The following is a 67584-nucleotide window of genomic DNA, read 5'->3' as shown; positions in this document are numbered from 1 at the left end:
CAAGGAAGCCAAACAGTGTACGCCTGTTGCAACAAATCCTGTTGTAACAAGTCTACGCCAGGCGAATTGACACTGGAACCGGTTGAATCTCCAGCGTGTTAGGCCTCGAGAATCCAGGGCTTATTCGCAATATACTCGATAACAATTAAACAAAAAGGGAAAGCTGTGAGCTATTCACTGTAATTTGATGGGCAACATCGCGGATACACATGCAAGCAGCAGCTGCCATGGATCGCCTTGGTGTACAGGAGCAAGTTACTGCTTATTGAAAGCTGCACGACTAAGCTGTTCATGAAAACGGATAACACTTTAAAGCATGTGGCTCTGTTGAGGTAAGCAGAAGCTTTCCCTACACTGCGGCTGCTGTACCCTACCTTTCTTCCGCAAATTTGCGGAATAGGCAATTGCTGTCCAGGATGCGTGCGGCAGAACACTATTCTGTATTCGCAGTGAAGATATTCGAAATATGAGATGATAATAAATATCGGTCACCTGGAGCTGATATTTTTAGGCAGATGGTGACCGTCGATGTTCACCCTTCTTTCCAAAGCTCATGGAACTGCAGCCGTGACAGACAAATCTCCCTCTTCTGCTTGAACATATAAATATTTTCGACTTTCAAAGTATAGCAAAAAACGTAACCGGCTACCCATAAAGAAACTGCTAATCCAGCACGAGGAATGTGGGGCAGCGTGCATGTGGGGTGAGTGTTGTGAACGATTCCATTAGCAGATCATCGTCAGTAGATTTCTCTATGTTTATCTAGACTCCATGTATTTGATTGTGTCCTGTAATGGCAACTACATTTCGTCGTCCCCTGGCCATTTGTAGCACCTTCGCGCGGTTACGGAAGCTTAAATGTTTTAATGCTGCTTTAATTTTCTGGTGTGGAATCAGAGCCACTGTAGCAGGCGAACCTATATTTGGACACTTTCTACTACTACAGTTATATTAATTTGAGCATTAGTTGATGAATGATCACTGTAGATGACTGTTCGTGACTGCCGTTAGTTGCAGACTTGTATGAGTTCAGTACCGTCTTGAAGAACGTTGTGCTTCTGTGATTAAGCGCTACGGAGAACTGGTAACGCTCAAGGGCTACGGCTACGCGCAGCCTCTCTATTCCTCTTCCCCCATGCCGAGCACTGCGGAGCGAACGGGAAAACAATGTAAGCACTCTGGAAGTTCTATGCATCGCTTTCTACTGTGCTTTAGATTGAGCTAAGGGCTCATTGTCTCGTTATTCAGGCTATGAATGCAGCGTTGCACTTGGCAGCATCGCAGAGTTTGATAAAGTGGCTGGTGGGGTTACCAGCTGGTAGCATATGTACTGAACTAGCAATATGATCGCGGCTCCAGTTGCTTTCTTCGCAGTACAAGGCACCCTCTAAGCAGTGACACCTTGAACCTAGGATCCCTGCACACCCAAAGTCTACGAAGGCCCTCAGCCCCAAAGGATGGCTAGTGCTGATGTATAGTCGCCTATATTATAGGCAAAACAGAACTCTGAGTGAGTGCAGCAACTGTGGAAATGGCGGGTCTCCTGGCTAACTAATACGTGCATATTACGCCCTTGACGTAGAATAGGCAGGGGGCTGCGATTCCTTCTAAAAACTCTTTCTAGTAATTATTATGAACCACCGCCGTGGACCCCAAGTAGCATCAATAGGTCCTGCAATGCTCGTCTGCAGACCAACAAGCACTACAGCTCTGCCCCACTATTTACCTTAGTACCTCCGCGCAGAAACTCAGACCTTCAAAAGCAGCAAGTCATTGAATCGACGTCTGCTGATAAACCTCGATGCTCTCCTGAGCGTCCACCACACGGTGGGGCTACAAGGGATTCTGATGCAAGATGATTGCGCGGGTTGGAGAAAACCCCAAACTCGATGCCCACTCTGCTGTACATTCCTGAAATGACCTATAAATTCCATCTTTGAGAAAAACCATTATTTAGTGTTAAATGGATCTTTGTCCGCACCCTTGCACGTTCACTGGGCAGGCTGCTGCTCGCCTGCAAGTCACATCCCGCCAAAACAAAATAGTTCGCTACTATAGACAATTCCGTGCCTCAGGGTAACAACTCCCGTTTTGCGAAATCGACAGAGAATAAATCCGCAGTCATGAAGGTGATCTGGCCATGCATTGTTACGTGCAAGCGAAGATGGAGCTTCGATCAAATAGTTCTCCTTTGACCCAGTGATACTTAGTTTCATTTCATCCACAAGTGCCTGGCGAACACTGTATTTCTCTTGTATTTGCTTATTTTCACCTCTCCAATAATCAAGCTTAAACCCCTTGTTTAACTTGACTATAGGGGAATACCACACACGCATAACAAATTCTGGTATAACAGCCTTCCCCGTAACTATTCGAAGCGCACAAAGCCCTTTCTTGTTCATGCTATAGACGATCATGTATCCGAACCGATGTCCTCTAGGGGCGGAGACCCCCTAAGCACTATATATATATATATATATATATATATATATATATATATATATATATATATGGGCGTAGAGAGCCTCTAACTCTTTAGGTGCAACTGCTTTGGATGTGCCCTCAGCAATAAAGAAAGCAGGTTGAGGTGACTCTAGGATTGTGGAGCACTCTTCATTGTTACCACAGCACAGTGCTATACAACCTAGCTTGGCATCCCATCACCCAAGTCACTAGCTGCTTATCCCAGAATAATCGAGCGAAAAAGCGAACCAACTACTGCGTAATACCCCTCAAGCACTTCAAAATGCAAACCCAAACGGGCTTTGAAACGAACAGGTAGCCTGGGACTTTATAAACGTGTAATGCTTTAGGAGAAGCTTCCCCTGGAATGCCGCAGGCATGCAGGTTCTCGTGAATTGCTTTAATCAATAGCTCATTTCTTGGGACGCGATTGCTGAGGACCGTTCGTAGCCTGCTTTGAAACAAATATGGAAGGCTTCGGATCTTAATAATTGTGAGCACAACCCACACCACAATCGCCTGTAGTAAACAGAACATGATGTGTCATATTATCCTCGAATCCACTGACCAAACGCCCTACTAAAAATCCCTTCTGTACTAGTAAAGCACAACGAAAGGTGCTAAAAGCACGCTTAACTGCACAACTCTCTGTTTTCAGAGCTGTGATGGTAGTGAGCAATGGCTGCACCATGCACCTGCGCTATTCTTCTTGTGAGGCAGGGCTCCCGGCTAGAAAAGGGCATACAGAACCCCTGGAGGATGTCGTAGAGCGCAAGGTGTGCTCTCAATTGCACAGAAATCAGCCGAAGTCGTAGTGTTAGTTTAGTATACAAGTGATTATGGAAACGGCAATCAGGTGAATGGTGGCGCTAAATGCAATTTCTGAGAGTTTTCTAGATCCGTGAGGCTTTGAAACTCCGTTTATGCGCTCTTAACAATTGCCTATCGCACTAAGATCCGTAGTATTTATAGCAACACACACCGCACAAGGCTCTAACAAAACCGCATGACGCCAACTTCATGATTGTTTTAATGATCAGTCTATTTTTTTTCCTAAAAAAATGCTTATTATTCGAACTCGCTTTCTTAAAGTTCCCTACAGTGATCCCTTATGCAGTAGAAAGTAGAAGAGAGAGGGAGCTGAAGCACTGCCATGTGCGTACTTGTCGGTTAAATCCGTGATCATAGTGAATTTCCGTACCAAGTGAAGCTGGGCTACCTACCCACACCTGATGCTAAAGGGAGTCCTAGGGAGCTCTGTGATGCGCCAGGCCCTGAAGCCCTGCTAAGCGGTTACCGATGTAGGAACTTTGACCACAAAGGTTAGTTGAAGTTATGGTGTTATGCGCATGTGTGCACTAAATGAGCCTAACAGAGCATACACTAGAAATTTACTTTCGATCAAATCCTAATTGCCATCTTCATCTGGACTAATTTATTGCGTCAGTTTCTTGCAAGTAGGGCATTCTGCAAAAGCAATGATGCAACGTCTCGCAGGTTGCCTGCACGGCAGGTGTCCGTGACAGTTTGACGAACCTAGGATGGGAAACAACACTACATGCTTGAACCTTAAGCTGCAACGCTACCGATCAAATCATGCATCAGTGGCCATAGTGAGCGCCACTCCCGCAAGAATCCACTGGCGTTCAGAATCTTCAGCACTCATTCTGCACCCGCATAACCGCATATAGCACAAAGTGCCATCATAGTAGACATGGCGAAGCTGGACATCACAGCATGCTTCAAAGGGCTCTCAGGAAGTCTCTAACCAATACATTTGCCCGCAGCATGCAGACTGGTAACTGGATGATCAACTAAATGTCCTCACACACCTGAGATTCGCAGTGGTTACGTAAGTGGGGCCTCTTGCAGATGTTAGATACACGGGACAGCTATACATGCAAGTGTTGTCAACCTCAGCAGTTGGAATGGCCTCCACTATCAGGGCAGGCATCGGATACTGGAGTACTTTTGGCTGAGCATGTGTCAGGTTGCCCTCCACATCTCCTTTGCCATCTTCCCAAGCAGCTCCTTCTAAGAAAAGCCCATAGATTAGTACTCCTTTATCGGGAGGTGCCACAGGCGTCTGTTGTGACGTTCCGCCCTGAACTGTTGTTGCCTCAGTGCCATATCGCATATTTGTCACTGTCCACCTCAGGCACATGCGGTCAAGAGCCAGAGATTCCGCTCGCGCACGTACCTGTGCGCACAAGAGCCAAGAAGTTTTTAGATTTTCAAGTACACAATCAAAAAACTAAAAAAGGTCGAATGATAGGTGAACCCACGTGCTGCAAACACATCCACTTATAGCATGCTGATAGACAAGCTTTTCCATTGCTACTCAATAGTGAAGCGAACCTGCATCACTGCTGTCAGGAAAGACATGGGATTGAAAAGCCCAGAAATCCATAGTGGACAAGGAAGGGTGAATTCCGTGCTCCATGCCTCGAGTTGCTTCACGCGGTCCACCAAATCAAGCAACCTGAAGATGTATTCGCCACTGCAGCAGGGCGGCTTGCTTGTTTTTGCGAAACGCCAGCTTGAGGCTATATTCATCAGCGCTACTAGTTCACTGTCACCAACGTAAAAGCTGAGGTCAGGTGGCTCCCGAACTCGCATACTCACCAAGAACCCAGTTGCTTTCGCGACGCGTATGCGTAGGGTTTCCATGCCTCGGGTACTCTGCCCATGTACAGAGAGGCTCCAAGCTGCTCCATTGCCTCTGTTACGTTCAATGCCCCCTGCACTCAGGCACTGATCGGCAACAACTTCACAATCCATTTCGGTGTTCCTTGTGGCTCTTTAACTCCATTGTACATTCAAGATTTTCCCCCACAGATTCCATAAACATTAGTTAAAAGAAGACGCTTATTTTGCTTAGCTAGTACCTCCAGCCCTCTCTTGACTTGTTCCAGCGTTCTTCTCGCCTCGGTTAGTAGAATGTTCATCCTTGCCACTTCCTGAGTAAATGCAGCAACTTTTAGTAGTGTAATCACAATGTTAAAGCATGGCATCTTGTCGTGCCATCAACGACTACCGTGTGCTTTGCCAACATGCTTGCTACTGTACTTGGTAGGCCCAGGAGCTGGAATGACTAGTAGGCTTGTCTAGGGTACAAGTTTTGCATTGCCCTGAGCTCACTTGAAGGCAAATAACAGTTTCTGGATAAAAATCTTTGACTTTGGAGCGAATTGACGCGGCATCAAATGGAATTGGCACCTTTGCCAACAACGAATCCACCACTGTCAGCACCGAACCATCCTTCCTATTTCCAGTACTTGCAACTCTCCCAACACCAGAGACTTCCTAAGCGCCATTGCAGCAGAAGAACGTGTTCCCTGCCAGGCCTGTGCAAAGTGTGTAAAGCTTTGTCTGCAGCCGCTTGCCTAGACAAAGTAGAATTTCGGGGGAGTGTCAAAGATATCTAGCCATGTGGGGAACCAAAGTACTGCGATGGTCACATGCAGTCCCTACTTGGAGGCTACTAAACATCTCATCGCTCTTCGAGCTCAGATACCCCAGTTCAGCATTAGGATGAAGCCCAAATACCTGGACAACAGGCGTATCTCCTCGCAGGAATTGATGAAGTCACTTTATGCCTGCTATGTCAGCACTGACAGGTGGCTGTTTGTGCGCGCGTACAAACACCAAGGGTGCGCCAAAGTTAGCATACCTGAGGGCTTTCCGGTGGCGTTTTCTCCTCTACAAATTTTTGGTATGCAACAAAATCGGTCTTTGCTGGATCAGGTGTTCGGAAGGAAGGTCCAAGTTGGTAACTCTGGAGAACCTCTGGCAAAATCAGGTTTGCCAGATAGTTGTTATTAAGTCGACGATCAAAGCCATCTGTGATATGGCCTCCGTACATTATCTCTCCTAAAATATATCGAATGTCTTCGAACGGAATTGCGGAATATCTGCACAATTACAGGATGTACCTGGAGGAGCTACCTAGATGCAATTTCGGCTCTACTTCTGTTTCCCATTGGAAAAGGTGTCTGCTCATCGATGGTTAATGCGGCTTCAAAGTTCATGCTAGAGCACTTACTTATCCAGATAATTTTTAATGACATTGCCGCAAATCGTCAAATCCCCCTCATTAAACGAGTAGGACCGACTCCAGCCCAGGAAGCCAAATTTTTTGCGACCAATAATCAGTGCATGAAAGTAGCACAGGGAAAAGACTAAAGCTTTGAATTCCCGTGGACGTGAGCACGAGTAAATGAACTCCTGAGTGTTCGACACTCAACATTTCCAGCTGCAGAACCCTCAGGGGGTGCCTCTCTGCCAAGCCTGGTGTGTGCTGGCAAATACTTACATGTCGCTTGGCACAGAAGCGGCTTTCAACTAGAATATTCTAAATTGCACATTAAGGTACTGATCTTAACAGCATGTGCAGAGTTTTCACTAGCCTGGGAAAAGCAGGAGAGCGCCCTGCGGAGGTTGGCTTTGAGGTCCTGTGGAGCCTCGTCTGCAATTTTAATGCTTCGTTGAAGTAAAGGCTCTGGTATGATTTGCATGTCACGGAGAGGTGGCGGTTCAGAAGTCACGACACACCTGAACTGGTGGTTTGCTTTTACGCTGACCGCCTCTAATGTTCGTTGAAGGCGCTGCATGAAAGCCAATAACAGCGAAGAACCCACCACCACATACTGTACATGCCATAACCGCAGGTAAGGGTAATAGTGCAACAAGCGTGAAGGTGGTGATTGAGATTTGGTCACGTGGGGCATGAAAGGCATGACGACAGATAGCAACGAGTCTCACATCAAAGATGGAAATTTACGAGTACAACATTCAGGCTCTCTCTTATAAGGTAGCCGCTACATGTTCAGTAGTTGCTTGCCTTGAGCCAATCCTGCATCAGGTGCACGTTTTGTAGCACAACCCAGCCGCCTGTCTCGGCTGCCGTCTGCACAGCAGTAAGGGCTCGCTCTTCTTGGCCTTGACCCATTGATATATTTACAAATTTGTTATTGTCCTGAAATACCAATAATTTCAAAAAAAGCAACTCCATACCCGTCGCACTTTGTCTACGCCCGAGCAATGATGCGCTATGTAATTTACATCAGACATCTGCTGAGGTAAACCCACCCCATGGCACATGTAGGTATAAGCACAGCATCAATGGTGAACTTGTCAATGCAAATAAGCCAAGCTCAGTAGCTGACAAAGGATATTGAATGCCATTAGTGTAGGCACGGATTCTGACGTGTGCTGGTCGCACACCATAAAGACTTACAGCTGTACACCCTTTTGATCTTGCAATTGCTTCTAATGCGGGTGTTGGGTCAACACCGGGGAAAAGGACAATGAATAATGGAGTGAATCTGTCTGCCTCTTTCTCGATTTCACGTATATCGATTGCCGGAGGCTCTATGTAGAACTGTCCAAGCTGCGCTGCGACAAATTGTTGTAGTGCCGCCATCATCCTATCTGGTCTAAGGTATCTCACAACCAGCAATTTTTCAAATTGAGTAACTCCCCGAAATAGTCGTGGCAGATCAGCTTTTTCCGGTGCCTCTTCTGTTATCCACCTGCGATGTACATACTTGTGGATAAAGTCACTCCTTGATACGCTTTACACTCAAGGCATTAGAGACCTAGTTAAGCAGAACACGGCATCCAAGAGGTTATATGTATCACGGGCGTCCCCGTCACTAACAGGGCGCATGTGCGAAGGCAGTGATGTATGATGACTCCAGCAGTGTGCTTGATGATACAGAAGTCGACCTGAGTCCGAGGAGGTTCTATGAGTGAGAAAATATCGACATTTTCCCAGGAATGTGGATGTCTCTTTACCTAGACCATCCAAGAGAATCTTGATCAAAGTTTTGCAAGAGAGAGACCTGGTTGTTTTTGAATGCTTTTAGCTGTTCCAAGGATCGGCAACACGCCCACTGTGCTGTTCCAAGCCACGACCGGGCTGACTCTGGTATAGGAGGGGCACTTGGATCAGGGCGAACTTGGGACAGAAGACGAACCTCCTCCTCTGTGACAGACTTTTGCTCCACCTATAAAAATCAAAAGCTCTGACGGTTAGTCGGTGACTTAAGGCTTCGATGTAATTGGGACGGTGCAGCTGTGCTTAGCTGGCACAAACATGGCACTGAAGTACGGGTATGCATTCAGCATGTACGCTGAGCTGCATACATCAGGATTATGGGCTGAACATGGCGCCCGTGCGGGGTGTAAGCTTGCCATGATTCGCAGTGCTAAGAAAACAGCAACAGTCAATTTGTGCTTGTCAAATAGACCCCGGTTGCATGATACGAAGGTAAACTTGGTGATAACGTCCTTTAACAAAGCAACACGAGAGGCATCGGCTTCAATATCGCTGTCATCATTATTTATCTCCTTTTCATCAGGTATATGCTTTGTAGCGCTGCTTGCCATGGACACTGCCGGGCAGTGCTCCGCAGATTCTGGTTCTTCCTGGGAAACCGTGCCGCCTCCATAGCAGACGGTTGCATCGGCAGGTCTAACGGAATCGTCAGGAGACTGAGAAGCTTCTATTTCAGCTTCCTTATTTGCAATCCACACACACCAACCAACAGGGTAACGCCATCATTCGAAGCATGTGAACGACAAGTACTTCGGAAGCTCTTTCCAAAGCATGGGTATGATATCCTGGCTCATTGTTGGGTATAAAGCTATCAACAAGCTTGTTAGAGGTCAGTGATAGTGCTGTCTGTCAGTGTCATTTTAGGCTATCTTGTAAGCTTACGCTCCTGCTAGAGTTGTCCTTTGAAACGTCGTGACAAGATGATATATTAGTTCCTGTAGTCAGAGGACCCTCCCCACTTGGAAAATGGTGGTGTGAAGCACGCTGTGGATCTGTTCCTTCTCCGTCTGATTCATCTTGAGAGGCTGCCTCGTTTCCACTGTTGTGAGACCTCTGCGAAGAGAAGCAAGAATGCGTCTGACTGCGCCAGACGCTCTTTGACCCAGAAAACCATTCGGACAAAGAACTTTAAAGGGGAGACAGAAAATTTGGATGTGCAAAGCGCTTTACAAGTACCCCGTACCGTTGAAATTGAGTCAATAGCCCTGTTGACCACCGCCACGAAGGATTCCATAGAAAACAAATAAAAGCTATGGATTTTGAAAAGCTGAGCCAGCAGGAAGAATAAAGTCGCGCCTCTGCGGGCCACAGGCCTATACATCTCAGAAAGAGTGTTCAGTTTTTCCTCGGTCACTTTTGCAAGAGCGACTTTATCGGATACTTCTGTGGTGACCATCTTCGTCTTTTCTAGGTTTTGGATAAGTTCCGTATTTTCCAGCACATCGCCCTGAAGGTGCATAGCGCGCGCCACAACTGACTGCATCTGGAGATTGTCACAAAGTCTCTTGGCCAAGCTATCTAGCTATTCCTCAACGCTATACATGTCAAAGCCAACGGTTGTAGATCAGAAATAGAATCTAGCACACTTGATGCGGCCATTTTTAGATCGCTGGCACATTGCTCTGCTAGTTTGAAAGGCATGGTGGGCGGCTTTGCTTCTTCTACTGATTTGGGTGGGCAATATGTGTTGTTGGGAATGTGCTGTGTCCCCACTTCAGCAGAAGATATGTCCTTCAGGAGGGTACTTTCAAGGTCAGCGAGCAGAATGGTAAACTCGTTCTGCTGTTGTACAAGCTGAAGTCGCCTCTGGAACAGTTTCGGCTGTTCCTTCTGAATTGTTAAATCGAGAAGCTGATCTTCCAGACCCTTCGACGCGAAACACCACAGCCGCACACCAGTCTATGCAGCAGTCTTAGGACGTTTCGCAATTATAGCGTGTACGGACTCAAAGAAAGATGCTCTGCGCACAGAGCAAAAAGACTTTTTGTCTGTCATTTTCGCTGGTAGTAGCAATGGAGGTCAGGGATGCTTAGCGAGTCGCAGAAAGTAAAATTACCTTTTCGGTGACAGTGAAGTTGATGAGAGTGCACTCGGCCTGCAATTCTGGGGGATAGTGTGGGTTAGACATTCGTGTCTGCAGGAAAAGCCTGAAGCTGGGGTTATACGCAAGCTCCTTGTCTCCTAGCTTTAGGTATTGTGACCGTCCCCTCCGGATAGTCATTCGGCCGACCACAGGCGCCAGAACAGGATCGATAGACTGCTCTATATTCTCGATAAGCACACTGGTGCCCTGCTGAATAGCTTGCTCCACCAGTGCTACCAGCTGAGGTGTATTTAGACGCAATACCTGAGAGCGTTTTGCACATAATTGCTGGAATACTGCAGGCAATCTTTGCCAGATTCTGGCATTCCTACAGTTCAGGCTATCTTTCAAATATGGAAAACAATCACGATTTTACAAAAGATTAATCTGTCGTTGCTTTGGTGCAGCTTGCCGCTGCAGCACAAGTGCCTCTCCCCATTATATGCCTGCTTCTCATTCTGATAGTCTGGGCAGCATACGGTCACACCAAATATTCGGTGCAGTTTTCGCTTGCCTGAAGTCTGTGAACCTTCTCTTTTTCCAGGATCCAGTTCCTCCCCTGCAACTGGGGATCGATCATCAGTGGCCACCGTTCAGTGCAAGAGGCTATCGCACCGTTCTCCAAAGATGTTGCATCAGATGGAAGACCTTGGTTGCTCCAGCTGAGACATAATTGCAGTAATGGATCTCACACCGCTGGTTGAGAGAACCTATTTAGTGGGCATGCCTCTTCCGCCGAAGCAGATTTCACCCATCTTTAGCTGCTTTAGGGCAATGTAGAAGGGAGCGCTGTCCGCAAAAAGTTGTGTAAGTACGTCTCGAGTTCTGACTGTGTGTAGCTTAGGAAAGATTTTACTGAGCTTACAGAGCCATTTCGGCTTTGTCTGTGAGCTGTGCAAGCACATCTGTTGGCTGCTGGATAGCTACTCCTCGGTCAAGTAAAAAAGGAACTGCTTTTTCATGATGTAACCAATCTCGGTACTTCTTGCTAAAAACTCCGGCATAAGCCACGAATGCTGAGGAGAGGAGCGTATCTCCAACGCTTAATCGACGCTGAGCACATGCGTCCAGTAGTGCTTTACCACGAAGATTAGTTTTCCGTTTCACCAGACCAACAGCTGGGAGTAAGGAAAAGTAGAAGTAACGCCCCGCATGCAGGCAAGCTCCTCCCTTGCACAAATTTGGTTTTTCTACCCGTGCAAGGCCGCATGGCTAACCTGTTCCTTAAGGTCATCAATCATTTGGCCCCATCGAGCGCCCTCTGACCCCAAAGAGCGCATAAGACGTTGAGCAAGATCAAGCTTCCTGCGACACTTTTCGGCCTCGGCTTCTACATCGTTCTTCTCCGCTATCGCAGCATCGAATTCCGCAACAAGAGTTCCTAGCTGAAGCCAGAAAACCAAATAAGTGGTGCCAAACCCGACGACGTATTTGCTATAGGCATATTATTCCTCAGAATCGTCAATGAAGGGATTACCGTCTTTAAAAGGTTTCAATAAATAAATCTGCTGGATGTGTGGCCCTCTCAAGGGTACTGTGTCACACTACCTTTTCTTCAAGCTCTGCAACAAGTTCCTGCACTTCAACAAGCTTTCTATTGGCTTCCTCCAGTTGATGCGTAGCTTCTGCCAGTGCTCTTCGTTTCGGCTCCACGGCAACAACAACAGAGTAATACTGATATATGTTAACTACCCAGTCTGCCAGGCCTGCTGCTGCTGTACTTTTCTTTTGGATTGCCTCGCGGTTAAAATGTGGGAGGGCTAGCAGAGGTTCAACCGCCTTGAAGTTCTGCTCGGGAACGTGACCTTCATCAATAAGTGCCTTGAAATCCTTGAGGGTTTGCAAAAACTTTTCGGGGTTGTTCATCATTTTTTGTGCGCCCTTCCAGCTCTTATCTTTGAGTTTGCCTTGTTTATCTACCTGCAGATGCATTTGCAACGATGCGTATCTCTGTTAGTGAGTACTTAAAAAGAGCGTGGCGACTAGAGTTTCAGCGAAGGCAGTTACAGAGACCAAAGAACTGTTTTGATTTTTCTTGCAAGATATATGAAAGATTCGTTTTCGCTAAATCGGTGAATTTAATAGCCATTGTCACAAGGGTGAACGCCTAGTCAAGCGTTCGATCTGCAGAGCAAGGCATCGCCTCATCCGTGTGGTCTTTGCTCTCCCTACCTCAATAATAGGGTCAACAGACGCGAGCAAATGCATGACTGCCGCGGTGATATCTTCGACCCCTGGTGGCGGTTTATTGAGAGCCTTGGCTTCTTGAAAATCCTTTTTGTTTAGTGTATTTAAAGCAGCTTCTGCCTGTTCCACGAGGGGAATTGCTTTTTCCAAGTCAGCCTCGCACGATGCCTGAAAAGTGACGGCGAACGGTCTCCTAAAGCAATCGTGTTTTTGCAATTACCTTTCTTTATCCATTCTTTTCCGCTACGTCCCTGGTTCGGCATTTGTCAACAGCACCGTGGAAGTAAAGTATCAAGCTTGAAACTAAAAGGAAAGTTTAGATGGTGAAGCGGAGCGCATTTGAACACATGCCGGACTACAGGCAGTTGCTCTCGCATCAGATTATTGATGACATTAGACAAGACACCGGGTTGCACTAAGTGTAATCCTGCCTCACCCGCTGTTCCAAAACAGACTTCTGAATTTCGGCGCATTTGAGAGCCTCGATATTTGCGTTTTCGGATTGCGCTGTCACCTTGGTTTTTTCTTCTCCGACCTTGTGTGCAAATTCTTCTGCTGCTGCCCTTTTTTCCTCCACTGTAACTGTCTTCTCTCTCAGGTCGTCCTCTAGGGCAGACACTTTTTCTTGGGTATCCATTAGCTTTGACAAACCGCTACTTAGGCGGTCGCTGTGTTCTTCCACAGATGATATGCGCTTGAGCAACATGACTTTGTAGAGCTTCATGGCCTCTATAAACGTTTTTGGCGTAACGTACGCATATCTTGCACCAAACAGCAGCAGCAAAGCGTCAAAGAGTTGTCACTGCTTTATTCCTAGACTTATGAACAGCAATAGTTGCTACGAAATAGGTGCACGAGGTATTTAGCGGGAGCGACTATTTCTGTCGTTACCTTCTGTCTACTTCCAGATAAGTTTTTGCCGCTTCGTTAACGGCATAAAACATGTAAGGCAAGAAATCTACAACGGATGCACGATCTCCATCACCGATGGGCAACTCCGCACAAAATTTGCTTGCCACTGAATGTAAGGCCTCATATGGCCATGGCTGGAACCAGTCGATTACGGTACAGTTGACGAGGGCAGGAAACTTGCGGGCCCGAGTCCTATGTCAGAGCGCAGTGCTAGCCTTACAGAAGCATGGATATGTGATTTCCAGATTAGTCGCGCAGACGGATATGTTAGAATGTTCTGTGAGACTTCATGGCGAGCCTGTTGGAAGTTTTATTTGAGTGTGATTTAGAGCGCATATTTCCAATGCCTAGTACCTGCCCCTTACCTCAGGTTATCGTGTACTGGTGACATACACAATACCATGTGCAGATTACGCTTAATTTTGTCCATGAAAAAGCTCCAGCAACCTTCTCGAGTGTCAGATACTCCCGCAGCCTTTGCCAGTGGCCGAATGGAATTAATTAATTGGTCTTTATCATCTCCCTCATACAAGTCAGCAATTTCCCCTGAAGCAAGTATATCGTTGACGTAGACTAAAAATCGCTCATTTGCGATTTGTGCATCGCTCAGTAGGAACACCACTCCTTCATCCTTCAATGCTGCCCTGGAGTACATGCTCTGAGAAGAAAAGCCGCATTGCCTAGTTGAAAAGAAACTATGCTTCGCCCAATAGGTCTTCGTGACGCCTCACAACTGGAGGTTTACGTGCAAACACCGGGTAAAGGCGTGTATTTAAAATCCCACATATAGACAATGGAATGCACGAAACAAGCGGAACCTCAGTAACCGCTCGGTAGTTGGCACATATGGCTGAAAACTTCTTACAGTTATATGACTTAAGCTGCGAGCTTCTCTGGTGGTTCTATGGACCCGTGTATACCGTTGCTATTTCAACTTTAGAACCTACCCTTATATCGGTTTTGAGATCCCGAACATCGTATGTAGACGATATGCACAGCTGCTGAGTAGAAAAGCCGCTGATAAAGGACGCCAGCCTGGTTAACGACTGCTTCCCCGAGCCGCCGACACCAACAACAAGAGCATGACCTGATCTGTTGTTGATGACTCTAGATATCCTACAGACATGATGCATAGCATCATCGAACAACACTAGATCCATTGCCGGATTTATCTCGTTGTAATCGTTCAGTGCTCCTCGGAGGACCGTCGCAAGTTCGTCCATCGTTGCAATCCGGTCATATGCTGAAAAATCATATGCTTTAGGAGCAGAATTCTGATGATGCTCTAGGGAAGGTTGACTTATAGAAAACAAGATTAATCCGATGACTGGTACTTGCCCAGTCTCTACCGAACATGCATCTGAAGGAGAGTTTTTCGGCATTACGAGTGTATGATGATTGACCTCCTGTTCCCTCTTTTCCAAAATGAGCAAAAATAAGTGGTTCCGGATTTTTCGCTTGCACAAACTTTCCCAGGTTGAGCTTCCCAAATGTCCTCTTTGTGCACTCAGCCGCAATTGCTCTGTATCTCAAAGCGTCCTCTTGGCTTACTAGTCGGTCGGAAAAGGTCCGCTCACATTCATGAAGCCATAGCAGTACCAATTTTTCAGGGTCCTATCAGTCATCAGCGGTACATAATTGCTCCAGGGCTATTTTTCAGGCTCACAGAGATGTTTAAGGTGCCTAAGCGTGACGGTTTACCAACTCAATATAAAATTCTGGTGGTTCAGAGAACATGAAACCTAATTGTACCCATTTGTTTCTTAGAAGCATTTATGTGCTTAAGGTTGGGCGATTTTCCATGTTTTCTTGATAGGAGCTTTTATGTTAAGGCAGTAAAGTGAGTCAGGACCAGGAGGCGACTACTATTGAGCTCTACTGAGAGATAATTCTGTAAAGACAAGTGTGACGGTCACCTGCATATTCTGCGGTGAAGCAGACAAGATTCCCTGGAAGACATTTGTCAAGTGGCGTAGGTTGAATTCATAGTGAAAGTTGACCGCGGTTTTGCGGAAACTTTGTACTACCTGAGCGCCAGTGATAGATAAAGTCTATTCCGCTTAAAGTTAATAGAACAGATACCTATCGGAAAACAAGCGAGGTTTCTAAAACGCGCGTGCGATTTTATCCTATTAACGCCTATATGCACGAGAGGAATCTTGAGCTTACCTCGCTATGAATGCTCATGGTTGCCTTTATCAAAGACATTATTTGCTCCTTCACTGCCTTCCGGAAGTTCCGAGCACCAAACGACCCGTTGAGAATCGAGGCATAGACTGTGAATATAGATGTTAATTCAGGCATGGGTACGTTTAACACCCAGAAATGACGACTGAGGCGGGGATTCACGACAAAGGACCCTACGGTGGGATTCATCGCTGCCAAAACTTGTGTGTTTCCAATATCTTTTATCTGCATCTTGTTTCTATCAAGCCAATGCTGATAATCCAAATGTTGCCTCAAGAGGGCTATAGCACTCTGCGTGTTGTATGGGTCGAGTTGAGGCATGTTTAAGTCGTCAAGGAAGTACACCAGGTGCACCCTGCCAACAACACACGTATTTGGTTAGCATGCTATTCTTCATGGTACCGTTCCACAGTGAATCGTTGTTGTGCAAAGATGCACAGCAAACGCAGCACAAAAACCTTGGCGCTTACTTTCCGGGGGGTCCAAATTGCCTGCCGGCTTTCTTTTCCAGAGGTTGTTCGAGCAGTGTCTGCAAAAGTGCTGAGTCCGTGTAGAAGTTGAAATTGACCGTAAATGCTGAGTAGCTTTGAGGACTCAGAGAAGCTAAAGCTGCTTTGCACAACTGGGTCTTGCCGCAACCAGAGGAGCCAATGCACATGACTGGAGCGTGAAGCTTAAGTATGGTCTTGCAGAAGTGTAGCATTGATACAGTTTCTGCAGTTGGAACAGATATGTTGTCGATTCCCTGAGTTCCCTGGAAGTCAAAGCAGGGAACCTGTGACTCCCAGCTTTCAAACTTCGCCTGAGAGAGCGCCACGACCGTTCATTAGCCCGTCATATTTGTTTCTGGCAAATTACCCACCCAGTCGAAATGTTTAAGGCAGCTGCAAGTAGGGCAGTATTCAGTACACTGGCACTATTTAGAGCCTATCAAAATGGAACGGTTACGTGTATTTTAGTCAGTCACACTCCAACAAAAGGGTCACTTATGCCTCGTGCTGTAAGCAAAGCAACTGACAGCATCGACAAAATATTCGAAGATTGTTCCCTTGCTTGGGAACTTAATGACTTTCCACTCTGAGCGCCACCAGTTGCTAAACTGTCTACGATAGTCAATTCCGTCTTTTTCTTGGAGACTGCCTCCAGCCGCCCAAACAAGGCAAAATACAAAGGCGAATTCGGGAGCTTGCGGTTCCTCGGGGTAGAGACCCTCTAGCTGAAAGCAGTTACATAACACATGTACTCATGCGTGAGGAAGAATCGGACTATGTCAAGCTTTGACCTTTGCCGTGTTGCTGGCCGCAGAAATGAACAAATGGAAACTTTGAAAGCCCACCATGTTGCATAATGCAGCTACAATTTGCAAACTGTAAACTTGGACGCTGAGCTTGCACTGGCGTTCAATAAAGTCAAGCGTGTCTGGACAATATTTCTCAAAGAGCTTCCCTATAATCCCCTTGGTTGAATCCGACCAGGACTGACGTTGAAGCCAGCTGCGAGCGTAGCTTCTCCACTGTTCCCCTACAAAGATATTTGGAAAAAAGTAAGACTAAAGCGTTCTGTACTCACCAGTACGGTGACAGTGTCGTATCACGCACACTATTTTGGATCCCTACTACAGATATATAGGGCTCCACATATGCTGAACTCCTTGCATACCAGCCGTGTCGCTAACGAAAATGATCCCTGCTCTGGAAACAGTGGCCGGTGACGCATAGTTGAGGTCTCGAATCTCGAAAATCATGCGCATATGTGGTTTGAGTGGAATGCGTTCATTTGATGCGAGTGTTAGTATGCGATTATCGTCCATCACAGAGTTCATTGACTCAATCCAGTTCGCATCCAGATCACCGTCCAAGACGATCCACTTTGGCATTGTATCGCCAACTTGCCCTAGCGATCGCATAGTCTTTGACAGTATCCCATCTTGCCATTCACGGGTTGACATCTTTACATAGCTGTACAGAGAGCGAAACATGTTCTGAGTGGTGTTATGTGCTTGCTTAAAGCATTCCCTTACAGTTTAGTGCGCTGCACTGATCCTTCATACTGTAACCACAAGTGCAGTATCTTTTGAGGATCCCCACAGCATTGCACGCTGTATGAGTACTACAATGCTGCAGCCTAACTCCGGAATCGCGCTAGAGCTCTGGCAGTTGGAGGATGTAAATGCGCAGTCGATATGTATAGTCGACCCATGGATCTACAGGACTGTGTTCTGTCTGACCCATAAAGCTCGTCGGTAGTTACAGACTTCGGATTGATGTCAACTATAGTGGTCTTGCTTCCAAGAGCATCTTGAGCTTTTGCTAGGACTTTCCATACTGTGCTTTTCCCAGACGCCGGTCGCCCCATGACGAAGACGCACATGCGAATAGCCAGCAAGTCTCTCATCTGGAGAGTTTTTAAGGAGAGACTGTCGTTAACTGTTAGGCCCATCTCATTGCAGATTCGTACCACCGCTTCAGAAAAAGCTTCGTCAGTCTGGGGGGGTGGCTCAACTCCAGGAAACAAATCACTCAAAAGGCCTATGGGCGAAAGTCAAGTCCACGCGCGCACTCGAGACTTTCTTTTATATAGTTACACCTCATTGTGCAAAATCCATCATTCGCGGAATTCGACACAAGCCTGTTGATCTTAGTGGTGGACGAACAATACCTTGAAACACTTTGGCATCGTCTGCCACTATTTTGGCCAGGTTTGAATCCCGCAGTGCCTTCATGAGGATCGCCTGCTCGGAGAGGTCAGGCCATTGCCTTTTGAACGTTCCCGCTACCACCAATACAGACTTGGTAGCGCGCAGGCCCCAGTCATAGTGCGGTGCACTGGAGAGCAAATCTTTGCACAAAGCATACAGCCGAGTGAATTTACGAGCCAGTTCTTTTGCTTCGACGAAGCCTTCAGCCATCAGCATGTTCTCGCAAATTAATTCTAGGTCGGGAACGACGACTGTAATTGGCCTGAACAAAGTTTTGAGGCCCTCAGGAAGCTCAGATCGACCTAAGTATCCTGGGTTCATCTGTAGCAGGGCAAAAGCCACAAGTCGCAGGTTAGTTGTAAAGATACAGGAATATCAGTGGTTTTGGCTATCTGGAAAACGCTTCTGAGAGAGAGTAGCAGTGGTGAAAACAGGTCACAACTGGCCGCCTACAGTAATGAACACTCCACAAGTAGGGTCGAGTGCAATTTCGTCCCCTTGAATGAAGAACGTCTTAGCGTGTGCCTTTATGGCGTCAAGTACAGCTTTAAACTGCACTGAACAAACGCTTAGCACTGCGGGAACAAGTCGATTAAACTCGTCAAAGCAACCCCAAGAACCGGAGGCCGCAAGTCCCTGCGAAATAAACGACGGCCCGCGGAGCACCAAGGATTTTTTGCGGCAGCAGATTTCGGGAAGTAGTATTGGTTCAACTTGGCCGTGCGTAGATCCCACGGTTGGATACGACTTGAGCCCACCCTAAAGTCCTTGTTAGGAATTTACCTTGAAAATATTTGCCATGGACTGATAGTCCATTTGATCCGAGCAGTTGAAAACATAGCATGCCTTGCCAAGGGCAGACGCAAGATCTTTAGTAGTTTCAGTTTTGCCAGTACCCGCAGGGCCAGCTGGTGCACAGCCCATAGCAAGGTGCAACGCCTGAGTTGCTGTCACGTAAATCCGATCGGTCAAAGGAGTAACCACCAGGCGAGGCCCATTCCCAAGGTATTCATAACCGTAGCCAAATGACGCATCGGTGATTCGGACAACTACCTCTTGCTGCGGAAATGATTAGCGATCCGGAAAAAGGGAAAACAGCCACTTTCCGCCGAGTCTAAACAATGATGAATATTCAATCATATTCAATAACGGACCCTATTTTACCACATTATAACGAGAATAGCTATTGTTGGTTACAGGAGATTAAGCTGAACCCCGTCATAATACTTCAACGTTTGCGTCTTACGTTTTCTGCATCCCAGAAATACTTTAGCTGCGACTGCCACTGAAAGCAGTCAACCGAACTGGCTTTCTCAGCCAGGAGTCGTTGGATTACATCGCGGCCGTGGGTGTCGATTGTGATTACGCACATTAGCTTTTGCCGAATAGCAGGAGTTAACGTGCCTTGAACTAGTGTAATTGAGGAACGGAGCTCACTGACGTGCCGCTCCATGCACGCTTCCAGTGAACCAGGATTCTGAGTTTAAATGTCTCTCACAATGCCCCTTGCAAGGAGCCATGAGAGAGGGCTGATGGATACACTTAACGGCTGCAGAAAAAGGAGTCTGGAACGATCAACGCATAAATTCAGGATGATGGAGTTCTAATGGAGTGCCTCACCTCCTGCATGCTTGCAAAGGCATCTTCTATGTGGGCAACCCAAGTGGCTGTGTTCACCAAAAGCGTTGCTTGGGCTGCTGGATCTGATACTAGCCAATCAACTTTTGATGAGGCTGTCAAACGCGCAGCAAATGATTTCTTTAGATAGTGGCGGACTGTTGAGTGCATCATAGATATGCAGTCGTCCAGGTAGCACTCGACCTGTAGAGCACCACTCAAGCTCAATTCTATCGTACTGACTCCAGGCAGAGGCCTGTTGTGCATGGTATATCTTATCTACAACAGAATGCGGAAACCGTGTGACTGACTTTTCCTCTGAACGCCATTTCTTGAGGAAGTGCAAGCTGTTCACTGCCAACACATGAGGTAATTCCTATAGCAACAGGTCTACCTTGATCCTTGTCAGACGGTAGAGCGTTCCTCCAGTTGAACTGCTGAATCGCTTGGAAAATCTTCGGCATATGCACCATGACGGCTGGAGGGTCATTTCCGTGGGAAAGAATATCCAGCAGATCAACTGACGAGACGAAGAAGAAGCGCGGAAATGTTTTCCGTTTCGAGTCCATGAATTCGTTTAGGGCTTTCTCGCACATCGAAAGCTGTTTCTGGAGTTCATCAAGCTGATTCGCAATTTCGGGCGTGACGCAGAAATCTTTAACCTTTGAATTGTCTGCTCCTTCCCGTAACACCTGCTTCATGCTAAGGTCCAGCGCGACAAAACGTTTGGCTTCCTCCGGAAGTTCCCGTTTTACTTCTTCAGAGTGAAGAAACAGGTTTTCCAGAAAGGTCCAAGACCTTTGCACCTCACGCATTAGTTGAGTAACCTCCCCGACCGTGGCAAGAACCTTCTGCCAATGTATCACTTCAGTCTCAAAAGTTGCGAAGAATCTGGGCATCATACATACAAATGTGGCAAGGAACTCGCAGCGCCAACTAGCAATCGGAGTTGTTTGATTAAAGTCCGGCCCAACATTTGCATAGCGTCAGCGTGCACGTATAAGGGAAGCATATACTATGTGCTTATTATCAAGCTCCCTTAGGCTCAAAACTTAAACCCCAACAGGTATTGAGACAATAAATGACATAGCCTTTATTCTAGACTACGAGATGATATTTAATCAGCGGTATAGCTCCCGGATCGAGTAGGCCTATGCTGTAAAGCCAATGCGCACTTCGAGGCAATCATGTTTTGAACCAGCATCTGGTGCTCCTCGAGCATTTCGCTGCACTCCTCCGAAAGGGAGAGTAGGCTAACATTAGACTGCCTAGCCGGCGTGAGTACGAACAAGGCACTTTCCCAAGTATTTGCAAGGAGGGTCAAGTTCTTTTCGATTGCCTCCTCTTGCTTTGCCTGAGCAGCACGTGCTCTTTTTACAGCTGGACGAGTACTCCACGGATACCATTAGCAAATCACGTGGTTTTGGCTATCCGTGTTAATCACAGAATATCTACTCTAGGGAAATTGCGCTGTTGTGGGATCTGTGGAAGAGATCATCCCTCTGGTACTGAAGCTGACACCATTCGTCGCATTTTGTGTCGCACCTTGTCAGAGACCTCTTCAACACTCGCTTGCAAAGCAAGGAGATTCAAGCCTTCTATCTCGCCGAGCCGCGTGTCAGCAGATATTTGAAGAGATTTCCGTGCAAGCTCAAGAAGCTCATTCCAATGACGGTCACGCATGTAGGCTCCACGCAACTCGGTAATTAGGGGTGCAATCTGAGCCCAAGTTTTGAGGGCAGCCGCTAGCCCTACGTATGCGTCGCTCTTTTTATCTACCTACAGCATGCAAGCACAAATCTCCAAAGGTTTTTATTTTGCTACGCAGCGCTTCAACTTACTCATTACTCGTAAATGTATGCAGCACCATATCCCTTCAGCAGAAAATCTGCCTTGGTCGGGCGATAGTGCTTTACCGGGTGCAAATTTCACGGTCTGACCTTTACATTCTTGCGCAAGTTCGTTTGCATTGCTTTAATAGCTATCTCAATTTGAACCCCATCAACGTCTTGCCAACGAAGTTCTCGGAAGCCTTCAATCTGCTGAAGCATGGACTCTGCAACGTTCCAAAACTGCGTTACATTTTGTAGCTCTGTCTCCATGGAAACAAGTTTCTCTCTTGATTCATTGAGCAACTCAGGAAAGTCAAATGAAGATGCAGGGGCTTGCAATGCCTGCAGCCAGCTCGCAATGCATAGGATTTTTTGTGTAAGGTTTATGAAGATCTGCCAGAAAAATTTTATTGCGTGAGTAATTTTCTATGGATATATCATTGGCATCATTAGTATGCATGGAATTTGCGTGAAGGGTGTCGGCCCAGAGTGTCTGCTGTGCTCTGTAAGGTTACCTCCAGCGTTCGGACCATTTCACCAGTCCGCTCCATAATTTCTTTGATTCTACTTCTTGCTTCCGCTGGCGGCGTTTGGAAAGAGTAGAAGCGTTCCTCAGCCAGTGTCTCTTGTAAGGAGCACACGTATGTGTTTAGTTCCTGTATAGCTCTGCGTGTCTTAGCCGCTTCTTCTTCAAATAACCCTGCCAGTTCTTGCCTCCGGTTCTGGGCTAAAGCCCTGTGCACATCAACGGCAATGGATCTTTGTCACCATGAAAAATAGTAAAACGGTAAAATAGGTTAGGATGGCCCCTAGACTACCACAGCATGGTAAGTCAGCGAGGCTTAACAGGCTATATGCAGAAAGTGGAATCGAATTCGCACTGTACAGCTGACCTACTCCAAGGCAGTTCGTCTTTCGCGTATTTTCCTTAGGGCCCTATTGCTCGAATCGACGCTGGCACCGAACTCGTGTAACTTTTCCAAAGCAACGTGGAGCACTTCGAGATATAAGTCATGTTCACTCTGGAAAATTTCAACATTTTTAATATGCTGTCTGGACTCTAATAGACTGCGACGGTCACCAGGTTTCACGAGTACCTGAAAACTCTCAAATCAAAGCTGCGACACTGAGCACGTGTAGCGGCTAAGACCAGTTTGCAATAGTTCTCAAGGGGTTAAGCCTAGTAAAATAGGAAGGCTTTATGCAAGGTATTAAGTGCTCATGCCTCCCCTACGCAAGGATTTCCATGCTGCTTGCCTGGAGTCCTGCTTCCGTGCGCAGGCAGAATTTCTCAAGAAGGCTCATGGCATTCGCAACAAACGCAGCAACTGTAGGCCCAGAGAACTCGTTTGCTCTGGGCCGTGGCTTTTCTACGAATGTGGCCAAAAATGGTGATCCTCGAATGTCCTGGACTGGCGTTCCATCTTGTGAATCAAGAAGAATTTGTACAGAAACCCTCCCCGGGAAAGGCGCAGTATAAGTAGCCAGATACGTGCCATTTTCGTAGTCGTCTACGCATACGGGGAGCTGTAAGGGAATTTCTGAAGGGGCGTCAGTTATTGTTGGCTCATCACTAGCCTGTTGGAGACTCGACGGCTGCTGAGCACTCCCACAAGCAGCCATGTTAACAAGCATGATTGATTACATAGAATTTTGCGTTGAATCTGTTGTAACAGTTGTGATGCTTTGGTACCGGCTCCCAGAAGGTCTAAAGATGGTCTAGCTTGCCTCTGGAAGAACAAGCGCCTTTACTATAAATTTGTCGCCTCCTGTAGTTCTCTTCTCATTTTGTGCATTCCTGGCTTCGATGAAGAATGATGTCGGTACACCAGGAATTCCGTCATTTAGGAGCCCAGGCCCCACGGCAAGGCAACACGATGCACAAGAATTCGCAAAGAACTGAAACGAACATAAAGAAGAAGTCAAGTCTTTCCCGCCAATCTTCACGCGAATCTCGCATGTGCGCGGGCCTGAAAAACAGGAAAAGGTCATTAAAAATCTTTTGCATTATCCACGTAACCCTGAGAAAATCGCAAGTGCTCTAGGTTTCAACCAAGAGAGCATTAGGGCTTTTCATAAGTTGCTTTGGCGAGCGTGCGAGCTGCCCTAGCAGGAATATGGATGAATAACCCGGTGGACTGGAAGAGGCATACAGTCCTTTGAGAGGCTCTGCAGTCACCCTGATATATAGGTGAGGTGCAAAGGCAAGTTATACCGCTGTAAAACTGGTGAGCGTGGCCTAACCCACCAAAGGTAGTTTTAACATTCGGCGTTACGGCCTGAATTTCTGTTGAAGACACAAAGGTACCGGGAACATCCAAAAAGAAGTTGCTACAAGAAAAGCGAACACATATGGCCCCTGGAGAAAACCCTGCTCCTTTGAGACTAATCTTAGTTGCTCCTGTAACTGGGCCGTAAGGTGGAGATACGCTTAGGACTGCGTATGGAGGCCCAACGACGGAGGAGACGCAACATGCCCACAGATCGCCAAGCCACTTTCCACTCCTGATTGAAACAGTCAAAACTCACCGGCGGAAAACAGTGTATTGAAGCCAACATGTAGAAAACTTTCAATGCCCACGCATGCGTTCATTTCCTGCAGCAGCTCACCAGCCACCAAATATTAACAGCGTTGAGTCCTCAGCAAAGTATGCCATCGTTGCACCCTCTCGTGGCGAAGGAAGGTCGGCAGCCTGTGCTGCAACCTGAAGTGCAGCACTTTCAATGCTGCCATGCGTTCTGCGCTTGAGGGTTCCTGATTTTTCCAAGGTTTCACGGTGCTCTGCAGCCGCTGTTGCGGCAGAGATAGTAGACACAACGTCCCAATTGAGCTGCTCTCCGAGAGTCAAAACACCAATGTCCGAGCACAGTCCTGTCTGGAATCTCCTTGGCTGCTCTGAAGTCTCGCCAGATGCGCCTCCAAAAACAAAGAATTTTGTGCTGGGTCGTGCATGAACAAGCAACCCACACATGTTCCAGCGCGCACCCCCACCGGGCCAAGGAGCGTCGATTTCACACCTGCATTGGCAAATGCACAAGGAGGGTTTTCTCCAGTGTGTCCTCATAAACTTTGGCTCAAACGCAGAAATGTATCTACTGTTGTACTTATGCCAGTTAATTCTGCACTAAGTCTTTGCCCGAAAGCCCAAATAGGTAAACCAGCAGGCTTTATGGGTAGGATTGCAGTATCACGGATACATATTCCTTTTATTTCTATGGGCTGTAGAGAACAAATGTAGCGAAGCTCTCTGCGTAGACAGACCAGTCACGGCTTCGCAAATCATACGCAAAAAGATCGTTGTAATTGCCTTCACTACTCCAGCCTGTACACAAACGTGTATGGTGCTTGTGATACGTTCTAAATGAGCCGTTTTTCTTGAAAACACTGCAAATGCCATACTCTCTTATATTACAGCAGAGCTGAAGGCCTCACCACCAAAGACAAACATTTTGTTGCCTTTTACTACTGCAGAATGCCCTTGCCTGCGAAATAGCAAAATTGTGATATTAGGAAGGCCGTGGGAAGTATGTGCTCCACCGCTTGAGACCTCGCACTCTCGAGAAGAGCCATTATCTGGTACAAGCAACTAAGCACTTATGGAGTCCTACCGCGGAGCAGGCGCTGTTCCTGTGTATATGTGCTGCTGCCATGCCCAGGTCTCGCAGTCCAAGGACCACACATCAGCCAGCGCAGTTCTTTCATATTTTGTCCCACCACATCCCCCAAAGATAATCAATTGTGCCCCGTGAGTTGATGAATTTTCATCATTTGGGAAATCAGTGTCTTCTGGGGATGGGGAAGAGCTCCATAGGCATGCAGTGTGGCCGTATCGCCCAAGAGGTACTTCTTGTGGGCCTGCGTAAGCTGTCACAAACTCCAGAGCATCTCATGTGCCGTGTCTCACAGGGCTTATAATACACAAACTCTCAGTTGTTCTTGTTCTTCTTTTTACCTTTGGCATGTCTTATACCACACAAAATGACGTATCTACGCGAATGAGACCACGAGCTTCGCAGTCTATTTTACAGTTTCCGTTTCATTACCCTCAGGTCTCTTCTCAGCCTGTTCGAGACTGAGTAGCTGTTGTAGAGCAAAGTGAAAACTTGCGCGCTCCCCCTGACACAGTTATTGAAAACCACGAGCCAAGGCCACCTCTCGTATGTATCCAAAAAGGTCTTTGGTCAGAACTTCGTACTAATCAGTTGAGCCCTCAACGACTAACCACTGCCTATTTAGTTGCTCCGAGTCTAGATGGCTACGTGCAAAATATAAATAAAGCGACCGTAAATATGTGTTGTTTACCTTATCAAGCGCTCCAACGATTGCGGCAATTGCTGCATCCCTGTCATCACTCAGGCACAGTACGAAATAAAGTAAAATCAGAGGAGGCACTCGGTGTGGTACAGTAGTCTGGCATATCTCAGATAAAGGCTCACGTGGTTTGCTGGCTGTCCCAGGCCCTAAGACACACATCACAGACCCTAATTCGTTATGTTGTACATTCAACGCCTTCTTTTTCGTAAAATTCGTGCAGAACGGCCGCACTGATTCTCAATGGGAGTCACACTTTTCAAATTCTGCATTTACACCAATAATTTCGGATTGATGCTGTGATAGCAATGGCTCCTTAATATCTGAGGACAACTGTGCAAGTAGTTGATCATACTTTCTTCACTTACGTGTGATTTGTATCAGGTGGATCGCCCTGAGGAAACGCGCTAGACAAACAAGGGTGCACGTTCATCGGTGAACCACCAAATTATTGTTTTATATATTAGTTTGCAAGGTGCTACTTCATCTAGGAGCATCTTAAGTCGTGTGAGTTGATCCACGCCAATATATCAACGAATTTCGAGGCGGGGCAATAATTAGCGTGCCTTTGGAACTTCCGTGGCTTTCCCGTTGAACGTAGGCTGGATCGCCGTGAAAGTCCAGTTTTCTGCACAGAAAAGAAAGTAGTACAAGCTGTGCCTCGAAGGTGACTTGAATGATGTACGATTACATACTAACTCGCGCTTTCGGTTCTTACATTTGTGAAATGTGCGAAGCTCGTTTGCTCCTCGGGGGACTGCCCTGAAACTCACTGATGTCCAGAAACCAGGCTTCACTGGTGCAGAGAAATGGATTGTAATTAATGCAACCTCCCCAAATCAAAATTCGAGTGACGCCGATCGCTGTAGCAGAGTGGAAGCACCGGCCACGCGGTTGCACAGCCCCTCTCGGCTGCATTTTACACCATGATGGCCTAGCTAAAAGAACAGGCAGCAGGAAACAACATTGCTCTTAGGTGGAACTAGTATCTATTTGTATCCTCTCCGAATGTGCATATTGGTTCCGCCGTAAAACGTATACGCGCTGGCACGTTGTGATTTTGACTTTGTGTGCTTAGATCTGTAGGCTGCCTGTGATAGGAATAACAGAACATCTTTTGGCTTTTAACTAGGTACTCATTGCTCAGGAGAGGCTCTGACGTGGATAAGGGGCTTCAGAGGTTAGCGTAAGCATATATATATCATCCTTCGGGGGGGAGCATCCATTCTCCGATTCCGCGGGCCCAACTCCCCCGTAAAGAACGAAGCAATTGCCACAAGTGGTCATTGAATGACCCCATCGAGGAGTTGGTGTTCCTTCAGCTGTTAAGCGGTACCACGCACACCCACGCGGCTGCATACGTATCATGGCATACGGCACAAGAAGATATCGGGTGTTCTTGGCATGTGGTCTCGGTCAATCAAACTAGCATTGTGTCAGTTTGAGAAGCCTGTAGTTAGTCAATAAGGATATATCTGCTGTAGTTGTACTTGAAGTTGTGGCCCTGTGCATTCTAACATCCCAGCTAGGTAACACTCTCGCGGTCGAGTATGGCAAACTGCAAGGCTTCGCTCTCCACTGGATTAATCGGCTACTTGCGGAAAAGTGTGGCGTTACTGCAAATGGAGGGGTACTGCTAAGCTGAAGCGGGCTTAGGCTGTCTGTTGCCCTTTTATTCGAATGCTTAGACTTATGCCTAAAAACTCGGTGTGAAAATGTGCCCCACCATTGCTGTCATACGCATACCGAAGAGACAGGACCGCCAATAACCGCTGTTCTAATGCGGCCTGGTGTAGACACGCTCAAATCTATTTTAGGAATAGTATGTTCTTTTTGGTAGTTTCCATAAAATGGTCGAGCCGACGGCAAGACAACATAGCCAGACTTGCAGTCACACTGTTCTGTACGAAACTTTGATTTGCCAAGAAAGAAACCAGACAATAGGGATAGCAGCGCGCTAGGCTAATTATATACACAGCATGGGCCACATTTTGTTGCAACAATGCATGTAGCTCCAGCACATCCAGCTGTCGCAGCCCCAAGCTCAAGCTGGCCGCCGTCTTGCATGCTCTGACGGAATGTGTCCAACAAAATATATAGCGCTCAAATAAAGTTAAAGCGGACTCCATTCGGTTGGTTCTTTTATAAACTGTATGGAATATTTGGTAACCAACGCTCATTTTTTGTCTGTTTTCTGCAAACTGTCCTGCGAGAACTGCACATGCATAGGAATGCTATTGCGTGCTGCTAATTACTAACTAAATACTCCCCTGTTCTTCACCCTTTATTCAAATGGTGATTTTTATTTTGGCATGCAGAACTATTGATGTGCTGCGCAGCTAAAAATACTGCAGTAGTTTGCAGAACAAAAACTTTCTACATACCCTTCGGTCTTTCATGTAATTATGCAGTCTGAGCAGCGGGCCAAAGCTTATTTGTGTAGAGATTTGCTGCATAAATGGGGTTCTTTTCTCCTGATCTTGCGCACGCTTCTTAGAGGTTCCAAGGAGCCCAGCAAGCTACGCATACGGTATCAAATTAGAACACTGGTGTCCACCGTATGTGACTCGATAAAGCACTACTTGTGATTCACAATGGATACGGTGAATGTGAGGTGCACACTAGCTGACTGTATAGCTTTGGTGCTCATGCACTGCAACATGTTCCCGTACAGCGCTCCATAGGGAACGTGACTGGGAAACAGGCGGCCCCTAAAACAATATCAAGCTTCCAACTTTTTCTTAGAAACAACGCTGCATCCCCCAGTCATTCCCAGTGTAACACATAACACACTAAGATACTTTTTGGCATGGTTGGTGTGCTCGTACTTCTGACTTGATGAGGAGCATTTTTTCCTCGATCAAAAGATACGTACTGTAGTGTGCGTGTTCGACAGATGCTAGGTCTAATCAGTTTTGAATGCTAGGATTGCTTAGAAAATGCAGATACGCGCACCTTAGCTGGCCCACTTTCCTACTGTCAGGAACTCTGGAGCGCACATTGCACGGAAAAGGGGGTAGCTAATTTAAGCAGAACTAAATAATTATCTACCAGGTTTGAAGGAGTCTGGAGTAAAGTGTCTCCTCATAGAGACTTTCGGTGCAGCGTCACAGGATATCTTACACTGCCTATGCTGGAGAATGAAATAGTTTGTTTACATACGAACAAGCACAACTTGATATCATAATATCTAGAGCCACAGCGTACGCCCTAATTGCCCCTAAAAAGCAGAACAAGATTCAGTATGTTGCTTTATATTGACGATTAGCTTCCGCGGCCCATTCAGCTTGATGCTGGAATCGAATTTCTTGGAGGCTCACACGGGGCCTCTTGTGCAGTGATAGAGACGAGCAAAAGGAGACAAAAGTACAGTTAACTATGGGGCTTTCAGTTGAAGTCATGATTGCAGAGAATAACTCACGGCAGTCAACAACAAACCCAGCTCAAAACCTTGAAAAATACGAGCACTTCCCCAAACCCCTATAAACTACCCTCGGCCTAAACGTCTCTGGGCTCCAGCTTCAAAGAAGAGGGAATGATAGGGAGCATGTTGGCGCAACCTCGATGCACTCCGAGCACTCACAGCTACGTGCCCATTGCAAAAGGCGCACTAGCACAAAACTGTAATGCTTTTCGTATTGAGCAAATTCCTAGTAGGAACATAGATGATATACAAACGGCCCACCCAAAGTATCATTTATTCACTAATTTTAAAGCACAAAAGAAGTAGTGCGGTAGGGATTGCCGGCCGATAGCTGTGCGCTCTCATGCAGCACACTGCGTTTTTGGTGTCTTTAAGATTGATAAACTAACAGCGCCCCATCCTCATAGCAAGACAGAGCTACATTATTGCAGCCTGGTGATGGCTTGCTTGGGTAATGTGTTGCGCGTGTTGCTTCAGGCTTTCCATTGTTGTATCACGAAAAAGAAAGCGTGACTCCGTGCCGCACAAAGAACCACTCAGCAAACAAAATAATCATACATAATTGAAGTGCAAAGTGCAGGTACTTGAAGTTTGACCTACTTTTTTCTGCTGGCCCGGTTCACGATACGAAGGGCCCCACGACTCGCGAGCCGATTAGGAGGGGCCAGCAGCTGCAACCTAGTCAGCGTTTTCGGGTTTGCGTCATTCATTTTAGAATTAAGTTAATATAGTCGATGGATATAGAACGCTGTATGATCAGGTAATTGAAATTACGGAGCAGGCAGTGGACACCGGCCATATCAAGCGCCCAGCTACCGCATCCGTGCGGCTTTTGCGCTTCATTTTGTGGCAACCCTCGTGGCCGGACTATGTAAAATCTGTTTCTCTGTCAATTCCGAACAGGAAGGAACCTAACGAAGCCAATGCGCGTGACGGGTGCAGCATCAGTAAAAACACTCAACAGTGCGTTGCGCACGCCCAAACATGTCCATTGATCACAGGAGCATTGAGTGAGAAGACGGAAATAACCTGATGTATTCCACACTGAAGGCTCTGTGGAGGATTAAAGCTGTTCTAAAGGTGTAAGGACGATTTACTCACAGGAAGGCAATGGGTATTTCGTGAACTACATGAATCTGGTAGACAACTATAACGCATCCATTAGAGAGCGCATTGCCATAACGCATTATAGAAGCAGCACCATGGCTATTGCTGGGGGCAACTAAAAGTAAAAGCTGTGCCATACTTCTTGCAAGGAGTATTTCTACTATTCTTCGTTTTTGCACCTCAGGTGCTCTTCAAGGGGATATGGTGCTGTTGTGCAGCAGCGATAGGGCCAATGAATCGTGATCTTCAAGGGCGTGAATAATCCCCAGTTTTGTCATGATGAGCTTATTTGCCAGCTTCAGCATCAGCATTCATCCCTTTTTAAGGGGGAATGTTTGATTGATAAAATGGACCCACTTACTATTGTTAGATGGTTTGGAGTGTGCACGGTAAGACACCACTCCTTGTCAACGTACAATGCATAGTGAGAGCATCAATAATATCCATTAGGCGCTAAGATGCTCATGAATAGCTTTCAGCCGTCCACACACGCCATGTATTGTGTGAATGTTTCCAGGAGCCACCCATAGAGGAGGCGCAGCCTGCATGGTGGGTAGAGCTCCAGCACTCGGAGGCGTTGCAGAGGCGAATGGAAAAGTGCTCTAGTGCTCGCGATGGGATTGTGGGAGCAAGGTCTGCTAACGTAAGACGTAAGGTTGATAAGCGGAAGGTGCAGTTTGCGCCAGACCTAGTAGCTGATCGTGAACTTGGTTACTACGAGAGCAATGCAGAGTTCGTAATACCCAAAGCATCAACAACTTTGCGAGGCATGCCTGCTGTACAGAAGGCAGCCACTAGACAGGTACCGCCCTGGGATCTGGCTGATTTGGATGATACGAATCGCATGCGCCGCATATTGATTCCGGAAGCAGCAACGTCCTGTTCATGCTTGTGTGGTAGTGTCTCTGCGAAAAGTCTCACGGATAAGAAAGATGACAAAGCATTTCCAAGCGTGGAAGGCGTGTTCCGTGGATACCATGAAAGCTCTGATGACGAACTTTCTCAAGGGTCCTCTAGCTGGAGGATTTGATCGAAACACACAGCTAAGAGCATGTGAGTAAAGAGAAAGTTTTGTGAAGAGTACATTACAGCGGTATTTTGCTTTCCGACGAAGTTTGGTATTTCTTAACATCGTCCGCGCCTGTAAAACATGTAGCAGGGCTTTCCTTCTTCTAAGAATGTGATGGTACATTTGACTCCTAGACGCATTATAAGGAATGGGTAAATTATCTTGGTTTTAGGCAACTTGCTTGAAATAGCGACGCCCTCTGATTCAGTTAGTACCCTGACTTTTTGTGCAGATGGATAAGAGCCCCCTTGTCAGATATTTATTCTTCGGTGTACACCATGAAACCGCCGCCTTAGGAGGAGTTGAGTGCTATAGGTGATTAATGCTTGCTGTGCGAGCACATAGGCCTCCGCACTAGCTCACTGTGGGGCCAGCAGTAGCGTCGTGGGAAAAGCTTTTTGTATCATGCAGCTTGCATATTCTATTCGCTTTCATTACTGTTGTGCGAGGCGGAGCTTAGTGCACGGCAGCTAATAACAACATTCCCCGTTAAACCCTCAACAAGGACGTTCCTTGGGATTGAACCGGTGAAATAGCCTACGGACCGGAATAGCTTGAGTATTCGAAGGAATTCTGTGCCGCGTGCACCTGAGGGGCGCATTGATCACCCATTTTTAAAGTAATGTCATATTCTAGCACGTTGAGTTGTACAAGGAAGTACACGTCATGCCTTGGCCCAGTCTAGTGATTGCACCGTGAGTCAAGGGTGAGTCAAGGGCTCCTGCAGTGATTGCATTCAGCAAATGTGGGAGGTGCACCAAAAACAGTTCGTGCCCTGTCTGAACTTCACCGGCTTGCTTTCATATATGTTAATCGCTTGTGCGGCCTACATACAGGCAGAGTATGCTTGCTACAGTAAGCCTGTAATGGTTAATCCAGCTTAAATAGTCAGAAGGATGAGTTAGAGACAGCTGCCCCCCACGGCGGCGTGGCCCAATTATATGGTGGGTAAGCCGGTATTACGTGCAAAGCTGCCAACTTAATCAGTAATAGCTCATATTCAAGTCCCTTACGTAGCTACTTGGGAGTGTGCAAACTTTACTGCCGTCATACGCTTTCGATTTCGGTTCATTAGGCTGAGCCACTATGAGACTCAGCAAACATGATTTTGGCCGGTAGATAAGATTGGTTCTCTGCGAAACAGGCAGATACTGTGTAATTAAAAACGAAGAAGCGTTAACATAACTTGACATTTTCACGAATCTGTCCTATATTTGTGCCAGTAGGACAGTGGGGTGCCCTCACGCACAGGGGCGTGCATGATCATTGAGAATGCTATGGAGTCGAGTGAGCCCCAACCAAAGATCTAATGCGTGGGATCTCTGCTCCACAAACGAAGTTCATAACAGTTCATCTCCTTTTTAAAACATGTACTGGATGAATCCATTATACACACACTCAAAGAAAACGAAGGAGTAACCCAGGAAACCAAAAGTCTCTACAATTCGGAGGACCTCTCTGTACAAGGATATCAGAGCAATTGGGGCGCATAAACATGTTTTTATAGGGAGGCAACTGCTCCATTGCCGGGGCCAAGTACTCTTGGAACCCCCGGTAGCTCCTTATCTCAGGAGGAGCTGGGGCACTAGCCTACGCCCAGTAGACCCTGTTTGCCATGCGTTTTCGCAACTTCCTGAGCCTCCAACAGCTTCATTTTTTGGGGCTCTTACCTTCATTGCTCCGGATAGTGGCATTTATTCGTGCTGCGCTTCTTACACTCGTGGTTGCGGGAGCTCTACGATGGGCATTCTCCCTCTGCTCAGCTTATGCGCCTTCAGCTCTCAGAGTAAACCTAATAAGAACGCATGCTGCGTGTGGCCTTCTGCCCGGACTCCACCCCCCACCTGGGCGTTCAGTATTCTCGATATGTATTCTTGCACTACCCAGTTGTTCTCATGGTTACCAGAGGTCCAAGCTTGATCCGGTTATTTACGCGGAACCAGGTAAAGGACAATGTATTTCGGAGACTACTACAAGCCCCACATTGATTCAATCTCCTTCACTAGTACTTCCCGATGCTGATTCACTGCCTCAGCCCCGCTTAATGTCGCATACATGCCTCACAACTGCCGGGAAAATAATACCACACCGGTTCCTTCGCCTTCGCAAAAGGAACATCCGATTTCTTTGCGGGAGCCGGAGGAACCGGGAACGTGGGCTGATGAAGCCGGCAGCAGCAGCAGCGGTAGAAGCAGAAGAGGATCGGGAAGCTGCGGAGGAAGCACATGTTCTGCAGTCTCTGCGACTAAAGGATCCACTTGTGCAAGAGCTGCCGATGAAGCGGTGGCGCACTCAATGGTAAGACCTGTGTCATGAACTCTCATAGTATCTCGCTCAGCTTGCTGCTTAATATTTCTTGCTCTGCCGTCGAATATGAATACAATGTTGTATTTCAGGTTTCCCTCGTTTGCCCGACGGTCGCTCGCCCCCTTAATACAGGCTACTAGGCGATGTGACGCTATTGTTGAAGTCAGAGATGCGCGATTGCCCCTGCTCTCCAGATGCAACTTGCGTCTTCTTCAGCTGCCTATCCCCAAAGCCGTCATTCTCACGCATGCCGACCAGGTGGGTGCTTGCCTCATTAATATGGATTTTCTGTTCCTTAGATGCATCCAAATACGTATACAGTGTACCGTATTCGGCATCTGAATCATCTGTTTGTTCTTGAAATTGCTTTCTTGGTACACCTCCGAATTCATTAGCTAGTCATAGCAATGTGCGATCGCTCCACGGCAGTCTAGTTTTCCCGTATGTTTTAGGCCCCGTCAGTGCATATTTGTCCTCATTTCCTCTGGTTCAGTGCCTCATGTCTGCCACGCATGAGACACCGCCCCGAAATATGCGGACTATGAAAGTCAGTGCTATTCTATGTTGAAGTCGAAAAGCTCTCACAAGTCTAGCAATCTGGCTCGGGTGCGGTTTTTTACATGCTCAGGCAAGCCCAGTGGCCACTCGTCGCTGGCAGCTGCACTTCCGCCGTGAAAGCCGGGAGGCCGCTGCGTTGCAGCTTCATCAAGAGCTCATGAGAGCTCGCAGGCAGCTCAAAGATCCCGGTAGCCAATAAAGCTACTCCAAGCCATCTTCATTTGTTTGCGTACTGTCCAATTTATCTGAGCGATGGGATGAATTAGTGGAATCAGAAAAATATCATATCGTACTTGCCGAAACAGATTTTAGGAACCCGCGTAGTGTGTCCTGTTGTGTGCCCCATTGTGTCACAGGCTTATTTCGTGCTTTGGCGGGTTCCTGTCCGCTGTCCCCGCGCTTGCAGTACCTTTTTGTGGATGCACGGGAGGCTGCATCAGTCATACGAATGCAGAAGCTTCTTCGTAGTCTGGTTAATAGGCATCGACGCTACCGGAGGGAGTTGGAGAACTTCCGCTCCTGTTGCAATCAGGCGGCTGTTGCTGCTGCGACAGCTGGGCCATCTGTGTCTGTGCAATACATTGCCGCTGCACAAGCCATTGCAGATAAGAAACGAAAACCACTGAACACAAATCCTGGCCAGGAACATCCTACGAGGGCCACTCTCCGGCACCGCAAACCCTTGCGGGTCCTCATCGTTGGGGTTCCTAACGTAGGGAAGAGCAAAATTGCGAATTGCCTAGTGGGCAAGAAAGTTGCACGCAGCTACCGGTGGCCAGGCGTTACGCAGTCTGTTAATGTAAGACTTTGGTGATTGTATGCCGCTGCACTAATATCGTCGAGAAAGGCGTTGCTTGGCGCGCCAGGCGGAGAAACAGGGGAAGAAAGGAGATCATGAGCTCCTTGGATTTGTGCTTCCATGTGTGCACTGCAGATTCATAGGCAACCGGCTATTTTAACCAGGGGGGAAGATCCGTCCCGGCTGTTTGAAGTAATCGATACCCCAGGATTCATTCCCGTGCATCCGGGCAAGTCCCCAGGGAAAAGGTCGCCAGGCTGGACACAGCATGAACAACTGCAAAAACACTTAGGCACAGCCAAGCGGCAGCGACAACTGGACTTGGAGCTCTTCTTCGACTTTTCGCATCCGCGCCCCTCTGCAGATGAGCTTGCCCTTCTTGGTGCATTCCATATGCTGCCGCACAGTTGTCTATTCACGGTGGAGGAAGCAGCAGTGGCGCTAGGTGACGCCTTTTTTCGCATTAAAGAGCAATTGCCGGAGGCAACCGACATTAGCAAAGTGATGACGCGCTACCAACTGAATCCACTACACCTGAACAAGGAGACAAGTGGCGGGGTGCAGTTGTTGCTGAAGGTAAGCCGAGCTGGAGAGGGATTAAAATCTGCGTAATAAGAAGACGGTGTGGGCACTTACAAAGTCTGGTGCCTTTTACTAGAACGCATTGCATGTTTAGAGGGCAACTACAACACACTAGCTAGCTACGTTTGTGTATGCTGACGCAGCTAGCACAACAGCGGCACCACTGTAATGAAGGTGCTGCTGCGCAACGGCTTCTGAGTGACTTCACTCAAGGTTACTTGGGAAGGCACACACTTGAGCTGCCTCTCATACCCTATCCACCTTCGGATATGACAAGATCGAAATTTGGACCAACAAGAAAAACAGATATTTTGGACAATGTGAACTACTTGCGTGAACACTTACAGCACGATGAGCGTGAGGTGGGCACAGAGGCGCTATCGGCAGAACGCAACAAGTACAGCATCATACGTTCTTGTACCTCAGTGCAGGCAGAGAGCCCTTGGAAGAATGCATCACTACGGAGATGGACAATGCGACGGCACGGAGAGAGGCTCTCATTCGTGCTGAATCCCCAATGTTCTCGTGAGAGTAATACTGCACATCACATTGACGAGAACGCACTCGACGCAACCGCCTCGCAGCGCTCGCTAGGAGGTAATAGGATCCGCTCTCTGCCCAACCCTAAGGAGCGGCGACATGGGATGGGGGCACAAGACGGTGCAGAGATGCAAGAGAGTACCGAGTTGCTCGCCACTGGCGTGGAAGTGCCACCACAGCTGCTGGCCCCAGGGTGGCTGGAGGGCTGGTAGCAGCTAGAAGATAACAGAGCCGATAGCACCGCTTGTAATTGATTGTATGAGCTTCAGCCCAGTTGATCTATCTTTGAGTCAACCATGTATATAACTTTTTAGATGCTAGAGCATGCGTTTCGAAGCAATGGGCGTCAGCTGCCCATCTGAAGAAGACAAGGTGGGCTAAAAACGTTGCGGCCAGCCTGACAAAGTTTCGGATCTTCCCGGCACGGTGCCAGACCGCACGTAAAACTAAAGAGACACAAAAATTCGTGTGAAAATGCGGCTGTTGCGCTGAAACGTGTTTGTACACAGACCTGGGGCGGTACACGTATACGTTTCAGTCTATAGATATACTAGTGCCTTCTGTAGCAGCTTCTCTATATGCGTGCCGCACTGCGTCCCGAAAATGCCTGACGGAAGCTACCAGATGCTTCAGTTCTGCTGCAGCGATTTCGTTCTCTCGTTCCAAGTACCGTAACTCGTCCTGTATCTCCTCCTGCAACGAACAAGGAAAACAAACTTGTGATGAGAAATTTAAGGCCATCCTGTAAGTTATTCAATTTTTTGACCAGAAAGTTGTCCAGGCCACTTCGTGACCAGTAAGAGTCGAAATGTGTATAGGGGGTAGTGCTTTGGAGGGGCTGCAGTATGTCACATGCGTCTGAATGCCTTCGGGAAGCTTCTCCATCTCCTCTTCTATGAGGTGTACTAGGCTTCCAACACCATGGGAACAACCGAGAACGAAATCATTTAGTTGTTCTCTGGTCAAGGCGCCTTTGATAGCTGAACTGGGAGTTTCAAGTATTTCTTCAGCCCCCTCATCCTCCATAGTGCCTGAGATGGACAAAGGTGGGGCCACTTCAGATAAATGAGCCACAACTTCCTGCACAATCCAATACGCACATTCACAAAAGCTAGCAAATCATGCAAAACAATGACTCAGAGTCGTTGTCTAGAGAATCATAGGGGCTTCGTGGATGCAGTGGGTCGGCGGAGGGCGAGCTGACCGTAAAATGCTTCAGCAGATTTCCAAGGAGGATTTGCAGTTTAGTAACTGGATCCCGGGCAGGAGGAGCCTGCAGGGAAGGTGGGCTCCCAAAGGGTGGCTGCATCGATTCCTCTGAATCCAAGAGCTTTACGATGAACTCCCGTGCAATTGTAGTTTTTGTCAGTTGCCAGCAGGAAGGCAGAGCACTAAATGTTCTTGAAGGTGTACTGTAATTGATTGGTAGCTTACAAGACTTTGATGGAAGCTGGCACAGAAGAGACCAATCCCCTTGTACACATGTTGCGTTGAAGAGTAGAAGTGTAGCGCATATAATCCTGCCAATGACACCCCTTAACTTTTGTCCTTGTGCCTAGAAATTTTGCTTGCCTCCCACATTCTTTTTACCACAACCACCGATGCTTACTAGTTCCCCCAGCTGGGTGATGGTTACTGTCTTTTGGTTCAAAGAATCGGGGCTGCATGGCAGCTCATTACATGCGACAACAATTCCATTTAGGCTCTAGCCAGCCCTAGTAAAGTGCAGCTACATTTTTGTTATTTTTCTGAATATTCAAGCCTCTACAAACTCGAATATGCAAATTGAGACGCTCAGCACTCGAATACTCAAAAGCCGACATGCGATGAAGCACTACGGCTACAAGCGAGCACAGCGCTAAATGCTCATCGCCTCCGAGGCTTCTTTAACTTGCACATTACCTGCATGAAACCACTCTGTTTAAGTGCGCTCTTCTACACAGCGCTCCGTCTTTCTGCAGATAATCTGATTTGAGGAATCCACGTGCATCCTTATCAGCACTCCATGTATCTCCCATCAACGCATTTGTGCCCCAATTAGTGAGCCACCTGTTGGCCACTTGCACTTGTATGCGTGGGCTTCTACCTTAACAGCACACTGAACATGACGAGCAGGCCTTTTTTTCCTTCACGTCGGATTTGTGGCCTCTCCACCTCCTGTGTCTCTGCACCCCCTGAAAGGCTCAGCAGAATCGCACGCATCAGAGAAAGTGATTCCATGCTGACTAGTAGTGGAGGCGCCACAACTTATATGGAATCAATAAGCAATGACAGCGTTAGTCTGTTTAGTGCTGCCCCTATTGGATGTTGGGGTAACATGTGCTCACGATGCTCCAAAGGTTCCGTTGGTGGTGTTCGAACCTCAAGAAGACTCAACAGCAGCTATACCAAGGCTCTGTCTAGGATGTATAGTAGTAGCAGCAGCCAAAACACCTCGAGAAGCGATGCTTTACCGAATGCTGGAAATCGCGACTTTATTTGGCGCACGGTGTGGCTGCGAAGAACATTTGCAATATATATACATATATATATATATATGCGCAAGCGTACATACACTGGTGCTTCTAAGGAATGAATATCAGTGCATGTTGATTTTTAAGTACTTTACTAATCTGCATGATTAAAATACTCCGTGCGCGCCACATGGCGTTGCAATGCGTATGCACTGGCCATCCAAGGAGTAATACCCATTAATTCCACACTTGTAATGTCTGATAAACAATGGCTGCGTGCACCACTGCAGACTGAGCGGCGTTTTATTGATTTCTGCCTTTCTCCGGAGGAGGAGGAGCGCCTCAAGTTGCTTCATGACAGGGTGAGGGCTCTGCCATAATGCTGCTTCTTCCGAAAGCTAACCACTATTGGAGCAGGCGTCTACAAAACGTTCGTTTTGATGGCATGCAGATAGTTGCATCTCCTTGGAGCTTCATTTCAAAGGAGGAACTCGCGAATTGTTTGCTTCTTGAAAGTAAAGGAAAAGCGAGCCAGGACCCCTCGCTGCTTCAGCGGTTGCGTCTAATAGGGAGGTAGGCACATACTGTTTCCACAGTGTTGCCTTCTGCCACAAACTGGTAGCCTATAGTTTTGTATTGGTGAGCTATTTGGTGAGAACAACTTAGCTGCGCTATTGACGTTTGACCGTGCAGCTATATTTTGTCGCCAAGAGGCCTTGAGGAAGATGGCAGGCGGCTCTTCCGCACATTGATTCCCCGATATGAAGATACGCATCTGACTGAAAAGTGTGAGCTTTCTGCTTACTTTTAATGCAAAACCAGTGTTCTGCTGCCCCTTTTACGCAGCTTCCACTTCAGCTTCTCAGTGCAAAACCTCAGCATGAATTGCGGACTATGCTACCTGTGGTGCAGATTTCGGGATAGGCGAGGCAGATTTTAACGGTCGGGTGTACTTCTTGCTACTCCACCTTTGGTCTCTTCACTGCGCTCTCCACCAGGCCGTAAAACCAGCCTCTAGTTTAGCGCTTTTGCGTTTGCCCCCAGTGCTGTTGTACTCAATGATAATGATATTAACACCTGCAAATACACGAGTGTTACAGATAGTTCCGCGAATAGTGCCTACACTAGCAGTGAGTCGGTAGACTGAGCAGCAGGAGGAGCACGCGCTGTGGGAGTGCTGTCGCTTCTTGGTAGAGAGCCGAAACGCTAAAGATCAAGCTTTGGGATGCACTCTGGGATTTCCTGACAAACAACCTGCTTCAAGAAGGAGTAAGTGATTATTGGCCTCCCTTCACTCGACAGCACGGAAACCGTTGGGATTTTGTATCCTGGTAACACGTGGCAGTTTGCACAGTCGGTTGCGGTGGACGGGATATCCGTGTTTTCGCACTTCTTACTGATGACAGCATCGTATTTCAGATTCTAGATGGCATTTTGAAATTGCCCACGAGTGTTTTTTACTTACCAGCGTCCTGCCTTTCTTCAAAATAACTTGTTCCCTGTTCATTGTTTTCTGTCAGATAAGTGAGTTCAAGGTGCCTGCGATTCTTCGCGAGCAACAATTCGTTTCTTTTGGCTTCTGTGTCTCCTTGGACGAAGCCTTTGAAGATGAAGCCGCTGGTCCCGCCGGGCAGCTGGCCCACAGACTTTGGGTGTACGTGGCGCTTCTAATTTACTCCTTATTACTGCCTCTTTCCCCCCTTGGATGCCTCATTTGCCTCTGCTTTGGCTCACGAACTGGTAATGCATGTTGTGTCAGGGTTTTGCGCAGAACGGTCTTTGGTGCTGCGGAGAGTAAATATGCCTGCAATGAACTGATTGCACTTACCACATACGCCATGCGGATAGTAAGTTCACTGTGGGTGGAAAAGGTCATGGCTATAACAACAGACTTAGTTGTGCCATTTGGGTAGAATGGCTTGTATTTACCCAAAGAAGCAGCACGAAATCGATGCAGGAAGGAGAACTACATGTGATGCGGAGAGTTTAATTCTTTGCTGGTTGCACTTGTAGCTGGTTGAGAAGCTGTATGCACTGTGTGTTTGTGTGTGTACAGCGGCATTTCGCCATGCAGCTCCCGACAGAAGCGTTGGTAACAGGAGCCTTCAGTTGGCCACAGTGGCCCCCGCCATAGGAGGCTGAAGGATCCATGCATGGCAGGGATTTTCCAACCATGAATGGAATAAGCTTAGAGGAGCGGGTGGTTTAGTGGCGAATTTTTCCCATATTCAATATTTGTAGGACGAGAACCTGCTCCCGGGTCAAAGACTATTCTAGAGGTCCCATCGCACTACATCTCATGCATCCTGTCGAATTTCAGCGAGGGAACTATACTGTTGAAAATTTGGGAATACTCCGCCTCAAGAGGCAGCTCCTCATTGTTCGGTTGGCTCAGCACTGCTCACCTAATGGATGTGCAACATCAAAAATTTATTAGCGGGGATCCACTGCACAGTAGGGATGCCATACCTAGTTCATTGTATGGGATGGGCAAGGACATGAACCTCGGGGGAAGCGTTTGCCATATTAATGGTCTGGAGTCTTGAATTCACTAGAGTAGCCATTTGGAAGTTGAGACCTATTCTCTTCTTGGCATCAACCACACAGGCAGGCAGGTCCTTGCCGAATTCGACCTCATACGAAGGCGGAGATCCTCTGCAACTCCACCTTTCCATGAACCAAGCCAATTACTGCATTACAAGCTTCTCGAAACTAACTCGTTCGCACGAATTACAATCACTGTCGACAACCAGTTAGGCTCTTTGTAGGCCATGTCTGCAGTGTCTGCTTTCCGTCATTGACCCTTGTAATTTATCGATTTGATTCGGCGTCGTTTCCCGATTATTGCTTGTGCTTCCATCCTACCAGGGAGTTGCAGCCTCTCCTGCGCGAAATGGTCCCTGCGTCAGCGGGTCCCAATACCTTGGAGTAGGTGGGACACTAAGGGGCGTGGGAAGCTGAGCTTGAAGCGCCTGTTCTTCGATCTCTTCTGCAGTTTTGAACTCGAAAGTTGTACCACCAGCTTGTAAAACACGGTAAAAGCTCCAGAGAAGACGGAGGTTAGTGTGGGATAGAAGCAAGAGCAACCCAAGCAGGACGCTTCGGGCGCAGAGGACGACGCTAAGTTGCAAATCTAGGGACAAGAAGCGTGCTGCTGGGGAAATTTCTGAACCCGATTGTTGGCTCCATCCAGCTCTGGCGAGGTTGTAGGTGGTTTTACCCGTTCTATTGCTTTGTAGTACCCTCCAGTATAGGTAACCGGTGAGACCGAGCTGCAGGGCCCATATTATATTCAAAGCGATCTGAGTATACACTGCCACAAAAGCAGGAAAAGCGTTCCTTTTCCCAATAGCAGAGAGAAGCAAAACTGCAGTGACAAGCCCTACAACACCGCCGGCTGTGTAGGCAGCGCCGGATATATTTGGGTCAAACAAGATGTACGTGGACAGAGCCAAGAGGAAGACCGCCCAGACGGTCACACTTGTTCCAAGAGAGCAGCAGCAACATTGCCTGTATGTAGCTGAGGATTTTCCTCTATGTGAGAGCAAGGGTTGCTTTTCACTCAGTTGAGCTTCACTGTACTGCGGCACGGGAGAAGGCGGTTCAGGGTCGGCCATCATGCCGCGGGCGACGAACTTGTGGGTTCTCCCAATGCCACAAATTTGTCATGCATCCAGCATATAAAGCCCTGCTGAGCTGTCTTGAATGATTGAAGACTTTATCATGGGGTGGCGACAGCTTGTCAAGCCTATCGTCTCTCTGAGGACCACTGGGAGGGGCACCAGCACAGTGTTCTTTTCCATGGAACGTGTGACTGACCCGCGGTCTTCGGGTCTTATAAAAATGCACGGTTCACCAATAGATATCTGCGCAATCGGAATAGGCGCATAAAACATAGGCGCACTAACGATCGCCAGGGAAGCGAAGGCCTCACCGCGGCGTGCGCCAAGTATTTGGAATCCTCCTAAACTCTTTTATACTTGGTGCGGCCTCAACAAAGCATGATTGTCTTGACTCATCTTATGACAGATTTGAAGCCACACTGGTCAATTTCATAGCAGTGCCGGAAGCCTTCATGCTGACGCCCGGAGCTTTCGCGCCATGGCGTGTGGATGGAGTTTGACAACTAAGAAGCCAGAGTGACCTTGACCTTTAAAACAAATCGGTAATGCGGCATTCTGGCTATTGGGTTTAGCAGGATTGATGCTTCGGAAGTAAGTTCGTGCCTTCATGTCGCACTGAGCCTTGCGGACAAACCCTATGGCGGTCGATATCGGCCCCACAGCAGTAGCCCTACATCTGTGCAAAAAAAAATCATAAGGGGCTCTACACTGGCTTCTCTTCTCTCTTTTGATGTTCGAAGTTTTTTGTGAGCGTTGTGCTGCATATATTCCCACGGTGAGGCGACCTAGCTGACCGAAAATCCCAGAGCGGGCACCAATGGACAGACGGCGATTCGGTAACTCAGTAGGGTGTATTGGAGCAGTTAAGCAAAAAGACGCGTAAGCTTTCTTTCTCTAAAGTTTTTACTGACTGGAGCTGTTGTACTCATGTTCTGTGGAATTTCCCATGCACCAGCAATTATCCTACATCTGGACAGACAGGAGGGCCTGTTCCTCTGAACTACTGCTGATTAGCCTGTTAATTTAGTTATACCATTCCCCTGGCACATGCTTATCGCACTCCCATATTTTTTCTGCTTAGGAAATGCAAGCCGTAATGTATCATTAATGAGTGTATTGTGGACCTTTTTAAGGCCGCAAGCCCCCTCACACCATTCCCTGCACCAACGGACAACTCACTAACTGTCAATCCTACGTGTAAACACCCATTTCTCACCTCTTCTATTCAATGGATGGTGATGAAACAACCTGTATACAACTGAGCTATCTAGCACGCACTTTCCAAATGGGACTGAGCACAACTTCTCGTTTGCATCGCAGAATGAAGGCTTGGTCTTTGTGGTGCCTTTTCGTAACACATTTCGCCTTAAAATTGAGAAGAATTTGGAAGCCCTAGCGCCGGCAGCAACAAATGCAGCAACACAAGAGGAAAATACATATCACTGCAATCCCTGCAATGATGAGGTAGAGAGCCCAGCGTGGAAACCCGCTTCTTCCTCTAGCATGGGTGGCTGCTACATATGTGTCAGGCATTGACTGTGCCACCTCTGCAAGGTATCCAGGAATAACTGTTCCCTCGGTAGGCAGCGCAGCCGCTTGTGGCTGCATCAGCATCTGCTGCCCTTGCAGTTGATGCAACTGTTCTTGCTGCTGCGCCTCAATATCAAAGGTCATCTCTTGCTTCACAACATTAGTAATGTCGTAGGTTGTGGGCTTCTTTATAGCCTTGCAGAGGATCTGCAAAGAAGTTCCATAAATTGCGTGGCAAAATTATCTTCGCAGCTGCCGTACTAGCCGCACTAGCTGCAGCCAGCCATATCAAATGGAAACCTTTCGCAAAGTTCGCAGAAAACTATATAACCAGCACTCTTAGGTGGTTCATCTACCCAACACGCTCATTCGGTGGCGTCTCTAATAAGCAGAAGTTCATCTTAATTATGTCTTCACTCAAAGAGCGATGTATAGCTTCCAAGTTGAAAAAGGCTGAAATTTATGCGTTGCTTGTTTAGTGGTTTCACCTGAACTGCAGACTTTTTTGCAAGAGTCTTGCATGGCTTTGTCCTGGTGGCCATGGGAATGAGCCTCCACTCCGATAGGGCTGCAAGCAGTACAGAGAGAGCGTGAACTTAAAGAGCATACCTAGAAACTGCCAGATGAACCACATAGCTTCAATTGTAGAGCTATACCAGTTCTCAAAGGTCGATGTAGTTGCAGCTGTACTGCGCTTTGTTGTTCCTTTGTCAAATCTATGGGCTGCTCACCGTCCTCAGCAAGGTACATTGCACCTTCACAAACCCGGCCACAACGACTCCAACACGCGCTGACCATCAGACACACAATATACGGGAATCCCAGTTAATAGATAAATGATCTACAATCAAGGAACAAGGCAATCATACAAATACATTACTGTTCTGCAACAAGTGGGGGTGTCAAATTCACGCCTGCCTATGTTCAGAAGACATACGTTTCCTCGCCACCTTCCTCAGGATGGAGGCCGCGAAAGCCGACATCCGCGCAAAACGCAAATTCGGAGTGCCTTTCTTCCTCCTGCCATGAGCTTCTGTTCTGCTCTGACGTCGTGGGTGCGGCATCCTGCTCTTGTCTCTTCCCCCCGAACAGCTTCTTGAAAAGCTCAACAAAGCCAAAGTTATTGGTTTGAACGAAGGAATGTTGTCCTTGTCTATTATCCATGGAAGCAGTTGATACCTCTGGAGCAAGTACATGATGAGCTGCAGCCCTAACGCTGCGGAGCACTCTGCTTTGCGTGCTGTGCGCCTCCGATAATGCAGCGGCAAGAATCAAAAGCGGGGCCAATAACGCCAGCCGAGACGTTCTCTGCTGCGCATGCGTCTCCATTCTTGGTTATTTGTGCCAATTATATCGAAGGCCATGACAGCCTCAAAGCAGGCCAGTACCGGCGCAGTGCCCCTAGATCCACAGGCAGCGCCTCAGGGAGGTTTGTTCCATTGCCTTGAGAGGTAGCAGCGCCCAATATGCCCAAGTGCTCGCCTTAAAGCACCTTGCTCACTTCACAGCCTTTTGCTGTGGTGTAGAAGACCTTGTGCCGCGAGTCGAGCACCTGAGCGAACAGGTCAGATCTTCAACAACCGATCGCCCAGCCCCAAGCAAAAAGAATTATGATGAGCAAGCTGTACTCTTAAATAATATATTTGCACTACTTTGAGAAGCCTGGTTAGGGAGTTTCACCATGCAAGGCGTTACCCATCACTATCTGTCTGCCGTCGGCAGCGGCTGGTGGTTGAGCCCGCCAGGCAAAAAGACCTTCACGGGGCTTTTGTGCCTTTCCCAAACATTCAAGCAGTTCGAGATCTCTGCCTGACTGGAAATGTAGACACGCAATATTCTGCATCTACATTTGTAAAGTGCCCGCGGATCAGCGATAAGCCAACCATCTAAATTCGGCGTAACTTCGAACTTCAGTTTCATGACCCTCTTTCAACTACGCCATACTCAACATGAACTAACAGTATCAATCTGTCTTTCGGCGAACTTTTTCTTTCAGAAAATATTCTACTGATGCCTAGAAGCATAGCCGATGAATCAAAGTATACTAGCATCGCTACCCGACTTCCTGTGCTGGCGGCGGAACGGATGGTCCCTCGCTGATGTCCCACCGACTGTGTCTTCAAAGCTTCTCCTGTCTCGCCCAGCAAATACTCAAACAAAATTATTAGATAATAATTGATATACCAAGTTCTTTTTTATTTTCCTGCGCGTGCTACGCGTTTAGTCCTGTGAACCATTTAAATCGCCCAGCAGCCCAAGAGGATGCCAAACTGAAGGCGGGTTACATGGGTGGATTGAAATATAAAGTATCCTACTTTTATAGGTATGGTCTACAGAAAGACACGTACAATGGAGAATTGGCGAAAACCCAAATGATACGATACCAAACCTACTGCGGCAACATCCAGGGATGCATTCTAAAATTGATCCCCCTAACGAAACGTATAGGATTCTAAAGAATCACATGACACACAACACTGAACAGCAGACGTTCTCATCTTGGAGGCTCTGCAAGCCACAAGTAGAATTAGACTATGTCCACAAACAGTTGTGTCCAATTGAAGATTGAGTCGGCAATTCGGGATGCCTTGGTCCGATCAACGCAGCTGCCAGTTAGACCAGCCCACTTCAGTCAAACAGAGCTTGAGCGACAGAGTAGTAGAGCGGATGGCTCGAGTACGCAGACTGGCATCTGCGAAACGCCTCTGCATTAAACGTACAAATATACGTACTCTGCTCACTTCAAGCTTATCAAACCGTCAGAATGCCGTTACCAGAAGCGCAGCACGCGCACAGCTCACTGGATAAGGCGAACAAGTGCATCGTCAAAGACACGCCTGTAAGGACCCCCATACATTTCAACTCCAAGCTCACACATCTTCTGCTGAACAGGCAACTGCAGCTTGCACGCATTTTGCTGCTGGCCCTCACTTTCCCATACGCGCATCTCGACGTAATCCAATATCGGTCGATTCCCCTTGGTCACCGCTTCTTCGACTGCTACTTCGAGGCCCGCACCGATGCCTCTACGACCACCAGTGTGCTGCTGCACTTCCTTGTTCGTCGTCTGTTTCTGCTCGATGCCTTGATCCGCCTCAGCAAACGGCACTCTACGAAACATTAGGGTATATGTATATCCAGGCTGGCGCTGCAGCAGCCTAGCCGTCTCCCCCCATAACTTTTCGAATGGCCGTCTCCTTTGAGAATAGAGCATCTGAGAGTCACAATTATTTTGTTTGGACGTGTTCTTGCCTTGGATTTGCTCTGCAGCTGTGGGTGGCATGTCATAAAACATAAGATGGACCAACGAGCAATCTGAATTCCTTGACACATGCTCCTTCCGCTTGTAGCTGCCCCATACACTGCCTCCGGCGATACCAAGGGCAAAAAATCCGAGGTTTCTGTGGTATAGACTGCTCGACCTATAGCATTCGGCGCAGCTGTGAAGCCATTGCTGCACGAGAATTGGGAAGTCACCCCGCCCCATTTCGAAGTGATGGCTTCAATTACATCCCATCCGACGCTGACAACCCTGCATCCATATGAGACGTACTTCCGGCAAAAATGCAGGCAAAAGATAGCGAAATCAGTTCATGAATTAACAAACACTCCAGATGGTTTCTCTTGACCAAAAATGTCTACGAAGGTTCCAGTGCGCTACGTGACGTTGGACCAAAAAAGCAGAACCGCGCGCGCGAAGCCACGAAGTGCGCTAACGGAGAGCTTCAGAGAGTCAGCTGTAGGGTGGGAGCACCAAACTCATGTCCGTCACACAGATGTTGGTGTAAAGAAGACAGTAAACGAGCAGAGCAATAAACAGCCCCCACGTATTACGGGCGTGTCCGTGGCCTGAAACAAGCAAGACAGAGGCCTCTGCCCTTCATGGAAACTCGCCAATCTGATATGAAAAAGAAGGATGACTGAAGCAGCGCTATACGAGGCCGTGGGAATTGGCAAGGACTCTGCATGCGCCTACCCGCAGCCGCCACAGCAGCCTACACAATCCTCAACGCGGTTGTGTTGTAAGATCCACGGTCAAACATGTATCAGCATGCCATCGCCTATTATTTTTATTCCTAACTAAACGTTCATTCGACTTTATTGTTTTACAATTGCACGCTAGGTGGGCAGCCCAGCTTGAGTTTCGCATGCACTCCAGTGTCGACAGAAGTGGATCCGGGCTGACTAATAAATGAGGAGTGTAAAGCTTCAGGAAAATCTTTTAACTAAAATATTTATCAATTTTAATAGCTGCAAAACATATGCTTTTTGGCTTGCTGGTATGTTCAGTGGAAGCGTTCAGCACGCGGCATGGTTGTGTGAGCAAACTAGCGAACGTTCCTTGCCTATAGGCAAGAAACGATAGAGCGCTGTTGGTAATATCGATCCCCTTTTCCATTGATTATGTGCTGAAGTTTCTTGTATTGAGGTGGCGTCTGGCCCTGTGCTCTCTTCCTGAGCTTACCACCTCTGTTTGCCGTCTACAAGCCTAGGATTTCGTTATACATTGCCGCCAGAGTCCTAAGTGCAAATCCTGCGTGCGATCATGACAGTTTTCGTTCAAAGTATTTCTTTTTCGCTTTGGGGGCAAGAACGCAAACTTTCATTACGGGGCATACAACAATGGCTGCCAATTTACCATGAAATGTGCCATGAATGCTAGCAGACAAAGCCATTCTAAGGCTGCAGAAACGTAAACGTTTTGTGCCTAGAGTGATTTTTCTATAGCTGAACTAGTAGCGCTATTATTTGATTACTCTGCACTGCGCGGGGCATCTGCACCATGCTACTTGCAACGCTCGCTGAAGGTCTCCCAAGGGAGGCACCTAACTCCAAGCTCAATACAAACTTAGGAGAAAATTATTATCTTTCAGAGTCCAGCCCACATCCCTTAGAGCTCCCAGCATCAGGGAAGACGAACTGATACAGTGTGCTTAGCGGCTCCCTAGCTGTGCGAGCATTCACAGTAAGTTGCACATCCTATCCAGCAGCGCACAAGATTGCATCTTCTTGTATCGATCTAAGAGTACTCCGCAATAAGTAAGATATACGATAGAGACCTTCCAATTAGCCAAGTTCTTGCGAATTCTTCTAGTTTGATATGGCTAATGTAGTGGAAAGTGTTGAAGTGTAGCTGAGCTCGTTACATCTTCTTTTCCCCTCCCCATGTCAAGGCAAACGCCTTCGTGCTCGGTGCATCTGAGTCGAGACCAACTGCTTCTAAGAAGGCCCTAGAGTCGGCTCCCTATCGTCACTCACAAGCAGAAGAGCCAGGGAAAACAGTGCAGATGAGAAGAGCAAATATGTGTATCAATGGTTAAAGAGAGCTCGAAGGAGTAATAAAGGCACCCAAACTAGCCAACAACGATCAAGAGTTCATCCACAGCGACTGCAGAGAAGCAATGACCCACTCTCGGCGGAGCGCTGAAGAGTGGGGGCCTCCTGATACGAGGACACAGAAGATAAGTAAATGGACAGAAAATCAAAATACAGCAGTTCAGCAGTGCCTCCAACCCCCGTGAAACCAAATCTGCTTGCATACAGAGCCGACGCATGCAGCATAGTCGCTTTTCAGTCCTCAAAGGGGCCCAATCAAGAATGTAGATCGAGAGCTGAAAGTGCCTTCGTGCAAATCAGGCATACTTTTGACTAATGGTCGATCTCCTGTACGCGTTCCAGTACAGTGTATCAAGTTCCCTTTCCTTCACAAAACTATTGCGTTGAGAATACCAAGCAACAATTCGGCGAAATAGAGAGCCTAGAGTCTCTTTAGAGAAAATATAACTCACGGCTACGTTACTAGCATCGATTACTAAGAAGAAATGACAGTCATAATCGGGCAGCGCAAGCACCGGAGTTGTGAGGCAGCTGATCAATGGGCATGCTGCGGCATCAAGCTCCTCTATCCAAGCTGGAGGCTGTGTTTCTTAAGTAGATAGGTACAAGGAGTAGCAATCCAAGTGAGTTCAAACTCATGCTTCAATAAGATGCGAACTATCTCCAATTCCTAATCGAAACACGAAATTGCACGGAATTAACTTCTAAAAAAAGAACAAGCACTTGTTTTCCCTTGCATATCAGTGAGTGTCTCGTAGCAGCTAAAGCTCACGTCATACAGGCAATAGGGGTTTTAAATCTTTCGGCCAAAGAGCATGACGTCGTGCATGCGGCAAGCCATCCACTCCCTTTTCATCAGCTCACCAAAACCCCCATTAACTTGATGCTACTGCTCAGCCAAAACATCAACAAGTTGAAACGGCGTACAAATATAGTCGAGCTTGCGAGTGCGACTATGGAAAGCTGTTTCGTGCCGGCCATCATGGGTAATGGTAAATTGCACGAAGGCGTCTGTGACATCACATGTTGAGTTGACCGTCAGTCGGTGTATTTCGTCGAGTGATTCGTCAAAATGAGTCATTCACTGATCTTGCTAAGGGGTTTCAAGGCAAAGCACATGCGCCATCTGCCCTTCTTCGGCATTTGCACCGGGCTCTGCCCAAAAATGCTGGTCTATTCCTGTAGCTTGCGTTTCTCAGCAGATCATCCGCCCAGCCTCTATCTCCTCTTCATGTAGTGGGGTCTCCCGATACAGCAGAATGTACTTTGGGGCCCACCTGGATTAGCTCAATACAGCACGCTGGAGTTCCAGTAGATGGCCATCCTGATTGCAGCTAGTCACTATTTAGCGCACCGCGAACTCTCTCCTTATATTTGCGCACTCCTGCTGTTCCGCGTCTGAGAGCTCAATAGGATTCCCTAGTACACAGCCAGTAGCACAGGATGTATGCTCAGAACCGTCTTCTACTGGGCTGCTGAGCCTTTCGAATGGAGACCCTGCCTCACTTTCTTGAGGCCCTGACCCTACTCCAAGCACCGTAGAGGAAATTGATGCAGCTTAGCATATCAGAATCTGCAGCTCGGGCTTCCTGGTAAACCAACCTCCACAGAGCACAGCTGTAGCCGCACGCGCGCCTTTTTGTAATTATCAATGAAATCCTTAAGAATTAATCATGGTGAAGAGATCCAACGTAAATGTCGCGTTCCACACTAAGAGGACACAATTCCGAGGTACCATGTAGCTGCAGTAGCGTTGCCATTCCTTGCATTTTGCTGCCCTTTCGCAAATCTGAGCTCAGGGACTGCGCTAACGACTGAAAACAGGTAGATTGCACTTTTTCGGCCTCCTCTCTGATGGCCGACCTAATTTGCATTAAGTGTCACTTGGTGCTAGCAACCCGACCATCAATATGAAGATGGATCCTAAGCGGTCCCCAACTTTGGTTCTCTCCAGTGCAGCCCCCTTCACTGCCTGGCGGCCTCAACATAGAAGGTTGTCCGCCTCCATTATACGCTTTATCTGCTCACCAAGTAGCCTGCTTCCGATGGACCCAGTTCCATACTTTGAGTATTTGGGGCGTTGCATGAGCTTGCAGCTCCGGACAGTATTACCCATTCTGTCACAATAAAAAGGAGGTGCGCTTTGGAGGGCTGTATGAGGCTACTTGGAAGCTTGGGTTCCCGTTAGTTTTCCTGCATCTCGTTCACCGTAGATTGTAGGTGACCTAGTCAGGAAAAGGCACGGTTAAGATTGAGGGGAAGGTAATTGTGGCTGTCACGTTCAAAGTTAGCTGATGTGCCCCAGGTGTTATTTGCAATGTTGGTATAGGCCAGCAGCGTAGCTATAAGGTATCGTTATCTGAGGCTAATGCGTCCTTATGTGCCGTAAACATGTGGAAAACAAATGAATCCAAATACTTTTTGATCTAATGTCGGCTGCGATTTGGCGTCCAAGCATACCCGCAGTAAACTATTGTACCTTTTGAATTAAATCCTGATTCGGGAGGCGTTCGTACTAGTCGTGAATAGTCAGATAAATATAAAGAGAGTATCTCAACAAACACAGCGGCAGGCAAGACTACGAGAAGACCCTGGCCTGAACAACCGCATTAACAACTCAAAAGGCATACGTGGAAGCAAGGTCAGAGTGGCCCTATATTGTGGCAATGAAGATTATTGGCTAAAAAAAAATTGGCAAAACGAACGCGCAGATTGAAGCCGAGACTATCAAGTCAGCCGCCATATAGACAATAATTGAAGATGACCATGATTTGTGGTCAAAATAAGACGATTGATGATCTACAAAGCTCGACAACGCCGGCCTAGGAAATGCTCAGGGCTGGACTTAGGGGTGACACCAATAGAAGCCACAGTAAGCCACCTCTGGACCCGCTGCTTCATGCCAAACACAAACTGCAAAGCCGTTGGAGACGCTTACAGATATGAACCAGATGTTCACTATGCAGAAGGGAAAGCTACTGCGGAGGTTAAAATTTGACGTTGTGTGACCTTAAAGACGTCTACCGAGGAGTGGAAGATGGTCACATAAGGAAGTGCAATATCCGAAGAGAGACTAAGTGATAAAGAGCTCACACATAAGCACCGGGAACATGCAAAACACAGCACAAGACTTCGCATGGAGGAGGAGAATATTAAGTGGGAGCAAAAACAAGAGGAGCACGTGGAGCAGGCTAAGGAGCAGTATATGAAGCAGACTGATGACTCGAGGTAAGACGAACACGAATTGTGTCGTGCGGCGCGACGTAAGGGCGAAGAGCTGGGCATGCACGATTGAAGACGCCAACCAGCACGGAGCTGTAGACGCCGAACAATGTTCGAGGCGGGATTTGACAGTGCAGTACACGTGACACAGACACAAAAACAAGAGCTTCACGCTTTATCATGGTGGAGATGCGCTGCGTAGTTGATCAATGGGTACACGTCTTCGTGCCTATCGCTTGGTGTGAGTGGCAAAGGTCGAATCTGGCGCGCAGCGCCACGGTAGAGTGGCAACAGGTTCAACAATATTTGACACAGGAACCAACTGGCTGCTTTCTCTCGCCGAGCCGTTTGCAGAGAAAACGTTGGAAAATATCGAGCGCAATTCAGGCATCGGCTTTCAGACGCTGCTGGGGATGACTTTGTTGTGTTCCATGTTGCTACGGTTGTTGCGCCCTCAGCAGAGGACCTCCACTTTTAAAAGACTTTCTGTGCACCCGAGTGCCGCATAAAATGATTATCGGTGCTGGTAGTCTATGGATGGAATGAAGCATCTGGGGCTTTATAGAGCGGAACCAGCAGGTCTGGAACGGGACTACAGTCCCCTAGCTGACATGCAAGAATTTCAACAGCAGTACGACCAAGACTGCAGCAACTGATGCCCGGCGAGCAGCGGGTGAAGAGCATAGAGTCGCAGCACACCTTTAGATACTTGTGCACGTCTAGCAGATGTGGCAATCCTCGTACGTCCGGCTCCCGGATACAAAGCCTTCAAAACCCATTAAAAGCTCATAAGAATGACTCTGTAACGATTGAATTACCATCAATCGGCTACAGCAGAAAAAGGTTGAAGCACAGAACATCCTCCTGCGGGACCTAAAGGATAAGAAGTGGGTAAATTTTACGTCCTCTACTCCTGCCGCGTCATTCATTATCCTTACCAAGAAAGATGATGTATTCCGTTACCAATAATACCCTATGATACTTACCTACAAGGGATTTAGTGCCTTGACGACTTTCTCCGAGTACACCCTACGCACAATCTAAAAAATGCTGCACGGTGCGAAGATTATCACGCTGCTTGGCATGCATCACGGAAATAAACCATGTACATACGTTTTGTACCCGTGGCCCAGTATAACATTGCAATCTGTGCCTGTATATGAATCAAAAGCTCAAGGTTATGCCTTTGGTTTGAGAGGAGCGGCACACTTCTAGTGATAGTTCATTGTATGTTTTTTACCACTTCGACATAGGAGTGATCGTTTACGTACATGGCGTTCTGATCTACAATACAAAAGAAGCGCCTCCCGCTAGGGTGTTGCACAAAGTGCTGAAGCTTCGCTAAGCCCAATAAATGAGCCCCAAAAGCGAGAAGTGCTGTTCTGGAAACTCCGCAATTAGCTGCCTCGGATACAGGGTCGTAGCTGCCAGAAGAATTTCACAGCGACACCTGAATGAAGCAGGTCCTGAGTGATGTAAACTAATAGCATATATTTGCAGGGCCAGTGCACTGAGAGGCGTAGTGCAGCTGTGAAGGCCTTCAAAGCGATGTCTTGTTTTTTTCACAGCCGTGCAGGCTTTTTTTCCTGACAACCGTTATGTTCTTTGGACAGACACTTTAAGATACACATTTGGTGTAATGCTAGGGAAAGATGGGAAGTCGCTAGTTTTAACGAGTACCAAGATATCTGTTACCAGAAAACGGTGCACAGTCACCAATGATGACAAAAACCCTCGTGCGGGTCTTTAATATTTGGATGTCGTACTTGTGGGTCCTACAATTACTGCTTACACGAAGCCACGGGCGCTGCAGTCTCTTATGGGGCTGAAATTACCGAGACGCGCACGGAGAATAGTTCTGCTTTTTCAAAAGCATTCAAGATCCAAGCATCGAATGGAAACTTGGTAGCACTAACGTGTTCGCTGACGCACGCTCCTGATACCCTTTCTTTCATTTGACCAGTTAACAGGCAAACACCTCATTAGGAGGGGAGGCTAACATCAGTTTGGGCACGATCATTCAGACAGCGCCCTCCAGGCAGCGCAAGCCAATAGATTGCACAAAGAGAGAGCAAAGCCTTGAGGGAAGCATCACAAGCTCTAGCTCCTTTACAGATTGCTTATATCTTGCACTAAGGGGCTCTGGCGCATCTGCGTCCCATCGGACAAACTCCATCACCAATACGTCACAGACCAAACATATGCCCGTACTCCAGCAGGCCACGCAGGATCAGCAAAAGCTACGTGACACTTGCCAGAGAGCTACGACGACATACGCAGCTACGATAGAAAATGCATGAAATCCTGACCACGCTGTAGAACAGCAAGCTTCATCTTCACGAATCCATGTGGTTTAGTTTCATCTCTGCAAATTCCCGACAGACGATGGGCCCAAGTGCCACAGGGGTTTATCGCTGCTACCTCCGTACGGCCAACGAGCTAGGTGCAGTTATTATCCTCGTAGATAATACCATTAGCAAAGTGGCACACTCCATCCTCACCTGTACTAATACAGTGGCGGCCTATACTTTGTATCTTTTGGTGGAAGGTCGAGTATCTTGTCTAGGGTTCCAGCTGTACTGCTGTCAGAGCAGCTGTTTCAGAGCTCTCAAAGCCCTTTGGCCACACGCCAACGATCCACAAGGCTCTTTCAAGCGTCAGGTACTCTCGATCTGACGCCCCGACAGAATGTATGCACCCCACACTAGATCGTTTCCTGCTTACATCCACTCAATCTGACGAATCGGTATCGGATCCCGTACTTTTCGCGGTACGATTAGCACACAGCTGCACAGTTTATAGTTTTGCAGGCACTACTCACTTTGAAATCATAATAGGGGAGAGCATCGATATGCTACGGATCTAGGTATTGTTGATCAGCTCCAGCCTACACGATTACATCCCATGGAGCAGCCTTTCGCTAACTGGTTTGACCGCGAAACAGCTTATATGATGCGAGCCTATGCACTGCAAAAGCGGTAGCTAGACAGGATTCAACGAAGAACGAAATCCTCTGGAGGAAACCTGGTTTGGGCATCCAGCCACCACATGGAGCCGCGCGAAAAAGCCAAACCACAGGCTCATATTGTTTTGCGTTCAAAATTTTGCAGTATATCAACTGTGCCTGAGAACCGCGATTTCCTTGCACATTCCTGCAGTATTTCTAATGTTACATTTGTCTCATGTAGCATGATTGCCTACGCCCATTCGATATGCTTTAATTAGAGGCTCAGGAACCGGCCACTCAGGGACGTGGATGATATTCAACCGGAATATGAGGTTGAAGTTGTACTGCGGACTCGCTCAAATCCCGTGGAAGCGCGATTAATTAGCGATATAAATGGAACTTAGAGAACAGCCAAGACCTTTTCCAGCCATAGGGCCTACACGCATCCGCAATGAGCGCCTACGGAAGTGCCAAGGGGACAGACTGGTATGTGCAACGTGAAATGGTTTGTGGTAGCTCACTTATTTAGTAGGCAAGACACGAAGGATCTGTGGGTCCACTCGCTGCAGTCCGACAGTGCTACGAAAAAACAAGATCGCAGGCATTTTTCTGGTTGCCGGAATGCTCCCCACGCACTAATTGTCCAAGTCACACAGCAAACGCAACTGAAGCTGGATGCGCTCTCGAACTCTCCTGATTTTTCGTGCAATGCGTTGTCTTGCAACCTGTGACGATGAGTAATGCATGGTGCTCACTTCAGTATGGGATAATCACGTATTGCCGTACACAATTTTGGGGCTTCTATTGCACATGAATGCTATGCACTCTTTCAGTAATTAGATGCTTAATTCTTTGAGTTAAGTGGTCCACCAAGCCGTCATCCAAGGACGATGCGTGCAGGGTTACTAAGTAAAGGGCTTTGGCTTTGTGGCCGTACGCAGCCTGTAAACGGCAATTGGTTCTAGACATTTCATGTTTTATCTTTTTTAATTTGCTTACTTTCCCCGCTCATGCGTTTGTCCTCACTGTTTAAATAGGCTGAAAGCTGCTATCCACCGTGAGCCAGAATGCGGTTCCGTTTCCATGTCATTTCTGTACCTAGTCTTCAAGGGATTGTACTTATCGTGAACCAGCACTACAACTGCTCTTCCAGCTCCCTTTGTCGCGACTTAAGGCTGTCGGTACACGTCAGGAGCTAAAAAGCCAGAGGTCTTGGAAGTACATAGTCTCTAAGGGCCCTCGGCCCCCTGTGAAGGTTATTGCAACTGCATGCTCTTCTATAGCAGATCATAAAGAAGAAGAAAAATTCAAGACTTATTTATAGGTATGTGTTATGCCCCTTTACCAAATGTGCGGCCTCGTGTTACATCCACTATCGAGTTTGTTTGCGTTCCCCAGGAATCATTCAACGGCCCTCCGACTCCTCTTGGGCGTGTATTTGAGCATCTCATCTGTAAGCCAAGTAGTTCATCTACTACTCTACTACATCAGTTCATAGGCAAAAGGTGGAACGACAATCGTTCGTTGGAATGGCGCTTGCCTTTGTGTTCCGGTGTTATCCTGAGCCTAGACAAAATGTTGGGGTCCCTAATGCGGGCTGAGTGCCGCCATGTGCACATTCTAAACTTAAGGTTCACTCTGCTCAAACCTCCTGGAAGCCTCACACAGAATCGATTTCTCAAAAGAAGTATCTGTTTTTTGTTTTGAAAAGTAGTGCAAACGACGAAATCTCCATGCCACTTTCATGCACACTGGACCCGCTGGTGCAAACCCACAGTTCGGGCCCCAGCACTAATAGCAAGAATCTTCTATGCTTAAGACAATTTGGTACTTTAAGGAAACAGCCAACTCTCTAAAGGCTCTTTTAATACTGTTCTGTCATCGAAGTCCGCCTTTGTGCATAAGCTTTTGGAGGGCAAGTTGGGGCTTCGAAGGATTAGCCTCCAAATTGGCCCAGTGGACATCAGTGCCACTTCAGCCACAAGCACTTATGTGACAAATATGCTTCTTCTATTTGCTTATTCTTAACTATGAGTAGGGTTGAAGCTACATCTCACTGTCAGGCTGAGAACGGGATATAGGCACTGCTATTAGAAAGCCAGAAATCACATCTTTCCCAACGATATCATTTATAGCGTATTCGATAAATGAGCATGCATATGCAGTAGGCGTGATTACGGGTTAAAGGGCTTGATCCACGATGGGCATGCAGATCCTTTAGCTTTTTAGGTGTCTGTGCTCGGAACCAGCCCTAGAGCGCTAATTAGGCAGGTAGTGGTGCACTTTCAATGTCATTTCACTATGAGAGTTCAACTCTCCGTTCATGCGGGGACCCTGTAAAGTGAGGGCAATAAAGAGGGAAAAGATCAATGGTAGCGACATTAAAAAGTCCCTATCTAACTTGTGTATGAGGTTGTGGCTATGGGTGTCCTTACGGAGACCAGCGGAAGAGTGTTGCATAGCGTATGCAGCGCGCCAGGCTACACTAAGGAAGCTTCTAGTATACTAGATAGATGTAAAATCTGAGAAACGTTGACTACTTGATTTGGGTTATCACACATCTTGAAGGCTATTTTCTACAGCTACTTCAATCCAAGATAAATAAACGTTTCGTCGTGCGCCAGTTAATATCTGCAAGTGAGTGAGGGTGATCAGAGTGCCTAAGGAAGAAAATAACGCGCACCCTGGATGGCCCTCTGTTGTTATATTTTGATTGTAGCGGGCGAAGTTATACTTAAACGCTTTCTACTACACTACTCACATTTAGCTAAAAGTTAGTAAACGATTGACTCATTCGTATGTTCGTTCATAAATCGCCTGGCAGAGAAACAGCTGCCCATGGGGGCGGCATAGCCCATTGTTGGGCTGAAGCTCTACACAAAAAAGCGATTCTACGTTAGTATGCGCTAGATGCTTTGTACAAGCAGCCGTGATTGCTTGGAGTGAGTTAAGGACGCAGCTACGCACACTGAAGCTGACCATCTCCCCCACTGTCGGGATCTGATGGGCAGTGGCACGGGAAGCAGGGAGCTTTTTGGGAAGTACTCAACAAGATTCTACCAGGGTTGTACTGAGTTTGGAGTTAAAGACGCTCTACAGAGGCCTTAAGTGGAATATTACATATTTAGTACAAAGCACCGAATCACACTTGGCCCAATGCTTCTAGCATTGACGTTTGGTGTAAATTGCTGCACTTCTAACTGCATCCTCGCTGAGTCGTTTAATAAGGCCCCAGATATACATACTTTGAGTATATAGAACTAACACTCACACGAAGTCGAAAGTATTTGCAAGAAGATATTTACACTACAGAGCAGTGAACTCTTACCAGAGGAGATGGATTTACCGCATGCAGCACCGAGGCGGCTACCACTAACTCTAGCATACCTGTGGCTGCCTGTAAGCTAGCCAGCCATCGAGTACACCGGTCCCCCAGCCTTGAATACGTAGCTTTATTCAATAAATCAGAAGTCACCACATCAATAGAAGTAAGCCTTACGAAGTGTGGGTCTTTATTTTTACTTGTACATAGTACCCTAGGGTTTCTCTGAACGGCTCTGGTAGCGCTGCAGTCATCAGTCTTGCTATTGCGGTGCGCAAAGCAAGTTTGCTTCCAGAGCGTTAGCTACGGTGCATATGTCTTGGAAGAACTGCGGGTAAAATAATCATTTTTTACAGTACTCCCCTAGTATTATATTGCCGAAAGCAGGCTAGCACATTGTCCAGCCGGCTGTGCCGCCAAGCGCAGGCAGTTTGGTGTGCTCGGCTGGCAGCAGCACACCAGCCCCTCTGGCCCGCCCAGCGGCGCTCCGCAGGCACACCTGCCTCCACCAACTATCCGAAACTTTTGTAGCGGAATGGTCCCTTTTTTTTGACGGTTTCGCCTTCATCATTTGCACATCTGTTTTTCCCTGGGCACTAGCGCTGCAGGTGCGTGCACGACAACACTGTTCCAGCCAAACGCCTGTTTTTTTCATAGAGGTTGCTCTGACTTTCCCACTTCGTGTGCGCTTTCCTGGCTAGACTGCAGTGAGCAAGGAATCAGACTGGGGGATCTGTAGCTTTCGAGAAAAATTTTTCGCTATCTGCGTTTGTTCTCTCCGGTACCTGTCAGTGTGGCTATTGGCTTGCTGTGGATGCGCGGTTTTCCTCACCCGATTTCTGTGCGCGTGCATTGTGCAATTGTACAGGTCATTGTCGACGCCTACTCGGTGCTCTAGTCGTTACACTACTTTAAATTTTCTCTCAAGAAAATGGCAGACGAGGAGGTTCAGGCCCTCGTTGTGGACAACGGATCCGGTAATGTGAAGGCTGGAGTTGCGGGTGACGATGCTCCACGCGCAGTGTTCCCATCCATTGTTGGCCGTCCTAAGAACCCTGGAATCATGGTAGGGATGGAAGAAAAGGATTGCTATGTGGGTGATGAAGCCCAGAGTAAGAGGGGTATCCTTACTCTTAAGTACCCCATCGAGCACGGCATCGTCACCAATTGGGATGATATGGAGAAGATATGGCATCATACATTCTACAACGAGCTGCGTGTTGCTCCTGAGGAGCACCCAGTTCTTCTGACTGAGGCACCTCTGAATCCCAAGGCTAACCGAGAACGTATGACTCAGATCATGTTCGAAACATTCAACGTTCCAGCGATGTATGTCGCCATCCAGGCCGTTCTTTCCCTTTATTCATCTGGTCGTACTACGGGTATTGTGTTGGATTCTGGTGATGGAGTTTCCCACACTGTTCCCATCTACGAGGGTTATGCCCTTCCTCACGCGATGATGCGCTTGGATCTTGCCGGCCGTGACCTGACGGAGTATATGATGACCATCCTTCACGAGCGCGGATATGGCTTCACTACCACTGCTGAAAAGGAAATTGTTCGTGATATCAAGGAAAAGCTCTGCTACATTGCCTTGGACTTTGATGAGGAGATGAAGGTGGGTTGTGCTCGCCCTTAGCGACACGCGATTGATTTTCGTGGGTGCTCCATTGTATGTTAATACGGTCATGGCTCTGCATGCTGGTTCTTGGGGTGTACAACTGCAAGCGTTTAAACATGTGAATATATGTGCTTCTATGCAGAATGCCGAGGATTCTAGTGATATCGAGAAGTCCTACGAGCTACCCGACGGCAATATCATAACCGTTGGTAACGAGCGCTTCCGTTGCCCAGAGGCTCTTTTCCAGCCTTCCTTCCTGGGCAAGGAAGCTTCGGGTGTTCATCGTACCACCTTCGAATCCATCATGAAGTGTGACGTCGATATCAGGAAGGACCTCTACGGTAACGTTGTACTTTCTGGTGGCACAACCATGTACGAGGGCATTGGTGAGCGTCTCACCAAGGAGCTGACCTCGTTGGCTCCATCAACGATGAAGATCAAGGTTGTTGCGCCCCCCGAACGCAAGTACTCCGTCTGGATTGGCGGTTCCATTCTTTCGTCTTTATCGACCTTCCAACAGATGTGGATCACCAAGGAGGAGTATGATGAATCGGGACCAAGCATTGTGCACCGCAAGTGCTTCTAAGAGATACATGACTGGCGACGCGGCTTAAAGAAAAGGATTGTGCTGCCGCAACACGGTCGATATACTTGTGTGCGATGGCCTGCGCTTGCGTGTCGTTTAACTCCCCAACCAAAGCGCAGCGGGATTTGACTGTGCACGAAGTACGAAGGATAGCCGGGCAGAGACATGTGGTTTGCAATGCTGAAGGGAGAGCATGCGAAGCGAGGATCCCCCACAGTCGTGAGACTAGGGGATGTCCGCTACAACGCTGGGCCGTCAGCGTGGAGGGACGGTGGGGATTCAAGTGACATTGTTGGTCCCTTTCTTGGCGGGTTGGCAGTCTGGTCCGTGCATTGTGGTCCAGAGGATGGTGCTTCACGTGACGCAGCGCGGGGCCGGGGGGGAGCGCTGTCTATTCAGTACAGCTATCAAGGGGTCTTCAACGTTCAGTCTGCTGTCCTCCCTTGTTCCTTCCAACTCCACTCATGAGAGCATACGCATCGCAGTTAAATGGACAATGGGTAGAGGTGATTTGATATGCGCATTGTGTTAGCGATGTAGTGTTTCGGTACTAGCTTTGCGACAGATCACGGTAACGCCGGTGCTGGTGTAAGTTGCTCCGCCCTCGCTACGACGAAACTAGGGTGTTTGTTTACTCCTGATAGAGGCTTAGAGTATACTAGGTCGTAGGACTGGAACAAGTGGTTAACATTTATTCCTGTAGGAACCGTGCTCTTCACGGGTATGTCGAGAAGGTGGAGTTTCTGTTTTATGAGCCGTCAAAACAGGCTGTCTAATATGCGTTGGTACGGAGGCGCTGGAACAGACCATACAGCTGTAGTATTCACGAGCACCCAACGAGCACGAAGGGTTGGAGTTATTGGGGCTGCTACTTTAGCAGGAAGGTCTGCTAGGGAAGTTTCAAATTTTGGTGAGTTTTAGGGATGCTAGAGTGTAGAGTATACACGAATGCCTGAAGTACGTTGTGCGCATCCAGTGGGGAGCGAGCGTTATTGCTCTCGGAGTAGGTGGTGGTACAGCCAGGGCTTTGCATTCAATTTCCAGCGATTAGAACTTCGACAGTGGATTTTTGCGACTAGAGCTACTTAGTGATTTGCCGGGGAATGGGCTCACCCGACGTAGTCGAGCGAACAAAAAAAACTGTTTGAGGTCTAAAGAGCCAGTGAGGCATGGACAGTTTGTCGAGTACAAAGGCTTCTATAGCATGTTCTGTGTTGTGCAGGCGTACTCGTGCCCCTTTATTTGCAAGTTCTCTTGTGGTTCATGCCATATTTGTTTAGCTCGCTTGCTGTCAGTTTGGCAAATACACTTCTGATGTGCTTAGTGTCTGGACGTTCGCACGGGTTCCAACTAAAGCAGGTGTCCAGCGTTGCTCGGACTGCTGGGTGAAACCAAGCGGGCACATTAGGGCGGCGGTGCTTGTACAGAAGTGCTTGTATTACTCCTACGCAGCAAAAACACGGATTCGCGGTGCTTGGTGCTGTGAGTTATTCCCTCTGTAACTGATATTTCTGGGGCAGAAGGCACGTGGTTCTCCCTGGTGTGTCAACTGACGTGCTTGATAGTGTAAGTCTTACCTTCGTTGGAATGGATGTCCTCAAAAGGTATAGGGCCCCCTAGCATTTCAATTAGACAGCACGCAAGGCCCCAAATATCGACCTTGTGATCAACGTAATTGCCTTCCACAAAGCATTCCGGGGCCATATAGCGCGGCGAGCCACCATTATCCTCCAGTTTGAGTTTTCCGTATTGCTCTAGTGGTCTTGTTTTACCGAAGTCGCAGAGGCGGATATTGTACTGCATAGAAAATGGGATGCCCACAAAGAAGGAGATCAGAAGGTCGAGCTGCCATATTTGTAGGCTGACCGCGAGCAGGGGTCGCCTCTGCTGGCTGTGCTCCGCTTAAGAAACAGCAGGGAATAACCATGCTAAGTAATACAGAAAATATTCTGGCAGCTGGCAAGTGGTGCGAGCATATGCGGCTACGATTACCTGTGGTAAACCTGTACTTACCTCTTGGTCTACAACGAGATTAGCAGTCTTGAGATCTCTGTGGACAAGGCGTTTCTCTGTGTGCAAGAAATGGACTGCCTCTAGAAGCTGCTTGCACATCTTCAACCGTGTAGCGGCAGTAATGGTCACCTTGTTCTCATAGAGAATATCAAAGATGTTGCCCCCATCCAGATATTCAGTGACGAGACCAACAAAGTTATCATCAAGACAGACTCCGTGATACCGGACTATAAAGGGGTGCCGAACCATGCGGTATGAGTTTATCTCTCTTGCAACAGATCGCATGGCCTCCAGTGTCATTTTGCCATGGGCCCGCTTCACAGCCACTACCTCCCCCTTCCAGACGGCCTTATACACAGTGCCGAAGCTCCCCTGGCTAATGCACGAGGTTAGCGTAAAATCGGTATTGCTTATTACCTCATTCTCAGGAAGGTTAAACACAAAGTAGCGGTAGCTTATCCCCTCTATGACACGGGCCGACACGCTGTCCTGGGAGCGCCCTTTGCTAGACCAAGAATAAGGAGAACAAGTCACGAGCCCTTTCATATTGCCATTTCCCGACACTGGAATCATGTGCGTGTACGACCCTTCTGGTGCGATTTCGCTAAGCATTTGACGAGGTAGCTCTGGAGAGGGGCTCACTGCGTCACCTCTACGCCGGTAGGTCATTCTGCACATCCGGCGGGTTGTTGGCCTTGATTGCCTCGGCTGCGCTACCGACTTCGCTGCTACCTGACGACAGGTTGCGTGCTGTCGTTCAGCATGTTTTGGCCATAAGCCCATGACGCGGAATCCCACAGACGGAACTGCAAGAGAATGGGCCTTTGCTGATGATCGCGATTCAGCCAGCCTGGCTGCTGCTTCAGTACGGAAGACCTTGTCCTGTGGCACATGAGGCTCTGCCTCCGAATCAGATCCGGAAGGTGATGGCTCTGCTGTGCCTTGTGATGCCGATGTATCCCTGTCGCTTATTGAGATGCGCCCTTCTGTGCTCTTCTGATAGCGGTGGTACAGACCACGTAGGTCAACAGATCCCAACAGCTGCATTGTGGTGTCCACACGACTTAACCCATTCGCAGACCTGCTGGAATTTGGTGACGGTTCAAAGCTTGGCAACCCTTCTGTATTATGACCCTTTACATTTTGCAGGATTTTATCTTTTGCTGCAACAATCTGACCGAGCTGAAGCCTGTCGAAGAAAGTACTAAACAATACGGGGGGTTCAGCACGCTGAATGGGTGGGGCAGGAGCCTCGTCTGGCACTACTCTCCTGTCCACTACTGATGAATCCCCCTTAATGTATGACGTATGAGAAGTGATTGGTAAAGATTTGCCATGTAGGGACTTTTGCTGGACAATATGCGTCCTGCACGCTCCATTGGTGTCTTCAGCCGGTAGGTATGGTGAAATACAGGACCCAGCGGAAATGTAATTTCCGTGAGGAAAATGGCCCCCTGTGTCCCGTGCAGGGGGACCCCCAGAGTCTTTCCATAGCCGCGCTGGACTCCCATGTACAACGTACGGAGGCAACGAGCCCTCTGGGCTTGCTTTGTTGGGCGTGAACAGTGCTGAAGCCTCTTGGTGACACATCGACCACGGTCTGCTACATGCCGTTGACCGACTTGATGTGAGGGAGATGCAACCCTTGGCAGTGGATGCTGATGCCGCGGCAACGTTTGAATCCGAGGGGGGAAATGTTGTTGAAAACGCTTGGCACGACGTTGGCGAGCCCATGCATTGATTTTGGACAACAACCATCGTCGGTCTCGTCATCATGGAAGAAACTCCTGAAATGAGATTCAAAGAAGGCACCAAAAGCTGCTTTTTTTCTGGCTTCAACGATGCATTTGGAACGTCTACAATATTACTGATTCCTGCGTCGATGCTTCGGCTGTTAAAAGTACCCAGTCTCACTTGAAGCAGGGCAACAAGCTGTCAACTGGGGGACAGGGGGATTCAATGACGTTCATATAAAGTGAGCACCTTGCAATATCGAGGAAAAGAAAGTGAAGATGTTACTTCGTGGCGGTACCTCAGCAGAGCGCCGTTCAGACCGCTGACGACAGCGAATGCAGCGTACTTAATGATGTTTTACCCCCAAACAGTCCACATCCTTTAACGCCATGTATAAATGCCTTGATGCAGTGCCAAACAGCCTAAAATGCAGTCATTTTTTGTGGATGTTGGGCAGGGTGGCGATCAGGTGGGCCCTTAGCTGTCTTCGTGATCGCTGCCGACCAACTTGGTATGGGCACAAAAAAAGCTCCTCTGTTCTGACGCCTCGCAACCACTTCATGAAGCCTCGCTTTTCTTAGAGTTTTCTCTTTGCTCTTAAGTTACTCCTGTGAACTTCCAACTACATGCGCAGTAGACACGGTAGCGGCTCTTGGCTAGCGAGCTCTCGAGAGGATCGAGACTGCGTGGCTGCGCATGCTGACCCAAAGCCAGCCAAGAAGAAAGCGTTTTGCGTTGGATGTTTTTAGAATCTATAGCGGCATGGTAAAATGTGGCGTGTTGTCACTGTAAGATTTAGTGCGGTTTTGGCCTTCAGGTTGCTTTACACTGTGGGATCCGTGCTGCGTGCCCGTACTGGACAGTTCAAACCAATGCCACAACATTGGTAAACCTAATCTGGGCAATGATCTTATGATGCGGTATGATATATATGGATTCCCATTTAAGTGTGCAGACTCTAGCAGCAGTAGCCCCAGCCATGTGTGGTGGAGAAAAGCTACATTGCAGTGTCGTTTGCCTAAGGGCAGTAACCAACGCTAGCGATCTTCACGAAACCCCGTCGAAATTACCATATGTATATAAAGCCATGACTATAACGTAGGGCGAGATCTGCGCTTCTCTACAGAGTAGACAGGAGTTAGAAGCTGCTGCACAGTCTTGCCAACTCCACAGACTTTCCATTCACCGGATGCATCAAATGGCGTCTCATACTCTGCTTAGAAAAGCCCGAATGCCACCATACAAGAAATTTTACTGATTATGGCCAATCACGTGGATTACTCACAGCATTGCGCTAGATGTAACTCTGATAAGAGTAACAAGATCTCACTCCCGATTCATGGACGAACGACGCGTGGACTCAGACTACTTGTGTGAGGCACAATTACACCTTGTATCCAAAGCTTATCGGCATATTTTGATCCGGCCAAAAAATTCGCGTCATGTAGCCAGTGGATTTTGACAGGTAATAGTCGCGCATGCCAGACTTGCGGTAGATGTAACTAAAAGCTTTGCAGCTTGTGACAGGGTATTATGCCCGCACTACTGACTTGGCGACGCATTCCTTCGCTTCTCGAGAATTCAAGACTCAGGTTTTTCGCAGATGCTAACTTGCTGTTGGCGTGATGAGATGCACACTGTATATGACAGCGTGCTCACAGCTGATGCCTTGCATTGTCAAAGTTGAAGGCCTGTTTGCCCTGTTAAGTGCCCAGGAATTTTCGGAATATTTGTATGCAACTTGCTTTGAGAAATCCAAACGAGTGCAGCAGACGCTCTCTGAATTTAAGCTCCTGGAAAAATACCAATGCAGCACGTAAATCTCCGCCAGGAAGTAAGGCAATTGAACAAGAGGAAAATATTATTGCATGCAGTAACAAGCTTTTAATCTGCTTCATAAGGAGGAAGAATTTTGCGTTCATGTAGCTGGACCGCTTATGCGTTGGCACGATTGACCGCAAGGCTTGTGGATGTCACACAGAATGCGGCTACAACGCACACTGTCGCAAAAACCAGAGGTAGGTTTTTTCAAAGAATTATGATATGCTAGACCGACTTTCGTTAAGTTTACTGCTGCTGCTACCTTATATGTACTGCTGCTCTATTGCGTAGTGAGTCGTTCATCACAATCCTGCTTTTAGCGGCACGTTGTTCATACAGCTAAGCTAGGAACGCCTCTTTCTCGTTTCCGCTATTACACAACAGAGCCTTTGTATGGCAAGCTCTCGTGTAAGGTTAAGTTGAAGGAGTCACAAAGCAGTGTCATTCAGTAGAATGGGTGCCGTGAGTTTTGATCAGAGACTATTCGCTGAGGCGCCCGCTAATAACCATTATAAGGCAAGGTTTTGAGCCCATGGGATGATAGAAATCCCTCTAGGAATTATCATTGCATCGGTAGTGAACAAACACCACAATCCGCCTCAAGCTGTCTACCTTGCAGTTGAAGGTGTACTCCAAACATGACCACCCAAAGATACAGGGGCCCTGCATGGCCATAGTCTACCAGGGGACTCAAGCAATAAACAATGGTGCGCATAAGTGAATGTCTATGTTGTAAGCAAAAAAGATTTTGAGTGACTAGAATGACTGTGGGGAAGAATACTACTTCAGACTTTGCTATCGTTTCGGTATCAGTCCGCTGTGAGACCTATGCAGGAAATTGAGCTACACTATGGGC

The 67584-nt window shown here is 47.7% G+C and overlaps 9 protein-coding genes across 9 annotated transcripts; 4 read left to right on the top strand and 5 right to left on the bottom strand.

Annotated features, from left to right (window-relative positions):
• Nucleotides 1–4125: 4125 nt before the first annotated feature.
• On the bottom strand, nucleotides 4126–26157 carry LOC34620369 (dynein heavy chain 17, axonemal). Its single transcript, XM_026334178.1, is given in 55 exon segments — nucleotides 4126–4186; nucleotides 4296–4663; nucleotides 4822–4945; nucleotides 5089–5204; nucleotides 5352–5423; nucleotides 5605–5769; nucleotides 5938–6012; nucleotides 6137–6377; nucleotides 6509–6690; nucleotides 6873–7070; nucleotides 7307–7441; nucleotides 7703–7997; nucleotides 8263–8474; nucleotides 8662–8985; nucleotides 9188–9358; nucleotides 9489–9752; nucleotides 10019–10171; nucleotides 10362–10652; nucleotides 10903–11050; nucleotides 11254–11441; nucleotides 11606–11773; nucleotides 11937–12308; nucleotides 12561–12743; nucleotides 13012–13336; nucleotides 13467–13679; nucleotides 13853–14145; nucleotides 14435–14745; nucleotides 14891–15101; nucleotides 15404–15514; nucleotides 15564–16029; nucleotides 16145–16476; nucleotides 16693–16890; nucleotides 17011–17195; nucleotides 17334–17632; nucleotides 17902–18202; nucleotides 18333–18693; nucleotides 18826–19008; nucleotides 19156–19431; nucleotides 19619–19849; nucleotides 19993–20193; nucleotides 20301–20880; nucleotides 21165–21343; nucleotides 21535–21768; nucleotides 21930–22163; nucleotides 22337–22556; nucleotides 22719–22918; nucleotides 23079–23420; nucleotides 23550–23820; nucleotides 24048–24326; nucleotides 24432–24839; nucleotides 25084–25144; nucleotides 25255–25304; nucleotides 25431–25677; nucleotides 25866–25938; nucleotides 26125–26157. Coding segments are annotated over 52 exon segments (12027 nt in total). The 5' UTR covers nucleotides 25271–25304; nucleotides 25431–25677; nucleotides 25866–25938; nucleotides 26125–26157.
• A 4854-nt stretch (nucleotides 26158–31011) lies between these two features.
• LOC34620368 lies at nucleotides 31012–31694 on the top strand. Its single transcript, XM_022733623.2, has 2 exons — nucleotides 31012–31053; nucleotides 31182–31694. Exons 1-2 carry the CDS (start codon nucleotides 31012–31014, stop codon nucleotides 31692–31694), a joined length of 555 nt encoding a protein of 184 aa, XP_022588630.2.
• Nucleotides 31695–33777: 2083 nt separating this feature from the next.
• LOC34620367 lies at nucleotides 33778–36009 on the top strand. The gene is made up of 5 exons (XM_026334177.1): nucleotides 33778–34031; nucleotides 34130–34202; nucleotides 34669–34786; nucleotides 34955–35397; nucleotides 35533–36009. The coding sequence occupies exons 1-5, from the start codon at nucleotides 33778–33780 to the stop codon at nucleotides 36007–36009; spliced, it is 1365 nt and encodes a 454-aa protein (XP_026189962.1).
• Nucleotides 36010–37053: 1044 nt separating this feature from the next.
• Nucleotides 37054–37828, bottom strand: LOC34620366. The gene is made up of 3 exons (XM_022733621.1): nucleotides 37724–37828; nucleotides 37372–37599; nucleotides 37054–37212 (listed from the first exon to the last, which is right to left on the bottom strand). The coding sequence occupies exons 1-3, from the start codon at nucleotides 37826–37828 to the stop codon at nucleotides 37054–37056; spliced, it is 492 nt and encodes a 163-aa protein (XP_022588628.1).
• A 795-nt stretch (nucleotides 37829–38623) lies between these two features.
• LOC34620365 lies at nucleotides 38624–41409 on the top strand. Its single transcript, XM_026334176.1, has 8 exons — nucleotides 38624–39002; nucleotides 39371–39545; nucleotides 39666–39760; nucleotides 39885–39973; nucleotides 40493–40626; nucleotides 40744–40819; nucleotides 41029–41099; nucleotides 41214–41409. The coding sequence occupies exons 1-8, from the start codon at nucleotides 38624–38626 to the stop codon at nucleotides 41407–41409; spliced, it is 1215 nt and encodes a 404-aa protein (XP_026189961.1).
• Nucleotides 41410–41833: 424 nt separating this feature from the next.
• On the bottom strand, nucleotides 41834–42589 carry LOC113146539. The gene has a single exon (XM_026334175.1). It carries the CDS (start codon nucleotides 42587–42589, stop codon nucleotides 41834–41836), a length of 756 nt encoding a protein of 251 aa, XP_026189960.1.
• A 1398-nt stretch (nucleotides 42590–43987) lies between these two features.
• LOC34620363 lies at nucleotides 43988–47612 on the bottom strand. Its single transcript, XM_022733619.2, has 5 exons — nucleotides 46927–47612; nucleotides 45063–45341; nucleotides 44857–44915; nucleotides 44614–44693; nucleotides 43988–44332 (listed from the first exon to the last, which is right to left on the bottom strand). Exons 1-5 carry the CDS (start codon nucleotides 47610–47612, stop codon nucleotides 43988–43990), a joined length of 1449 nt encoding a protein of 482 aa, XP_022588626.2.
• A 12272-nt stretch (nucleotides 47613–59884) lies between these two features.
• On the top strand, nucleotides 59885–61160 carry LOC34620362 (actin). Its single transcript, XM_022733618.1, has 2 exons — nucleotides 59885–60571; nucleotides 60717–61160. Exons 1-2 carry the CDS (start codon nucleotides 59885–59887, stop codon nucleotides 61158–61160), a joined length of 1131 nt encoding a protein of 376 aa, XP_022588625.1.
• Nucleotides 61161–62398: 1238 nt separating this feature from the next.
• Nucleotides 62399–64949, bottom strand: LOC34620361 (mitogen-activated protein kinase kinase kinase 3). Its single transcript, XM_026334174.1, has 3 exons — nucleotides 63174–64949; nucleotides 62738–62957; nucleotides 62399–62604 (listed from the first exon to the last, which is right to left on the bottom strand). The coding sequence occupies exons 1-3, from the start codon at nucleotides 64947–64949 to the stop codon at nucleotides 62399–62401; spliced, it is 2202 nt and encodes a 733-aa protein (XP_026189959.1).
• Between the last annotated feature and the right edge of the window lie 2635 nt (nucleotides 64950–67584).

Source organism: Cyclospora cayetanensis, unplaced genomic scaffold (genome assembly GCF_002999335.1).
Source record: "Cyclospora cayetanensis isolate NF1_C8 unplaced genomic scaffold, CcayRef3 CcayRef3_contig_38, whole genome shotgun sequence".
NCBI classification, from domain to species: domain Eukaryota; phylum Apicomplexa; class Conoidasida; order Eucoccidiorida; family Eimeriidae; genus Cyclospora; species Cyclospora cayetanensis.
Note: the sequence above shows the minus strand (reverse complement) of the source record. Positions and strands in the feature narration are given on the sequence as shown.

Excerpts from the sequence above, each read along its gene's own strand:
- LOC34620368 (XM_022733623.2), top strand. The coding sequence starts at position 31,012 with ATGGACCCACTTACTATTGTTAGATGGTTTGGAGTGTGCACG. Across the intron at positions 31,054-31,181 it reads GATGGTTTGGAGTGTGCACG|GAGCCACCCATAGAGGAGGC; the intron begins GTAAGACACCAC and ends GAATGTTTCCAG.
- LOC34620367 (XM_026334177.1), top strand. The coding sequence starts at position 33,778 with ATGTCGCATACATGCCTCACAACTGCCGGGAAAATAATACCACACCGG. Across the intron at positions 34,203-34,668 it reads GATGTGACGCTATTGTTGAA|GCAAGCCCAGTGGCCACTCG; the intron begins GTCAGAGATGCG and ends TTACATGCTCAG. Across the intron at positions 35,398-35,532 it reads GCGTTACGCAGTCTGTTAAT|ATTCATAGGCAACCGGCTAT; the intron begins GTAAGACTTTGG and ends TGTGCACTGCAG.
- LOC34620366 (XM_022733621.1), bottom strand. The coding sequence starts at position 37,828 with ATGCAGCCACCCTTTGGGAGCCCACCTTCCCTGCAGGCTCCTCCTGCC. Across the intron at positions 37,600-37,723 it reads ATCTGCTGAAGCATTTTACG|GAAGTTGTGGCTCATTTATC; the intron begins GTCAGCTCGCCC and ends TGGATTGTGCAG. Across the intron at positions 37,213-37,371 it reads CCGAAGGCATTCAGACGCAT|GAGGAGATACAGGACGAGTT; the intron begins GTGACATACTGC and ends TGTTCGTTGCAG.
- LOC34620365 (XM_026334176.1), top strand. The coding sequence starts at position 38,624 with ATGACGAGCAGGCCTTTTTTTCCTTCACGTCGGATTTGTGGCCTCTCC. Across the intron at positions 39,003-39,370 it reads AAATCGCGACTTTATTTGGC|CTAACCACTATTGGAGCAGG; the intron begins GCACGGTGTGGC and ends TTCTTCCGAAAG. Across the intron at positions 40,627-40,743 it reads CTGGCCCACAGACTTTGGGT|AACGGTCTTTGGTGCTGCGG; the intron begins GTACGTGGCGCT and ends GGTTTTGCGCAG.
- LOC113146539 (XM_026334175.1), bottom strand. The coding sequence starts at position 42,589 with ATGGCCGACCCTGAACCGCCTTCTCCCGTGCCGCAGTACAGTGAAGCT.
- LOC34620363 (XM_022733619.2), bottom strand. The coding sequence starts at position 47,612 with ATGGGGCGGGGTGACTTCCCAATTCTCGTGCAGCAATGGCTTCACAGC. Across the intron at positions 44,694-44,856 it reads AATGTACCTTGCTGAGGACG|CCCTATCGGAGTGGAGGCTC; the intron begins GTGAGCAGCCCA and ends TACTGCTTGCAG. Across the intron at positions 44,333-44,613 it reads CAAAAAAGTCTGCAGTTCAG|ATCCTCTGCAAGGCTATAAA; the intron begins GTGAAACCACTA and ends ACTTCTTTGCAG.
- LOC34620362 (XM_022733618.1), top strand. The coding sequence starts at position 59,885 with ATGGCAGACGAGGAGGTTCAGGCCCTCGTTGTGGACAACGGATCCGGT. Across the intron at positions 60,572-60,716 it reads ACTTTGATGAGGAGATGAAG|AATGCCGAGGATTCTAGTGA; the intron begins GTGGGTTGTGCT and ends GCTTCTATGCAG.
- LOC34620361 (XM_026334174.1), bottom strand. The coding sequence starts at position 64,949 with ATGATGACGAGACCGACGATGGTTGTTGTCCAAAATCAATGCATGGGC. Across the intron at positions 62,958-63,173 it reads ATCTCGTTGTAGACCAAGAG|TACAATATCCGCCTCTGCGA; the intron begins GTAAGTACAGGT and ends TTTTCTATGCAG. Across the intron at positions 62,605-62,737 it reads GGACATCCATTCCAACGAAG|GAGTAATACAAGCACTTCTG; the intron begins GTAAGACTTACA and ends TTTGCTGCGTAG.